The sequence below is a fragment of the Canis lupus genome, chromosome 26 (genome assembly GCF_011100685.1).
Source record: "Canis lupus familiaris isolate Mischka breed German Shepherd chromosome 26, alternate assembly UU_Cfam_GSD_1.0, whole genome shotgun sequence".
Lineage (NCBI taxonomy): Eukaryota > Metazoa > Chordata > Mammalia > Carnivora > Canidae > Canis > Canis lupus.
Window position 1 is genome coordinate 4,425,006 of NC_049247.1, and position 72,089 is coordinate 4,497,094.

The window sequence follows — 72,089 nt, forward strand, 5'->3', positions numbered from 1 at the left end:
AATGTTAAAATGTATTAGTTCTGCAGAGAGGATATTAGGATGTGTGAGTAGTAATGCAAGGCTTAAGGACAATCCTGTATTTGGGAATTTTGCTTTAATATTTTGATTATTAATTTAAAACCAAGTGGCCACAGATGATCTTTTCTCTGCATGAAAATCATCCGGAAGGCACCTGAGTGGCTCAGTCAGTTATGCCTCTAGCCTTAGTTTCAGCTCATGCCATGGTATTGGGGTTGTGGGAGATTGAGTCCCTAGTCTGGCTCCGTGCTCAGCACAGAGTCTGCTTGACGTTCTCTCTCCCTCTCCTTCTGGCCCTCTCCCCTCTCTCCCTCTCTCTCTCTTGCTCTCTCTAAAATAAATAAGTAAAATCCTTAAAAAAAAAAATCACCCTGAAGGTAGCAGTGCACAAGGACAGAGAGGACCCGCTGTCACTGAGCAGCCAGAAGGCTGTGTGGCAAGGGGCAGGGACCCAGGAACCCATCCACTGAACCAGAGTCAGCCCCAACATATCCAACATATCCATATCTCTCTCCTTGGAGTAAGCCTCATGGGACCAGGTAAATGGGGGACCCATGTGACTGCAGCCCCCCACCCCTGCTCTGTTTCAGATCACCAGAATGAGGAGGGGCACTCCTGGAGCCCCCTGCACAACTCAGCATCCTGGTGGCGAGGAAGAACATGGGATCTGGGTGGACACATGGACTCCCCTCAGGCTTCATCTTCACAAACCGAATGACCTCTGGCAAGGGACTTACCTCAGTTCTGCATCTGTAAACTGCAGATTTACCCCCATAGGTCTATTGTGAAATTAGATGAAAAAAACCTTTAATTGTAAAGTGTTTGCACTAGTCCCTGGCATAAAGTGCTCAAAAGTTGGTGAAGCTAAAGGAGAGTGGAGGGGTGGTGACCCAGGGAAAGAAGGATGGAATGGAGTGCATTCAAACCCCTCCACCAATATTCTGCATCCGGGCATTCCCATGGCACCTACTACACACTGCTCTTAGCACTTCCATGGTTAAACACCGCCCTCTCAATCACCCCATGAAATGGGTGCTCTCTCTATCTCCATATCAAAGATGAGAAGTCAAGCTCAGAGAGGTTGAGTGGGCAGTCCAAGGTCACACTGGCCAACAGGCGGTCAAGGGGAAGTATGCCTTGGCTGGCTGGCTCCAGAGTCCCCATTCTCAACCACTCCCCGCTCCCTAGGCCATGTGAACTAAACACTTAATCCTCCCAGCAACCCCATGAGCTGGGCACCAGTATGGTCTCCAGTGTGTGCATGAAGAAATTGAAGCAGGAAGAGGTTAACTGGTTTCAAGGTAGAGAAAACTTCACCTGAGCTTAATATCACCGATGCTAGCAGCACCAGCAATAAGGATCAGCATGTACTGTGATGCATTATGTACCAGGCACTGTCCTAACCACTGTGCCTATCGTAGATACATTAACTTGCTACATCTTTTCAATTATTCCATGGCACGGATTCTATTATGACTTTACCTGTTGCCTGAGGCCAAGCATAAACATCAGAAATGGCTGCTGTAGGTGAGATAGGTGGTGAGGGGCAGAACAGAGACTCCACCCCAGGACAGGTTGGCTTCAGACCCTCCCTCAAAACCCCTGTGCTGTGCACAAGCACACACACACACACACACACACACATAATCACACAAGATACAATATTGAGCTATGTTCTTAACTGCTATTCTATATGTTAAAAGTCAAATCATTGGGCACCTGGGTGGCTCAGTCAGTGAAGCGTCTGACTTCGGCTCAGGTCATGATCTCAGGGTCCCGGGATCAAGCTCCATGTTGGGCTCCTTGCTCAGCGGAGAGTCTGCCTCTCCCTCTCCCTCTGCCCCTCCCCTTGCTCGTGTTCTCTCTCTCTCTCAAATAAATAAATAAAATATTTTTTAAAAAAGGTAAATCCTGGGACACCCAGATGGCTCAGTGGTTGAGCATCTGCCTTTGGCTCAGGTTGTGATCCTGGGGTCCTGGGATCGAGTCCCACATCAGGCTCCCCTCAGGGAGTGTCTCTACCTCTCTCTCTCTGTGTCTCCATGAATGAATAAATAAAATCTTTATAAAAAAGTTAAATTGTGAATTCTTCCAAACATAAAAATTTAGGATCTGTACTCTTCAACCCACAAATGTCCTATGAGGAGGGGGTGCTTTAAATTGCTTCTGGAGCCACTTTTCACAATTCTTTACTCCAAGAGAAACCTTAGCCAACACTAGTGAGTTTGACACCAGCATTTGCAGGATGTGGATTTGCTGTTTCTTTTTCTATTAAAAGAATAGATGCCTCTTCGAGGCATCCCCAGGGTTGTTGGTTTTGTAAATAAAAATACAGGAGCTCAGTTAAGTTTGAATTTCAGATAAACAACAAATAATTTTTAACCTAAGTATGTCCCAAATTGCAGCCCAACCTATATCTTATCTGTTGACTGTATTTTTGATATAAATGTATCCCAAATTGTGTTGTGTGTCTTATCCTTTATCTAGTCACCCTGCCACTGAGCACTTGAGTGGAAATTTCACACAGAGTGAAGTGAGGGCTGCCACTTACTTCTTAAATTTTGTGTCAGAAATGGAGTTTAGCAATACAGGGCTCTCCTAAGTACATTATTTCCACCTCAAAACCATCTGACTTGCTCTGTTGGTCAAGTTTATGCCACATTCCGTTCTGCCAATTACAGAGAGTAGACCTACAGGAGTTTCCATCCCCAGAGAAAGCGGGTACCTGCAGAATCAGGGGAGAGACTCATTTGTTGTCAGTTTATCTCCTCAAAATGCACCCCACCTTAGATTCTTCTTTCCTGGGTAGTAATAGTAAAATACGCTAATTCAAGTACTTAGAAACCTCACCCTGCTGTGGTTCATCATGCAAAATTAGTTCTTTAGAAATAGGGCAAATTCTTCATTGAAATGAACTACCTTTGAGGAAGTGAATTTTTCTTGATATCTCACACTTCCTAGTAATAATTATAATTCCCATTATAATTATTCACTTGGTTGTGTGAACAGAACTATCCTATTATGTAAATTGTGTGCAATTGCTTAATAACATAAAAGAAGTTTTAATCCATCTGTTTTTCAGAGTAGAAATGACCTGATCTAAATATTTCTTTTTGACAGAGGTGAATTATTCTCAGCTAAGAATTAGGAAGAAGTAGCAGGTTGGAAAAGCTGAATATACACTTAATACTCCCGCTAGCAAGCAGAGAAGCTAGTTTTATTCAACTCACTGAACAAATGTGATATTAAGTGGGCTTCACCAAATATATATTGGGATAAAAAACAATGTCTATCTTTTAGTCCCATATGATTTAATGAAATTCATGCACCACTGATTTGTTATAAATTAGAGATTAGTGTCATTTTGGGGTTTGGTTTAAAATACAAGGTGCCAAAGATGAATTAACTTTACACATGTTCAGAGAAATTGTATTGGGTTCACCCAAGTAGAACAAAAGAGAGGTAGTTATTAAGGAAAGGGATAAAATCGGAGACAGAAGTTATCTGAAAGAAGCAGTGATCTGTTCAGATGTTACAGACAAGGAAGCTTAGAGAAAACACTTAAGAATTCACACACCCTAAGGAAGCCCCACCAGGCTTGGAGCTGATGATACTGTGGACCATTAGCCAGGGCTGAGAATCTCAAGAGCTTTCACAATCAAAGGATGAGCAACTGGCCACTCCATATATTCTCCTTTTCCTGTGTACTCAAATTTGAATGCACTGAGAGATCAGAGCAGAAATTTGACTAAGGATTCCGGGTTAAACCCATGGAACCGGAGAGTATGTTTATTGAAGGGTGTAGATCCTCCAAGCCCTGGCTAGTTGTTCCCATGTAGGAACAGTTCTCCCAGCTTCAAGAGACTCCAAAAATCTAGATTTTTATGTGAAAATTTCCAAAGTTTTCATCTTAGATACTAATACAACCAAAGTTTTAAAAAACTAAAACCATAGTGTGGAATAAGAAAACAAGGCTACAGATGAATCCAGGCTATTGATCATTAATTCGTTACCTTTACACAAGCTCACCGTGGGAAGTATTTTGTACAACATAACACCTGAGAGAGGCTGTACTTGCAGTGCCAATAGGAGGTGGGGGCTTTGGGCATCACAATTTCCTTGTTCTAGGAAGTTCTGCTGTGACACAGCAGGTTAGAATCCAGTGCCATAGGTTTGGTGCATGAATTCTCTTCCTTGGCCAGTCCTAGGTTCTCAGTTGCCTGCCTTGTCTCCTGGAGCTTCCCTGGGTTTTAATATTTGCCCCATTTTCCTTGTAATATGACTCTGGGCTAATTTTCTGGATTATCTGGGTCCTTGGAAAACAAGACAAATATTCATCCAAGGCAGAGGTTTTTAAGTGACCCAAAGCAAAGGAGACTTTGTTTAATTCGGAAAATCTCATTTAAAGAAATACTACAAATATCTTCAATACCCTGTTGGGAGAATTTCCCATCCCCTTGACTGGCGACACCAACTTTTGTCTAGCCCACCTCCTTAATGCTGGAATTAACAACATGCGGTATATTAAAAGAACAGTGGGCCAGGAATCATGAGGATTCGGTTCTAGTTCTGTGTCAAAAACCAGTAACTGGGTGACTTGGACATACCCTCTTCCCCTAAACTAATTAGACGAGTCACTGTTTCCATTCACAACCATGGCGAAGAGATTTTGGCATATCTCTGAATCCCATGATGGGACAGGCTTGTGCACATGCTGGTGGCACTCCCCGGGTATTTAGTCAAGTGCTAATCCAGGTGTGTTGCTCTGAAAGCATTTTGTAGATGTGACTAATACCCTTGCTCAACTGGCTTTAAATACAAGAGATTTTTATAGATGATCTGGACCGGGTCGACTTCATAAGCTAAAAGACCCTTAAAAAGCAGAGCTGAGGCTTCCCTGCCTATAGAACAGGAGTTTCAAGCTATGCCTGAGAGCTCCAGGCTGCCCCTCCTATGGCATGCCTCAAGGATTCCAGATTTCCACAGCCATCCCTATAGTTGTATATGCCCATTCCTTGGGGTCATCTTTCTCTCTTTTTTAAAAAGATTTTATTTATTTATGAGAGACAGAGAGAGAGGCAGAGACATGCGCAGAGGGAGAAGCAGGCTCCATGCAGGGAGCCTGAAGTGGGACTCCATCCCAGGTCACCGAGATCATGCCCTGAGCCGAAAGCAGATGCTCAACCACTGAGCAACCCAAGCGCCCAGGGATCTCTTAATATACACTCCCTATTGCTTCTGTCCTCTGGTTCATGCCTGCCTGGCATACATGTGTTATTATTTACTTAATATAAATACATATATTTACGTATGGTCACCGAAAAAAAACTGTAAATATATTTACTTTAAAAGTAAGATTCACATGACAACTCTAAAGTAGAAGTGGGCATAATCTGATATCCAAGCATCAGTTGGGGTTTCAGTGAGAAACGGGACACTCAAATAAGGATTAATCGGGGCACCTGGCTCAGTTGGTTGAGCATCTGCCTTTGGCTCAAGTCATGATCTCAGGGTTCTGAGATTGAGTTCTGTGTCAGGCTCTCAGCTCAGGGGATAGTCTCCATCCCCCTGCTTGTGCTCTCTCTCTTGCTCTCATTCTCTCTCTGTCAAATAGACATATAAAATATTTTTCTTTTAAAAAAGATTTTATTTATTTATTCATGAGACACAGAGAGAGAGAGAGACCGGCAGAGAGACAGGCAGAGGGAGAAGCAGGCTCCATGCAGGGAGCCCGATGCAGGACTCGATCCAGGGACTCCAGGATCAGGCCCTGGGCTGAAGGTGGTGCTAAACCACTGGGCCACCTGGGCTGCCATATAAAATCTTTTTTTTTTAAAGGATTGATCAAAGAAGGATTTATTTACCAAACAAACAAACAAACAACCAAAAAAAAAAAAAAAAAAAAAACCAATTCACAGGTCAGGTGAGGTGTTCCAGAACCACAAGAGAAAGCACAGGACCCTGGTCTCGGGCAGGGAGATCGCTCAAGTCTGCTCCCTGGTGGGCTTTTGGTTCCTGCATCTCCAAGAAGCTGCCTCCACCTTCACCTGTGGTCACAAGTAGAGGTGGGGTGGGGAATGGGAAGACATGATGGTGGTCAAGTGTGAATTAACAATATCTACATGAAATTCTTTTTCTCCCTTGCTTCACTGCCAGTGAGATAAAACCTTCGAGGTTCACGAGGTTCTAAGAGGCATCTAACCACACACACAAACACAGACACAAACTCGCCCCCAGACGGATGGCCATGGAAGGTAAGGAGCCTACACTCAGTCCAGGGAAGGTGCTCTTGTCATGCTCTCGGTTGGGGGCAGATGTCTGCTAAATGGGCTGGTCTTCACTTACCCCCGAATCTGTATTTGTCTACACAGTGGAGTATGGGTTCCTACCAGACCTCATCTGTTCCTACCAGACCTCCCCTGAGCCCGATGCCACAGACAAAGCAGGTGCTCAGTCAGTGCTGCTTGTCTGAAAGGATGTAGGTGGGTGTCTCCCTATCATTCCCCCATTTATGATTTCCTAGAAGGCAGGATCTGTTGCCGTCCTGTTATGTAAATGAGCTAAAGGGGGTTCCTGCAGATTGGTCCCTAGACCTAGACAGAGCATTTCTTCACAGCAGGCTGGGACGCATTAGCTCAAAAACCTGCCGGCAATGGACTAAAATTTTTATACAACCAATTGTTTTAAGTGTAGCCTAAATAAGTGCGTTTTAGCTATTTACAGCTTGCTTGCTTTCCATATGCCACAAAACTGCACCCACATCTGCTCGCCATAGATAAGATAAACCCCGGAGCCCCAGACTTCAAGCAGCTGCTGGCCCTTGGAGCTCTCTGACCAAGACTCCTGCCGTGCTGCTGAGCAACATCACCTGGACACACCAGCCGTCTCTGCAGAGCTTCCTGGTTCTCCTCCCCTTCTGGATAGTGGCCCCCAAACCGTATCCTCTGGATGGTTGCGTGCAGTGAGGGGCTTTTGCTTGCAAACCTATGAGCGTCCCCCAAATAAACCCATTGTGTGCTACTGCCACCTGGTGGTCAGATGCTTTCCCTAGCTCAGCCCCCAAATCTCTTGAACTCGTGAGCATGGAGCCCAGTGGCCCTCACTGCCTATGAACTGAGGGGAATTATTCCACTGCCCTACTTTACAGAGTAAATTCGCAATCTGTGCTTGTTGTGTGAATGAATGGGCAGAGGGGTAGATAGTTGAGTCTCTGTCCGTCTGTAATCCCTACAAAACCTGTCCTCATTAGGGTGTCTCCAGGGACAATCTTCTGCCATCACCACCCTGGAACCCTGGGACAACCTCCCACTGGCCAATCAGTGCTTAATGCATCCAAGTGATCCTAGATTTTTGGTAAAAGAAGGACAGGGATAGAGCTACAGTGCCTGATGTGTAACATCAGCTCCAAACCCTAAACACAGCCAGCAGGCGTCTCTCTGTCTCGGGGCTTCATGATGTTCAGGAAGCCTGCCTGGGGGCTCCCAGCCTCAGAGTAAGCCTCTTCATTTGGTAAGAGCGGAGTAGCTGATGCTTCTGAGCTCAGGAGGGGGTTAGAACCCAGCACTCCCCCATGCTGCTTTCTCACATTGCCTCAAGGTTTCCCCCATTTCTTCTCCTTTCTGTCTGTATCTTGACATTGGTGCATCATGTTTTCAGTCACCACTGACAAAGCCTGAAGCTGGTGGGGTGCCAGGGCCACCCAGGTGAGTTAGGTGAGGTTCCCACTGTCTACTTCTAGTACCCCCACTGCCATCTGGCTGTCGGTTTTAGGGGTTTATTTACAGCAGCTTCTTCATTATTTTCAGACTGGATGCATACAGACTAGAGCACATCCAATGCTGCAATTTCAATCCTTGAAACCAGTAGGAAATTTCTTTAGATTTCCTGTTCTGCTTTCCGCACCAGCCAATCATCCTGCAACTATTCATCCAAAATGAATGTTTGACTTCCAGCATTTGGGAAAATGAAATAATATCCTTCCCCTTTTGCTCCTGATTTGACTTCCTCCTTAATTGCAGAATGCAGAATTCTTTTAAAGGGGAGTTTGAATATGTGAACACAACAGTATGAAATGCTGCAGCTGGAACAGCCCATTAATACTGGTGAGAAAATGTTCCTGGGCAGGACTATTCCCCATCATCTAGGGAGCCACTTTTTTGACTTTGCATTTGATCAACTAGGCTTTGAATTCTTAAGAATTAGGCATCATCTGTGGCCATAAATGAATAGAAGATATCAGTGCCTGGATACTCTTGGGCAGAGGGTAAAGATGAGGTTGTCTTGTGTTGTAGGATCTGATGGTATGAATGGCCGCCAAGATCAATAATACCAGGAGAACTGCTGCCATCCACATCCACAGACGCAGGTTTGAATCAATGGGAACTTCGGAAATCATTGCAGGTACAGCATCCTTGCTTCACCCAGCTTCCAACTGTGGACCTGCTTATCCTACTGTACATGAGAGGTTCATTAAAAATAGAACCTGTCCCCACCTGTCTCGAACTAGTGCCACCCACGAAACTTTCACGCTCTGTTCTCTCGAGAACGTGGCTTTGATCTAGCAGAGCCATGCCCTTGAAGAAGCCTTTTTTGGCAAATGTAGCTTTTGGCTCTGACCCACAGAGTTAATGTGGGTGAAGACCATTTCCCTCTCTACAGACATTCAATATCATGGCCAGAGGGGGTCATTATTTCTCCCTTCAAAATGAATTAACAGTTTTTAGAAGATGTCACTTTTGTCTTTGCATAAGGAAAATCAGTTTCCTCATTATCCTTGAACCCTGGGACCCTTTCCCACCGTGTCTGTGTTGGATTTCTTTATTTAAAGCTCCCCTACAGCATTAACACAAGAGAACCATATGGAGGGATAGATTTTTGAGAGCGGCTTTGGCAGGAAGCAAGAATTTAAGAGCTCCACAATATAGAGGAATCTACTCAGAAGTGTACATAGTCGATGCAAGAGTCAGACAATTGGTAGGTATCTTTTTTAGAAACTAGCAGAATTCAATTTAATGTGATAGGTGATTTGGGATATAGGAAGATAGCAGAATGAACTCACAGTGGCTTGTGCCTCATTTCACCTAATAATTTCAGGATAAACCTTTCATCAACGTTTTATCAAAAGGAATTTCTGCACCTGCTATTTTCTCTCTGCAGACCACTAACATCATTGGTGTGACAGACTTCTGATCACAAGGTGGTCCAAGGAGGAAAGAAAGAAATTAACAGACAAAATTCAGATGAGAACCAGTCTTTTCCTCCTGGAGTCCAGAGAGTTACACAGGTAGGTGCTCTGGACACCCATGTGTTTCAGGGGATAATTAAATGGGTAGTGGGCTTCAGAGGTCCACAGGAAACTGAGATCCACCCCCAGACCTGTTCTTCAATAGGAAGCACCCACGTGCCTTCTGGCGACACAGCACTTGTCACAGTAGATCAAACATGTGCTTGTACAGACTTCTTAGTGACTCCTATTCAACGCCATATGGCATCCACCAGCCAGTGACCTTTTCCTGACACTGGAAGCAAATCTGTCAACAATCCAGATTTTCTAAGCTTTACTTTTCTCCCTAAGTATTGTTCAAGTAACATCTCAAGACCTAGGAAATTACAGCAATCAATTCCATCAGGCTAGTATCAAATGGGAAAGGTGAGCTTGCTTAGTCCAGATTTTTCAATTGTGACATAAAGACAAGCAAATGGGTTGGTATCCATTGTGAGAATGTGCGTTCCCCAGTAATGATCCTTGAGGAAACCCCCGTAGTGCTATGAGGTACTGTCATAGTGACATTATTCCAAACAATGAAGTAGGTCTGGGGAAGACACTCAATCATACATCAACCAAGACAGCTTGGTTGGTGCTGGATTTGGAAACATAGGAGGTAAATGGAAACCAATGGTAAAAAAGAGAGAGAGAGACAAAGTCATTAAATATACACTCTGTCATTATCCCTGGGTGTTCAAACTCACAATCTCGAGCCTTAGGAATTTGCCCTAAATGTGCAATTTCAATATCCCATCAAGATGCTGTCTGATGATTGGCTGCTTCGTGGACATACTTAGCAGTCACAGGTCACAGGGAATCTGGGACAATCATCCTCATGGAATGTTCTCAGTAAGGGCATTGCAGCTGCTGTGTCTCAAAGGACTTAGACCCAAAAGTGGAGCCTTTCAAAAACCCAAGCTCGAGGAGTCCGAGGTGCCAATGAAGACCCCAATATCCAAGGTGCTCATGAAGAATGCTAACCGAATTCATGGAATGTGAAGATATAAATGAACGTTGGTATTTTACATATATGGCTTTACATACATACACAGACCTGAGTAAATTATAAAAATGTGTATTTAATTATTTCATCTATATGTCCAAATGTCTATATATTTAAATTGGTAATAAAAAGCTTTAAAGAAATCTTTTCAGTGAAAAACCATGGCTGGTCGCCTTAGGTTTGGGTTGCCACCAAATGGAAATTTTATTAAAATCTATGTGCTCCTGTTGGAAATGTGTCAAATATTTGAGCAATATGTGAGATATCAAATTCAGGGGACTAAGGAAGCTGGTGAAGCACGGTCTGGACCCAGGGTGACCCAGAGACTGGATTTGGCTCTCGGAAATGATTCCTTTGTCCTTCTCAGGTTTTTATACGTTTGAAGATTTTGCATTAAATATGGGAAAATGGAGTCTCAGTAAAATAATTGCAGGTGTGGTCACTGAGTCCGCATTCCCACACAGCAGTGATCCAATGGAAGTGAGGACAAACACCAACCGCTTTGGGCAGGGCATGTGCCACTCACTTTGCCGCAGTCCCCACCACTCCCTATGGCCTCACAGCCTCTCTCAGATGGATGTCCTGCCCCGCCTCCTGTGGACATTTGGATTAGAGACTCCAGGTCTTGCCATCCTCTCTATTTCATCTCAGAGGAGACTAAGCTCTTCAGAGTCTGTGGGTTTCAGAACCCATGGCGCTGAGATCATGACCTGAGGTAAAATCAAGATTCAGACGCTCAACTGACTGAGCCATTGGTGCCGGACCACTTTTGCAGCCCCTGGAAGATGCGTGCTCAATAAACAGGGGCACCTGGGTGGCTCAGTCGATTGAGCATCTGAATCTTGATTTCAGCTCAGGTCATGATTTCAGTGTTGTGGGATCAAGCCCCACATCAGCTCAGTGAGTAGTCTACTTGACATTCTTTCTCCTTCTCCCTTTGTCCTTCCCCTGCTCTTTCTTTCTCTCTCAAATAAATAAATCTTTAAAAAAAGAAGAAGAAAGAAAGAAAGAAAGAAAGAAAGAAAGAAAGAAAGAAAGAAAGAAGAAAGAAAGAAAGAAAGAAAGAAAGAAAGAAAGAAAGAAAGAAAGGAAAGAAAGAAAGAAAGAAAGAAAGAAAGCCCTGTAAAGCCCTGTAAATAGGGCTCACTTATGTGTTTGCACTCATTGGTTTGTGGAACATCTTTTAAAAATAAATGTGATTTTTATCTTTTAAGAATGTTGCCCTCAGGGTGCAGGACTATGCTGGCTGCACTCCCAGACTAATGTTACATTATAACCACTGATTCACGGAAAGTCTGTTTCTTTTTCATTATTTATTTTTTCCCTTCATTTTCCAATTCCATTCTTATTCCTTTGACCTTATAGGCACTATCAGGCTAACATACTTACACTTGCCCAGAAAAACTTGCTGGTCCTTGTAAAACAGGTTGTGCTATCTTGTGAACAGGCATCGCTCATTGAAACACAAGTCGCTAGGCCCAAGCTCACATCCTGTTTCCGACACGGTCCTCCCAATGCCACTATTTATAATTTGCTGCAAACACTTGCAGGCTGCTCTGGTCACTTATAGTGGAACAGAAACCAGTAAGTATCAGAAAGACCATCTTGGCCCACTCTGTCCTGAATCCTGAGCACACAAGAGTTAAGACTGTAATGCCACTCTGCATCCTTCCTGAATTTGGTATTCTGGCCCCAAGGCTAAGTTCAGAAAAACCCTGCTCCCTGGTTCTGAAGGGTGCTTTTTATTCCAAACACTTCCTCCCTTCCTGGCTTGAAATACTCAGAACACCTGTCGTCTCTTCCAGGCACTGTTTTTGCTCATTGTCTATTTGCTCCAAGGACTGACTTTCCTTCCCTCTTGACCCAAACATCCCACAAGGCCCAACTTAACATTTACCTCCCCAAACGCCCACGTGCTGTGGGAAACCCAAGGCTCCCACGGCTGAGAACCTGTGCCGTTAGGCTCGCTCCTCCTCCTCCTCCTCCTCCTCCTCCTCTTCTCCACCTGTGTCTGCCTTGGACGATGGCGCTTTCAACGCACGCTGTGTCCTCTTCCCACAACTAAGAAACTCCAGGGCAGGGACTGTGTCTTCGTTCCTCTCGGACCCCTTGGCCTGACAAGGACTTACCCGGAGATGCTCAGGGAAAATTGGCTAAAAATAAAAATCCTGCCCATCAGCGGAGAGCCGTGGGGCCATTCCCACAGCCCTCCCTCCTTCGCTGATTTCCAGATTGCCGAACGTGTCCACCTCCGAATGATGCTGCCTTTTGTGTAATATACTTAAGCGCACACACAGAATGACAAGTACGAGTGATGGCCTATCTGCCACGGCCGCGGCGTCTGCTTACAGAGCGCGTTTGATCGCCTGAACAGTCAATGCTTGCAGCCTGGAATTGGCGTTTAAATCAAAGTGGTGGGACATTTCTTCTCTCCAGGACGGGATTACAAAGGGAAGAGATCCCCCGGAGCAGACCCTGAGAATAACGACGTGGCTGTACCCTGAGTCCTCAAAGTGCTTTGCCAGACAATTGAGAACCGTGATTTTGTCTGCGGCTAAAAATATAAAAGTAGGGCAAAGCTATAGGAGATCAATTTTAAATCATCTGAAGCTATAGGAAAGAAATTTTTCTGAGGCTCTTTTGAGAGCAGATAATTTATGTTTCTGCCGTGGCCTTTTAATAGAGAGAGAGAGAGAGAAAGAGGAGAGAGAGAGAGAGAGAGAGAGAAAGGAGAGCCACCTGCCTTTTCAATACTCCTTTCCTGATACGGTGCTTTACTCAAATGTTAACATCCAATCCAATAATGAGCCACTGGGATGGTTTTATTTAAGAATATGGCTATGAGTTATAGTCGTTTCTTATGTATCCGATGTCATTCCTAAAATAAAACAATTTACAAACTGTGACATTAACTCACGCTTTGGTGGAAAAGTAATTTCCCATTTTTTTGCTTCTGGATGGGCAGAAAACTGAAACTGGAAATTTTACATGTGAAATGGAATTCTTTCTTAGGAAAGGGGATGGAGCAAGATCAAGAACTATATGCAACATATTCGCTCCTCACAGCAGCCCAGGAGGCCATCAGGTTATTTCCATTTAACAGAGCAGGAAGCAGACCACTTCAGGCCAGACTGTCTTCTGGAAAGAGCCCTCAGCTGACCTGCCCCCCACTGTCCCTGCACAGCCACCCTAGGGGCTCCCTTGACCATCACCTTGGGGATCCTCTGCACCCTTTCCTGTGGCAGAGCCCCAGCTCCCGCCCCCATCCCCTGTGTATTTCTTTCTCAGTTAATTCCCTCATTTTGGTGGAAAACTTTGTCCAGTAGCTTCCCTAAGCAAGAGGGCAGACTTGATCACTTTTGAGACCATAATCTGAATCACATCTGGGGGACACTTTAAAACCAAGCAATCCACCCCCATTCCAGTGTCCGCATCAGTGTCCACATTCATGATCGTATTGTCACAGTGCAAATATTCTAGGGGCCACAGCATGCAGGCTTTGTGGCAGCTTCACTCAGTGGAGGGGTTTTTGAGCAAGTGAGATCTGGATCTCCAGTGACACTGCTTTGCTCATCACTTGGGAACAAAACCCAGCGAGTGGTGTGAATGGCAGATGCCCACAGGGAGATGTACAGGGAGAGTCCGGATCTGAAGCGCCACGATGGGCAGGAGGTCCACTATTTCAGACCGGACGTCCCATCCACACTAAGCACACTGCAGGTGAAACCAAGACGCAGGATTGTCCGCTGGGCCTTAGGAAGCTGGTTCAGCACAAGGCACACAGTTTGCAGGCTGGGGAAATAAATTAGAATATGCAAAGCTTCTAAGTACAATCCATTAGTACAGAAGATAAAAAGGCACATAATTTGATGAAGCCAAACATAAATGCCCTCCCTCAGCTTCCCAATTGCTACCTTTTTCTTCTTATCCACAGTTAATCATTTTTATTGTGATTGCCGTAGTTTATGGAAAGAGAAAAGAATGTTTATAATGGAAATTATTTGCATATACCACGTTTGCTATTCACTGTACTGTTCGCCCTTAGCAGAAGTAGGTTCTAACATCTGCATATGGATCTCTTTAAGATGATCTGCTACAGTCGCCCCCTTACCCGTGGTTTCAGGTACCCGTGGTTGAATGCGGCCAGAAGCCGAAGCCGAAGCCAAAGAATGCGGCCAGGATCATCCGAAGCAGGTGATCCTCCTTCGGATGCATCATTGAGTCAACAGCAGCCTAACCGTACATCGCATGCCTGTGTCACTCACCTTACTTCTTATCACGGGGACATTCCGTCACCCACACCATCACCACAAGAAGAAGGGTGAGCTCAGTACAAGAAGATATTTTGAGAGAGGGAGACTGAGAGCGCATTCCCGTTACTTTTATTATAATATATTGTTATAAGTATTCTATTCTTTATTAGTTACTGCTGCTAATCTCTCCCTGTGCCTAATGTATAAGCGTCACTTTGTCACAGGTGGGTATGCATAGGTACAAATAAAGCATATGTTTGGTACTATGTGTGATTCAGGCACCTGCTGGGAGTCTTGGAATGGTCCCTGCAGGTGAAGGGGCCTCTTGCTAATGGTGAAGTCTCTTCTAAAGAGAAATCTCAGACTATTAGATCAATATTTTATTCTAATGCTGATCAACCGTCTCTATAAATGTCATCTCTCCCCCACCTTCCAAATAAAACAAGATAATGTTTTCCTACAAAAGAATTGAGAATAGGCCTGCCTATTTTTGCTCCAGGGTAATGGAATATATTTATTGATGCAGAATAAATGACATGAGTCAGAGTTCACTGTGGAGACTCCCATAGCTCTTACTAATCTTATAAAGATGAAGTGTGCTGGGCGTCTCAATAAATGAGAGCCATCCAGTTCTTAAGAGCATATTCAATTCATAATTTTAACCCACCATCCCTGCATTTTTCAGGGTCAATAGCAAAGTGTGATATCCACCACTCTATTTGGTCTTTAGCAATCTCATTTTTGTGGATCTGAATCTCATCAGGGAAAATGAACTCACGGATAAATCTGCATAATTACACATACTGTCTGCTTGCAGCAAAATATCTAGCTGCTCCAATTTCTCCTTCATCCATTGTTATAGGGTCCAGGAAAAACACAATGCAAATTCCATAGACAAGAGAATGCTCGCCTCTAGAGTTCCAGAGAGAATGTGGCTCGTGACATTCAAGATTTGATTTGAGACTTCTTTCCCTCATGTACATTCTGAGCAAATAATACAGCAATGTTATTCCCGGGAACAAATGCAAATTCATCACTGTTCATGGCAAGATACAGAGCACTGCATAAATGGCACAAGTTTGTCCAATAGTTTTTACTTAAATATTATGGGACTGATGCCTACAAACAATTTTTGAAAGCTTTTTTTATTGAGCAATAACAGAACTTCAGAAAGTATATGTACTTTCAGAAGTGCAGAGCTTGATGAATTATTACAAAGCAAACACACATATGCAGCCTCCACCAGGGTCAATAAATAAAACATCAGGGATGTCCCCAGGACCCAGATCTCTTGTGGTTTGCCTTTCTGATCACCTACCCATCCATCTTAGCTTCTCCAGGTCCCATGTCCTAACACCACAGGGCAGATAGAATTGTCACAGTAAGTATATTTGGTTGCCCTGCTGCTTTCATTCTGAACTCACTTGGTTGGAGAGAGTCACCTATCTTTGGTGTTTATCAGCCATGCATTCATTCCTGTTTTATACTCAATACACTTTGTCTTTGGCATATTTGGTACAAATATACCAAAGCTTATTTTTGCCCATTGTACTGAGCATGTAGGTTGTATCTGATTTGGGGCTGTCTTGATAATGCTGCTAGTAATACTTTTGTCCATGCATTTTGGTGCACTTGTATAATTCCTGGATCGGAGGGTGTAAATGTGTTCCATTTTAGTAGATAATGACCAATACTTTTCCACAGAGGTTAGACAGGTTTTCATTCCCATCAGAAGTGTGTGAGAATTCCAGTAAGTCGAAATCCTCACTGATACTAGACATTTGTCAGGCTTTTAAATTTATTAGCCATCTGTATGTAAGTTATCTCGTTGTGGTTTTAATTTGTACTTCTCTGGTGAAGGAGGTTGGAAATATTTTGATATAGTTATTGGTTGTGGGTATCAACCACCACTACACACTCCCTGATATTTAAAGGTGTCTTTTCAAGAATCTTGCCATTTTTCTAATAGGTATGAATGTCATTAGCTTATTGATTTGCAGAATTCTTGTATGTCCTGGATACAAGCCTTTTGTTGGTTTTATATGTGCTAATATTTTCTCTCATTCTATGGTTTGTCTTTCTGTGTTCTTGATATAGTCTTTTGATGAACAGAAATTCCCAGTTTTAATGTAGTCAAATGAATGAATGTTTGATTTTGTGTCTGTTGCTTTTGTGTTTGGTTTAAGAGATCTTTGTTTACACAAACAGTATGCTTTCTTATAGGAATCCCGTGACTTACCTTTGCATATAGCTCACCAATTCACATGAAACTGATTTTTGTGTATGGTGTGAGATAATAGTCATCATCATTATTTTTTTTCCTGGGTAATATCTGATGAACCCAGCACCAATTCATTAAAAAGGGACCCTTTCCCCAACACATTGCAGGGCCACCTGTGACATAAGTCAGGTGTCCATACAGCCATGTCTTGGGGAGTTCTATTCTGTTCCTTTGGTTGATTTTTTTTCTATCTCTGCTCCAACAGGATATTGATAAAATAACAAGGCATTTTATTCTATCTGATAGAGTAATTTCTTTAAATCCACCTGTTTTCTTAAAGATTCTCTTGAATATTCCTGGCCGTTTACGTTTTCAACATCAATTTTAGAATCTGCTGGTCAAATATCTTTTGAGAGTTTTATCAGAGTTACACTGAAACTATACTAACACCTTTGTAACATTAAAACTTCAATTCATGGAGGTGCCTGGCTGGCTCATCAGTGGAACATGTGACTCTTGATCTCAGGGGCATGAGTTTGAGCACTACGTTGGGTATAAAGATTATTTAAAAATAAAATAAAAAAAAAAGACTTCAGTTCATGAACTATGGTATTTCCCATTTTGCATATCTTTAATTTACCCAAATGCTGCTTTGTCCTTTATACTGTTGAAGTTGAATATCTTTCACTAGATTTAGCCTTCATTATTGTATCTTTGGTTTCATTTTTTTTTTAAGATTTATTTATTTATTTATTTATTTATTTGAGACACACAGAGAGACAGAGACACAGGCAGAGGGAGGAGCAGGCTCCATGCAGGGAGTCCAAAGTGGGACTCAATCCAGGGTCTCCAGGATCACGCCCTGGGCTGAAGGCGGCGCTAAACCACTGAAACACCCGGGGCTGCCCTTTGGTTTTAAAATTTTTTTTTTTCAATTTTTATTTATTTATTTATGATAGTCACAGAGAGAGAGAGAGAGGCAGAGACACAGGCCGAGGGAGAAGCAGGCTCCATGCACCGGGAGCCTGACGTGGGATTCGATCCCGGGTCTCCAGGATCGCGCCCTGGGCCAAAGGCAGGCGCCAAACCGCTGCGCCACCCAGGGATCCCTTGTTTGGTTTTAAATGGCAACATTATTTAATTTCATTTTCTCAGTCTGTTACTGTGATACAAACACATAATTGATTTTTTATATTGATCTCTATGCAAGTAACCTTACTACATTTACTTATTAATTTAAAAAATTATCTGTATATTCTTTTAGGTTTTCTGCATATATAATCATGCCATCTACAGACAATGACAGCTTTCCTTCCTAATCCTCAATTATTTCATTTCTTTCCATTTACTTATCAGAGTGGCTAGGAATTCCACACAATGTTTAATAGACGTGGTGATATGGAAGATCTTTGTCTCACCTCTAGACTTAGATAGCTTTCAATATTTTGCCATTAGATATGATATTTGCTGTACGTTATGTTTTGTGGATATTCTATCAGAGGTCAACATGTTTTCCTTCTATTAATGGTTTTACATGTTTACTTTTAACATTATAGACAATAGAATTTTGTCAGATGCTTTTTCTGCATTTACTAAGATAATTACAGTGTCTTTGTGCTCATGACTTTGTATCTTTTTTCCATTTAATATTTCAGAATACATTTTATACATATTATAAACTATCCATAAACATTTTATTTTTACATACATCTTTACATTGAAATATTTTTATGAAAATATGATATCTTCCTTTTTCTCATCATTCCAGCCCCAGAGGCATTCACATCCCATCCTTTTGTGCAGAACCCTCCTGATTTTTATTTATAGGAGTTCAATTTTAAAGAGAATTAATAAATATAATCTACTTTTGTCTTAGCATATTTCTCCTTGAGCATATCACTCTAGCTAAATCTAGATTCAATCACCTGATTTAAAAAAAACATTATTTTTACTTTCTGATTTTATCCATATTTAGTTAAAAGAAAAATTATATAACTCTCCAACAACAACAACAAAAAAAAACAAGTGAGCCCTTAAACAAACTCATCAGATCAGTTAAATTAATACCAGTCAGCTGGATCTGGGAAACTCATATTTTAGGATTCAAACTGGAAAAAGCTATAATAATTCTTTAAAAATATATTCATGGGGGTGCCTGGGTGGCTCAGTTGGTTAAGTGTCTGCCTTTGGCTCAGGTCATGATCCCGGTGTCTGGGGATTGAGCCCCATGTTGGGGAGGGGGGTCCCTGCTCAACAGGGAGTCTGCTTCTCCTTCTGCCTTCTGCTCCCCCTGCTTGTGTTCTCTCTCTCTGTGTGTCACATAAATAAACAAAATCTTTAAAAAAAAAAAAAAAAAAAAAGATATATTGGGCAGCCCAGGTGGCTCAGCAGTTTAGCGCCACCTTCAGCCCAGGGCCTGATCCTGGAGACCCAGGATGGAGTCCCACGTCAGGCTCCCTGCATGGAGCCTGCTTCTCCCTCTGCCTGTGTCTCTGCCTCTCTCTCTCTTTCTGTGTCTCTCATGAATAAAAAAATAAAATCTTAAAAAAAAAAAGATATATTCATGACATCAGTCAAAGGTGTAAAGTGGAAAGAGGAAAAAGCATGGGCTTTGGGATCATCCTTCCAGCTGATGTTGCAGGGCCGTAAACCACGACACACTGAGTGCTGGGTCTCAGGGGCAAGCTGGACAGATATAGCCCCTGTTTTCACAGAGGGGAGGACAAAGATGAAACCAAGTGCTGTAAACTGAACCCAGTACCACTAGCATGATCTGGGAGTGCACAGCAAAGGAACATAAATATCCTCATTGGCTTCGTTGTGGCGCAACCCAACCCACACCTGCAGGGCATTCCAACGGGGTCCACAAATGGCAGGCCCAATAGAAACATGGAGCTCCCCTTTACCTGCTGGAGCTCCGGCATGCTTTGCCACCTGCCAAGGGTCCTTAGGGGTGTGTCTGCACCCCTCTGAGCCTCAGCTTTAACACCTATAAACTGGACCACTAGCTCTCCTGCTGCTCTCTTGTTGGGGAGTTTGAGTGGTTCCTGCCCGGATGCTGGGAGCAGCCTGCAGTGGGGTCTCAGCTAGTGTCCATCATCATGAACATCACCTGGGGCAACCACGGGTAGGCGAACATGCAGAAATTCAGGGCCGGAGCTTGTGGCCCCCCCAAGGCAAGGGCATGGGGAGCTACCAGCTGTGAGATAGCTCATCTTTAGTTCAAAAAGCCACTTACTATTTCTGCCCCTTTCTCTGCATGAAGCTTCATGCAGGTCAGGTGTGAGCATCAATTATCTTTGACTGCCCAGAGGCCTTTCAGCTCCAACTCAGGAGGCTAGAAGAGCAATGGATTAATTCAGATAATTCATTACAGACCAATTTAAAAAAGGAAGGGACAATTTAGAGATATTTAGTTGAGGATGAACATGTAGAATAACATCACACTTATTTTCTTGAACTTTTACATGGTACAAATCACCTTCCAGGGCCAGGACTAGGGTGAAACAGGCCCAGCATTTGATGCTGGCCCTGGGTCTGCACTGCCAGAGAGCAAGGGACTCCTCACATTTTGCACCCTAGAGATTTGCTTGCTTGGCCCTGGTCTGGCCCCTGCCACCTTCACTGAGTTAAAACTGTCCCATAATTGCTGTCAGTAAATTGCTTGAGCCCGCACTAGGGCCAGGCCTGGGGGAGCAGCAGGCAAAGTGAAAGGGGACTCCTTGCCCAAGACTGGAGCCCAGTCCCCTTGCCCATCCTGGGGCCCTCCTCCCTGGGCCACATCATAGAGATCTTCTTAAATCTCCACAGAGCAATTCCCTGACAATGATGCTATAATTGCTACTAATATGCACTCCATAAAATTGCAGAGCGGATCCCAAGCTATAAAAATGCCATATTCTTCTTCGCCTTACAGAATGGCTTGAGGTGACAAACCAGTTGAGCTTTTCAGGTCCAGAGTGTTTCCTAGCAGAAAGGAGCCTTTCCCTGCCCAGGGTTTTGCCTTACAAACCAGGTGGCCACTTAAGGGGTTTGCAGCAAGTCGAAATTGATGGCCCCAGGGTCGAAGTCGCCCCCAGGTGTATGTCCTTAGACCTGGAAAAATCATGGTTAATGGCATTAGTAATGGGTCCTAATATTCTATCAATCTCCATGTGCCCAACCCAGGGCTTTCTCACTTTTCCCATGGCCTCAACTATATGGGGAAGTGTTACGGTTATAACCACACCACAGATATAAGAGCAGCTAGGTGGGGTGTGTGTGTGTGTGTGTGTGTGTGTGTGTGTGTGTGTGTGGTGCTCTTCTGAGTTCTGTATGTCTTTCCATTTACATCATCTTCAGAGCTTCCCCAGGTGCTATTGCACAGATGGGATTGAAGAAGTTATAGGCTTGACAGATACACACAAAGTAAAGATGGCCTTAAACATCTGTATTTGTCCACCCTACAGGTAGCTTCATATGTTCCAAAATTCTCTCAGATCCCCTTCTGAGTTAACCAGAGTTTAAGAATCTATAAATATGCAAACAGCAGTGCTTTGTAACTCTATGATTCCTATAGCATTACTATTTATTTTTGCCTAATGGAGAGGGTGGCCAGAGTCACCAGGAATGACAAGGGTACTGTGCTGGTCTCAGGGAGAGGACATATTCAGTCACCTCCTTGCATAAAAGTACAGACGCAGACAGACAGCCATTCTGTGCTGGAGTAGATACTAAAACATGAGAGTTCTGCACATAAGGCATCGAAAAGAATTACTGATTAGAGCGATTCTCTTTAGGTATGGTTACTTTTCACAAACTATCAAAACCCCAAGGATTATGTCATCTTCCTGGGTGGAAATGAAGTGAGAAGTGACGGGTAAGAGAAGAACCACAAACTTGCGGAAAAGTGGACATGGATGTGAATCCTTGGTCAAGAAAAAAAACTGTGTGCACCCACGGTACACTAGGACCCATCTGTGCCTTTCCCATAAAAAGGTCATCACAATGCTTCATGTAAAGCCTTTGTTAAAATGGATAAAACATAAGCTCTTGGTAACAGAGAATAATGATTTGAGATTTGTCTCAATATATTATTCATCAGTTGTACTTATGCGACCGGTGTGCTGAATACACTTTCTCTCACAAACACAAGCTCAAGGGCAGGAGATTGGGTAGCTGAGGCGCTCAGTCCACTGGGCTGAACTGTGGTCCTGCTACTGCTGGGTGTTCAGATTTCACGGGTGGAATGTCTAAGAGATTTCTCTCTCCCTCACCCAAGTGGAAGGACACTTCACTCAAAACCCACTAAAACACTTGGACTTGAACATGGGACCCGAGTCCTACAGAAGGGTCATCTAACTCTCTGTGGCTCAAAATGATGTGGTTTTAGCCACAAAATTTATGGTCATTGTTTACATTTGCGATAGGAAACTAATAAGTGTGACCCTTAGCCTTTCAAGATGCTGATCACAGCCCGATAACTGATGGGTCACAGCAGACACGAGCCATCCTGGAGTGACGCCTGCATGCCAAGTGGGGGAAATCTGCAAGAAAACCCACTGCCAAATGTCATTTCACTTTTATCCTAAGCTACACTTATGTATATGTAATCTTACTCGCTTATGTTTCTAGATCATCTCAAAATGTAGGATGAGGTTTTAGACACGAGATTACAATTACCCTTGCCAAGCTAAGGGAGCAGAGAGTTTAATTCCTATTTGACATGGAAGAGATTGAGGCCGTGAGAAATTAAAAGATTTCTAGTTTCTAACCATACTCAACTTTTTTTTTTTAAGATTTTATTTATTTATTCATGATAGTCACACAGAGAGAGACAGAGAGGCAGAGACACAGGCAGAGGGAGAAGCAGACTCCATGCAGGGAGCCCAACGTGGGATTCGATCCCAGGTCTCCAGGATCGTGCCCCAGGCCAAAGGCAGGCGCCAAACTGCTATGCCACCCAGGGATCCCCCATACTCAACTTTTTGTTTGTCTTCAAATATGCCACTTGTTTGGCACTTGTTTTTTCCTGGATCGGTTATTTCCCTGGATTTTGCATAGCTGGTCTTTCCTGGCCCTGGGAATTCAAGTCTCCTTGAATTCCTGCCTCCTCAAAAGGACTCTCCCTGACTCTCTATTTACGTAGAGTTGTGGCTCCCTCACTCACAGCTGACACCCTAGAGACATTTGATTCCATCAGCCTGCTCTCTTGTTGGAACATCACGTCATTAGTTAAAATTATGTTAGTTCCTTCTGTGTTTGCTTATCTCCGTGCACCCTCCGTATTGGAACATGAGCTCCTTGAGCAGGGGTCTTGTATGCTGTGTTCACTGCTGCCTCTACCACCCAGAACAAGACTTGTCAAGATGAGCAGGAAGGAAGATGCTCCCACATCACCTTTGGCAAGGACAGTTTAGGAGAGAGAGACATGTATGGGCTCTGGAATCAGGGTCCAGTTTCCAGATTGTTCATTTACCAGCTCTGTGCAACCCTGAGAATTTGCTTAAACTCTCTGAAGCTGCGACGTGTCACGTGTCAGTGGTGGTTATGTTGCATCTAGCTGCCAGAGTGGCTGTGAGGATTTAGGGAGAGAACTCATGCCAAGTGCTTTGCACCGTGTCTGGACCATAGTAAGGGTCTGATGGGGGTCATGGTCAGTGAGGATGCTTCGTGCAGAGAGAGCATGCAGAGTGGAGAGAATGTCGCACTGCAACAGAATGGATACCTAACGCCACTTGCACTCCCTGTATTGATGCTGTGTGCTATCATCTCCTGCCCCGTGGCATTGCAGTGGAGAACCACCCATCCCCATCTCCCTGACACTGTGCTTGGTCATGCGACTTGTGAGCAGAGGCCCCAGACCTGGGATGAGGAGGCTGGAGGAGGCAGAGCTTCTCTCCTGGGATTATTAGAAGGGCTTGCCCTGAGCACCTCCTGCCCCTAAAGCCTATCTGTGCACTCACAGAAGCATCACCCAGATCAGTACACATAGTAGTTCAAACACCCAGGAATATCAGCTCCTTTCCAGAAAATAACCAACCTCTTGAAAGCAACCACCTTCCTCACTTCCTTCACCTCGGATTAACTTTGCATCCCCTTCAATCTAATATAAATGGAATCAGAGAATACTTCCAACCCCTCCTCTTTCCAAAAGTAAACATTCCTCTCTAACAAAAGGAGTCAAGATTGACATGGAAAATGTTATAATTACTTCAATTTCAATTGTACTTGAAGAGTGTTCATTCTCTCAACCTTACATGTTTTACAATGCATGTCCCTTTCATCTCCCGTTCTCGTCCTGACTATAAAAAAGTCTATGACTCCATGGGTTAGCAGAAGATTCTAAGGAAGCCCTTGAGAAAAGTTTGATATATCAACATCCACACCACACACACTTCTGGTTTCACCCCTAGTGACTTTGGTTTACTGACAAGCTGAGTAAAGGAACTTGTCTGCAAACTATTATAGTGTCAGGGGCACTTTGTAGCCTGCCAAGTGCTTGGGGCACTTGTGCATAGTGCATAGTGCATCTCACTCTTGTCTCAGACTCTTGTCTACGGTAGCTATCTACTAACAAATGATCCTGTCCAGAAAACCAGCGGGCATGGCTCTCCTCCCAATGTGGCACCAGGTGTGCGTGCCACCCTCTGCCTTGCCTGATCATCGATGAATGAGAGACGGCACTGGTCCCAGTGAAGCACCTACTTTTCTTTCAGAAAGAAGATGTGCATTTAAGTGCTGTAATGTACCCCGAGCTTCCACTGTGTGGTGGAACCGGTTGGTGTTAGCTGTCATTAGGAGTCCCCGTGTTCTTTCTTTACTGTTGCACAGATGGGAGTGCTAGATCCTCAGGGATGCCCCCAGCTTTTCATTCTGCTCTTTATCACTGGTAGTAAACTCCCATTTAATACCATTTACACCCCCAGCTTCAGATCGATTTCCTCTCCCATTTGTCTCAAAGGATGCATGCCTCCTGAAATAAACTCATATGTCATTTTTAAATGTTAATGGAAATGGTCTCAAAGCATCCTGTTAGAAGCAGTATACAAATTCATCTGTACGGATTAGATCACATCAGATATACTCCAATACCATGTGGGATTTTTGTTCACTGCTTAGAGTCCTGGATGCATGGATTCTTCTTTTGGTGGTGGGGGGAGGGTTCTTCCATTTAGGTTGTAATTCCCTGTGGCAGACACCTTGGGTTATCCACTCTACTATCATACGTGACTCCCTCACTCCAGTTTCCTCTACTAAAGAAACCAAAAAGCAAAACATTCACCTTTGCAGCTCTCTTGTGGTTGAGGGTGGTTCTGTGACCTAATTCAAGTCACTGAGATTTGTGGGAACACCTAGAGAAGCACCTTTCCTCAAATAAAAAAAACACAGGTTGCAAGGAGAAGCATTGTACCATCTCTCTCTCCTACCAGAAGTGTGTATGTGATGGCTGGGGAAGGAGGAACCATATTGTGACCATGAAGATGAAAGCCTCTGGCAGAGGATGTTGGGGAAAGAAAAGAAAAGGGGATTTTTAAAAAAGATTTATTTATTTATTTATTTATTTATTTATTTATTTATTTGTTTGTTTATTTATTTATTTGAGAGAGAGAGAGTTTGAGTGGGGGGAGGGGCTACAGGAGAGAAAGAGAGGCAGACTCCCTGCAGAGTAGGGAGCCTGACTCAGGGCTTAACTCCAGGCTCGACTTGGGGCTCTATCTCAAGACCCTGAGCCAAAATCAAGACCCTCAAATGACAGAGCCACCCAGGTGCCCCAAGGGGCTAGCTTCACGAGGACAGCACTGAGACCACTCCAACCATGGCCTCCCTAGCTCTGCACTTACTGTCACATGAGAAGGTAAAACCATCCATAGATGTTGATGCACTTGCAGCAGAGCTTCCTGTTATGTCCCGCTGAAAACAGCACCTGCAGGTACAAACATCCCGTTATCAGAGAAATATTTCCTGCAACTGTTCCCTGTGTTATCTCCACAAGGCAGCTCCTAATATGCCACTTTCTCTTTCCAGCAGCCTGCACCCAGAAACACCCATGTCTGTCAACACAGAGCTGAGCTGGGTGGTAGAAAAAGCAGGTATGTGACAGGCTCCAGGGGAAGACTGGCTCTGCCGGACAAGCTTTGTGGCCTTGGGGAGTATATCTGAGCCTCTCTGAGCCTCAGCAGACTTACCAAAAGAGGGGTGAGGTAGTGCATTTCTTACAAGCCAGTTAAGGAAATGAATGAGACAACACATGTACTCTGCGTGGAGCCTGGTATATAAAACCTTTGTCTTTGCTTCCTGTCTTTCATCCTTCTCAATACACTGTGTGTGTGTATTGTGTGCGTGCTCATGTGTGTGCATATGAGTGCATGTGTGTGAGAGATGTATAATGACATATGCATATATTTATATATACATATATGATAAATATTATATATATATTTACATGGATATTTACATACATATATTTAATAGAAATATATTTTTATATATAATTTATATTCTATGAGAGAGGACTAAACGTACTCTATGATTACATTTATATAAAGTTTAAGGAGATGCAGTTTTTGGTTTAAGGAGGAGCAAAGTTAATGAAAGGTGATTGAAGTCAGAAAAGCGCTTACTTTTCAGGGGTTGGCTATTTTCTGGAAAAGGGTACATGTGTGCATATAGATATGTATATACACCTATGTGTACACATATATAGCATGAGTTTTAGATTATTATTTTAATCTTTATGCTTATTTTTTTAGTAGTCTCTACACCCAGTGTGGGGCTTGAACCCATGACCCTGAGATCAAGAGTTGTATAGTCTGACTGAACCAGCCAGGAGCCCCTAGATGATTATTTTATTAATTTAAAAACTTTTGCTTCCTTGGAGGATGTTTTCTTGCTGGCATGTACGTATTTGATTTGACATGATGAGAAGCAGAGGTTACATGGGATCCTATATTAATTCCACAAGACACCTGCCTAAAAATGTTCTGTGGTCAAATTAAATTTGGAAATGTCTTTTCCTTGTGTGGATTCAACACTCAGCACTGGCATATTCATGGTGTTTAACTCCTATGGAAGAATTCCAAATGATTTATGCAAATACTCCAACTTTGAGTGAGGGGGGCCTGACCCTGACTCCGTGGGGGTGGGCCATGCATAGTGACTTCCTCCCAAAGGGACAGTGCGGAAAGGGTTCTTCTGTATTGAAGAACCTGATCTGCCAGGACTTCGGCAGGTGATCAAGGTCAACATCAACAGTGCTAAGTCATGTTGACAGTATGTACCGTTGATAGGATGTGATGAACATGGCACTTTGTCCCTGGATCTTCTCAGTAAAACCTAGCCCAGTCTTAGCATGAGAAAAACATCAGACAAATTCCAGTGGGGAGAGGAGAGAGCATCAATACAAAATATTGAGCTTCTCAAAACTGTCCAGGTCATCCAAACAACAAAGATATGAGAAACTGTTGCAGCCAAAAAGAGCTTAAGGAGACATGAGGACTAAATATAATACAGGATCCTGGAAGGCGTCCTGGAACAGAAAAAAGACACTAAATAAAGATAAGAAATCTAAATAAATTCTGGACTTAGTTAACCCATAGCTATTGGTTTATCAAGTGTAACAAATGTATTACACAAATTTAAGATGTTACCAACAGGGGAAACTAAGCATAGAAATTCTGTGCTATTGTCTTAATTTTTCTATAAATTTAAAACTGTCCTATCGTATGAAGTCTATTTTAAGAACAGACTTACCCTTGTGTAATCCCATATTGGCTGTGTGTATTTGAAATGGACATTTTTTTCCCAGAATATCAATAAATAGCCCATAGAAAACATTTTGGAAAGTTATTAATTAGATTAAGTTTTATTTTCCTAATTACAATTTTTGAAACAGTTTTCACCATAAATGAAATAGCCACACTTATTATGGTTATGGTCAACCATTAACTGGTTACTTTACGCATGCATATTAAGCAAATGACTTAAAAGGCTATACAAATTTTAAAACATTACCTTTTTCTCTTGGGTTGTATGAAGTGATTTTGACAAGAGTTTCATCAATGTTTATGAAACAACGCATGCAACCAAATGGGATTGCCTGGGCTACTTACTGTGTCTTTCTCAAAATGCCAAAAAAAAAAAAAAAAAAAAAACCCAAGTGATTGGGGGGCTCCTTCCTAATATGTGAAAAATTGTACAGATTCAAATATACAGTGCCTCACTTATGTGGGATAACTTGGGCTGTAGGTAGGAAGTCATCTTATGTCTGAGCCAGCATGACTAAAACAGTTTCAGGAGGAAGTCTAATAAAAGATGCCTTTTCTGCAATGGACTTTTTAAGTCCTTGTACATTTTGTGTCCGACTCTTGGTTTCTGCTCAGGTCCTGATCTCATGGATTGTGAGATTAAGCCCTGTCGGACTCCATGGTCAGTTGGAATCTGCTTGAGATTCTCTCCCTCTGCCCCTTACCCTACTTGCACTTGCTCTCTCTCTCTCTCTCTCTCTCAAATAAATAAATAAATCTTTTTTAAAAAAAACTTGTACAATTTTAACATTACCCCAAGGTAATCTTTTTTTTTTTAATTTTTTTTTATTTATTTATGATAGTCACACAGAGAGAGAGAGAGAGAGAGAGAGGCAGAGGGAGAAGCAGGCTCCATGCACCGGGAGCCCGACATGGGACTCGATCCCGGGTCTCCAGGATCGCGCCCTGGGCCAAAGGCAGGCGCCAAACCGCTGCGCCACCCAGGGATCCCTACCCCAAGGTAATCTAATCTATTTTTTAAGTAGACTCCATACCCAGCATGGAACTCAATGCAAGGCTCAAACTCAAAACCCTCAGATCAAGACTTGAGCTGAGATCAAGAGTCTCAAGGCTTAACTGACTGAGTCACCAAGGTGTCCCCAACCTCAAGGTAATTTCTTTCTAAGAATCCCATGCTATGTAGGCTAACTTCAGGTGTTTGGTTGCAAGTGACAAGCCTATCTCAAAATTAGTTTTAGGAAAAAGAGAATGTGAGGGTTCATGTGCTGAAGTAACAGAATAATTCGAAAAAGTCATGGCTTCAGGCATGCCTGGATCCTGGGCCCAAGTATTAGAAAATGTTCTCTTTGTCTCTCTCCATTACTTAGCCACCCTGACCTCCACCCCACCCCACCCCCAACTCCTGAAAAGCTCAGTCCTCCTCTGACTGTGTGACTCTGTCCTCCGGGTCTTCAGGCAGCCATGCATGGGAAGCTTTCGATTGTAGCCAGTTGTTTTGGGTTGACTTGTATTCTCTAAAAATTCATGCATTGAACTCCTAGCCCCCAGGACCTCAAAATGTGACTATATTTGGAAATAGGAAGATTGCAGATGTGATTAGTTAAGATGAGGCCCTTAGGATGGAGTCCCGATCTGATCTGACCTGAGTTCTGATAAGAAGGGGGAATTTGGAGACACACACACACACACACACACACGCATGCACGTGCACACCACCATGAATAGAGAGATGAAGGCATAGATGGCAGCGTTGCCTCTACAAGCTAAGGAACAGCAAGGCTGGTTGGCACCCAGCAGAAGCTGGATCCTCCCTCTGAGCCTCATGTAGAACCCACCCTGCCCATGACCTGATCTTGGACGTCTAGCCTCTGGGACCATGAGAGTACATTTCTGCCAGTTAAGAGATGAGTTTGTGGTGCTTTGTTATGCAGCCCCAGCAAAGTGATGCACCAGCTGCGCAGATGTGAAGTGAGCAGACTCCCAGGGTCAGAACACTAAGAGCAAAGCCAGTGGCCACGGCCCATTACCGTAGGCATTGTTCTTCCCCTGGTGGCATCTCAGTAGAATTTGGACAGAGATTATGATTTGGGGACTAGTAACACTTAACAACTATGTGCGAACCCCTAGCCTGGGTCAACGGTCCTCAGAACTTATTTGCGATTAAGAAAACAATTGGGAGAGGTTGGCTGATTCGAGCAGCTTGCAAAATGAGGGTTTTGCAAAATGCCATTAAATTGTCACAGGCCAACTGTTCCCACAATTATGTACAATAATTCTGTGATGTTAGCTCAAACCAGGAAAAATAATCTCCTTATGCAAAATGTATGTGATTAATAAAAGATGAACATTTTTATTCAGCTGTCCTTGCCCTGCCAAATACTAATTATATTTATTCCTTTTTATTCATGCGAAGTTTTTTTTATATAAATGTAATCATGGTTTAGTAAATCCATAACAATTTGTTGAACAGCAATGCTGATCACATCTCTTCAGCTAAGACTTGCAAAGCGTTTCATTAAAATGGTGTTCTGCACCGAGGTTCACTCAGTGAATTGAGTGCGTGACAACAGAATAATGTCACATGCACACCGGGTATTTTTTAAAAGCCTCTTTACTTATTATCAGCCAGTGTTGCTGGGAAATTTCTTTGTCTCCAAACGATGAGAAAAGCGGGTCAGAATGGTGGTGAACACAGAAGCACCTCAAGATAGAATGCACAAAGGTCTTTGCTCTAGATTTTACTCTCCTGTTTGTACTGGGAAAAAATAATAATGAAAGCATCAGCCTTGCAGAACCAGCCCGGGTGGGGAAACGGCTTCCATAGAAACCTTCCGGGAAATTTCTTTTGGATGTTTTGGTCACTTGGGCAATGTTCTTGAACACCTGCTCGCACCAGCGCCTCGGGTCTATCTCCTTGGGAGGAAGCACCTGGGAAGGAAGACAATAAGGGATAGACAATGATCGTTTATGATGCACAAAAGCCCCTGTGGGGCGGGGGTGGGGGGCGGTGGTGGTGGCGGTGGTGGTGGCTATGTTTTACTCAGGGCATCTTACGACCCACTTAAGTGGAATGAGGAAACTGCAACCTATCATCCAATTTCCCTCTCAATCGGAAGATCACTTACATACAATTAGGCCTATTGTTTTTTACTTTATTCTTTCCAATGCACCACATTGTGCAAAAAGCTTATGGACAAAGTTTCACTCTTGACCATGTCTCCCCTTGGGTCTTCGCTGGGCAGCTCCTCCTTAATCTTTCTGCATCCCTGTGTCCCCAAGATTCTCATGAGAAGATAGTGATGTGGATACTTGTGGATGAAGTAGGATGCGTTTCTCTCTGAGTAAAGAGCGAGTAGGAGGGTCACTAATTTGCACAGTTTTTTAGAAATGCATCTGTCAGAGTCACAAGAATTTATTAAGAAAAAATAATCCAGGACAAGAGAGGCATTCCTTTCTCGTAGGTAGAAAGCAAGCCACTTACATAGTAGTGGAGTGTTAGGATCAAGCCAGGGAGATACTGAACAGGTGAATTACCAACCTCCTCCTTTGTGCCATAGCACCCCAAGCACATTTTTCCATGGCAAGAGTCTTAATAAATGCACATTTCTCTCGCAAACACTTATGATCTCTATGTCAGCAGATCTTAGAAGGATTAAAACAAACCTTTCAACATTCAGAGAATTTCTTCGCCCTGCTCAGAAAACAGCCTTAGAAAGCAGACAATTTGATTCTATGTTGGCAAGATACAGACCAGGTATAGCTAACACCTAAATTTTATAGTAGCTGCTGTGTGGATACTAGCCAACAATTGCCTTATCTAAGATGGTGTAAAGTCCAACTCAGTATAAAAAGACAGTATATGTAAGACTGCACTCCTCAGAAGCCTTTGGCTGGCTTAAATTGTGCAAATTGTGTGGTTTATGCTGAGGACCTGCTTTCCTTCCAGAAGTCTGGAATTTGGGGACCTGCCAGGTATAGGGGCCTGAATGACCAGCCCACAGTGAACACCCTGAGTCTCTAATGAGATTCCCTGATAGAGGACATTTCTGACATGTTGTCACAAATTGCTGCTGGGGGAGTTCAGTGCATCCTATGTGACTCTACTTGGCAAGGACCCTAGAAATTGAAGCCTGGTTTCCTCTGGATATTTCTTTTTTTTTTTTAATTTTTTTTAAATTTATTTATGATAGTCACACAGAGAGAGAGAGAGAGGCAGAGACACAGGCAGAGGGAGAAGCAGGCTCCATGCACCGGGAGCCCGACGTGGGATTCGATCCCGGGTCTCCAGGATCGCGCCCTGGGCCAAAGGCAGGCGCCAAACTGCTGCGCCACCCAGGGATCCCTCCTCTGGATATTTCGATGTGTCTTTTCCCTTTGCTGATTTTGTTTCATGTCTTTTAGCTGCAATAAATCACAGCCAATTATATGCTGAGTCCTATGGGTCCTCTTTATGAATCATGAAAACTGGGGGTAGGTTTGTGGCTCCCCATACACTTCTCAGCCCTGATCTCAGGTGGAGATCATTTACTTTTTCACCATTTATTACTACATGAGTGGGTTGTCATGGATGAATAGTATGAGTACTAGTATGTGTGGATTGTCATAGCCACTGTTCACTGAATCGAAGGTATACTTAGTTTGCAGAGTTTGATCAGGTACATGATTTCCATTTGTCAAATACTTTCTGTGCATTTATTGGGATAACTGTCTTCTTTTTTTTACTTTGATAATTTGTTGAATTGCATTGAGTAATGTGCCTATGTCAAACTAACCTTCCATTCCTGGGATAGTCCTACTTTATCATGATATATATTTCCTTTGTATATATCACTGAATTCTATTCGCTAAATGTTTGCATCTACTTCACGTGGCATGCATTTCTATAATATTTCAATATCCCACAGAGATCCTGGCCTCATAAAGTTAGTTGGAAATTGTCCCCTCCTCACACAAAAACATCAGTACACACTGTATCCTCTAAGCCCACCCTCTGAAGATCCAGAGCTCTCCCTCTCTGGGAAACTCTCTACACTCTGCACTGCAAATTCTAGCTCCTTGGTTCCCAGCTCTATCTCCTCAAGACCTCTAGGCTCCACCTGGGTTCTCCCTCTCTGCACCATGGTCTGGAATCTCTCTGCAGACATTACTCTGGGGAAAACTATACAGCTCACCTCATCTACTTCTCATCTGTATCTCAGGAATCATAGCTCTTCATTGCCTGATGTTCAGTATCTGGAAAAAAATCATCACTTCATATATTTGGGGGGATGTTGACAAGGGGGGGAGGTTGTTGCAGTAAAGAAAAATATTGTCCCTCTTTCTCTATCTGTTCTCTCCTCTAGAACTGTGGGCCTTTGTGAAGCATAGGCTGAAGACAATATTTTCCAAGATCTTTAGCTTTAACATTCTATGACCCTATATTGGAGCTCTAGTTAGAAATGCTAAGTTACAAGTTTAATAAAACCAGGAAGATAGACTGAATGATCCAAGGCCTGAATGGTCTAGGAGGATTCATTCTGTGATTTTTGTCTATAGGTTTCCAAACCTATGAAAATAACCTTAGCACTCATGTGCAGGGCACCTTACACTGGCAACAATGAAGTAGGCCTTTACAGTCAATTTTGTTGGTTGCCTGCCCAGCAACCATCACTCTCTCTTGCTCTCAGTGGAGTCCCAGTCTCACTCAGATGTCCACTCCTGCACAGATCCATGAGTCTTGGGGACACTCCTCTTACTCTAGCTGCAGGAATGGCAATTGGTTCTCAGTGGCACTGGTTGGTCCATCCATTGATATGACCTGGTATTTGCCAAGGAGAAGGAAGTTCTGCTGGTAAGTCCTTCATAAAAAATTGATTCATTCTGCAGAGAGCCTTTGGAAAGACATGATTTCTCTTGTTGCAGTGGATGTTATGTCTAGATGCAATGATGGATACCACCACAGCAGTCCTGCTATCTCCTTGAGGATGAAGGGCATACCCAGGATGATACCCAGACCATGAAAAAGGGAATGCCACCCCCACCCCAAGGAACTTTTGAATCAGTCAACTCTGTAGCTCAGTATAAACTGGACTTCCTGTTGTTGAATAAGAGAATGTCTTTTCATTGAAGACAATTTGAGTTGAGGTTATATTACTTTATATGAAATTGTTCCATCGTATAAAAATTGCTACACCCTCATTTATAGGAAAGAACCTAAGATATGTACCTCATACAACAGAGCTTATAAATGATAGAGCTCAGAATTAAACTTGGTGTTTCTGGCTTCATGTCTATGGGAGGACAGAGGAAACAAAAATTAGGAGCAAAATCTTTAAACAAAACGTGGTCAATAACAGAAAAGTTATTATATGCTGGTAGAAATTTTTTAGAGGAATTGATAACATCTAATTCTTCATCATATCTTTTCTCTAAGCTTCAGTCTGGCCCTCATTTCAGCTGTTAGATTGAATTCTCAGAAAAAAAGATGAATTGAGATAGGATTCTAACTATTTTTCTTTTTCATTTAATTCCCACTCACATTCTGTCCTTCTTTCCCTGATAACTCTGATTATTCACTGGATCTTAGAGACTGAGGTCAAAAATCCTTGACTCATGTCTGGAATCATTCACAAACGTGACTTATGCATCCAACACATGGTTTCTGGCAGCATCAAGCCCTCATTTTGACGTGGAAACAAGTGTTTGGGGATCAGTCCTGTAGCTCTCTTTTTTAGAATGTGAGTTTCCCTGTTCACCCTACTTTTTGTTAGCTTTCTCTAGTAAATCCATGGCACTCACTCATCTTCTTTGGATGCTATTGCCATTTGATGTATGTTATTTAGAAATTCTTCAGCCTTGAGATTTAGAATACAAATTACATACACTTGTGCAAGAACAATCCATGTATCTGAGCAATGTGTGCCCAGCATTCTGTTAGGACTTGGAGAGACATCAATTTATAAAACAGAAATGCTACCTGCCCTTGTGAAGTTTACAACTGAATAGCAGGTATGCTGCTAAAAAAACTAATAATTCTGACATTCCAATTACCTATTAGCTATAATCATTCTATAGCATACCAGTTAACAAATACCCTACACTTTGTGGTGCAAATCAGGAGACAGAAAACCTTGACCCACAAACAAACTCCAATTTGCTGTTTTTTGTAAATAAAGTTTTATTGAAACACAGCCATGCTGCTCAGCTACTATTGTGTATGGATGCTTTCACGCTACAATGGCAGAGATGAGGAATTGCAGCAGGGAATAAATGGCCCTAAAAGACTCAAATAGTTACTAGCTGGTCCTTGGCAGAAAAAGATTGTTGACCCCTGGCATAAATTGCTTGAGCTATTTACGTGCAAGGTGCTATGCTGGGTAGACACGGACCCATAAACAGATCTAATGTCTGCCCTCATAAAATTTATGGTTGAAGAATTGATTCTTTTTTTTATGACCACCGATAAATACATACAAAGCTAAGAATCTCATTAACTGGTAAAGAAAAAGCATGTCACTCACTGCAAATACAACATAAATCCATTGCCTAGATGATGCTTCTCATGGGCATTGGTTCATGATTTTTATCTACTGAAAAAACCCTGCACCTTTGGCGCAGTGCCTCCATTATGGAATAGAATGCTATTTTTTTTTTCTCGGAACATGTTAACATATAGAAATGACTGATCCTAGAAGTACCTAGATGTAAAGAAAGACTGGCTTCATCTTTGCCCATAGAAAATCAATGTATCTTTAAGGAGAACTTGGTTTTCTTTTCATTATATTGCTAGGTGGACTTTATGAGTCTATTTAAGATTATGAGACACAACATGAAACATTAAAATGATTGTGATCTCTTAACCCAAGACACAGGCAACTTCTGTATTCATAGACTCTGTTTGCATATATAACTCACATTAGCTTAATGAGAACCCTGTCCACACATTGTTACTGGATCATGGCCTTTAACCTTTTCCAGGAGAAAGGTTTATCCTCACTTTCTCTGATGGTTTCTTTCCTATATTTGTTTTTCAGAGCTGGTCTTTAAATTCGTCCCAGAGCTGAGACATTAGTGGAGAGAGGAAAGAAATCCATCAGTTGTGGATTGATAATGCCCTTAATTTGCCAGGAGACTTTGTGCACCCTGCCTTATGATCAATTACACAAGCTCATTCTTCCATAGCTCTGGGCTCAGACGTGAAGTCCATGTCCTAAGTAGCAAGAACTGGTCCCTATGGCCTTGAGTCAGGAGGATTGCTTAGAACACTCAGCAACTGGGCTCACCAGGCCAAAGGCACAGCGCACAGACCAGTCATCTGAAACAATTCAGCATAGTTCACATCCCAAACCACATTTGATGCCAGGGGTTGTCACCTGATGTCTGCAGGCTACCTTGGTTCTCAAAGATCTATTCTGAATCTTCTTTGCTTCTCTTGATATTGACTTAGACCATGTTAAATTAGCTTCCAACAATAAAAATCTAATTCTAAATTTTTGGCATCTCTTGAATAAAATCAACATATCTGTTCATGCAAGGGCCACATGTCCACACAATGACAGTTAAGGAATGGGTGGTCCACTCTCCTTTCATCTCTGATGTCTGGCCACCTTCCCCTCACTTGCCTGGTCCCAGCAGGTGTTTCCATTCCCAATGCCTTATTCTGAAGGAAGCAAAGAGGAAGAACCAGGGGACTGTCATCGTGGGAGACACTCTGGCTGCATGTCACTGGCTTTGAGGATAGTAAGCTCCAGGAGCCAAGAAATGGAGGAGGCCTCTAGAAGCTGGAGAAAACAAGGTCACTGCTGGCTGTGACATGACCCCGCTAAGGACACTCTGCTAAGTGAGTCCCTCCATCAGGAACCAGACCTAGACCCCAAAGTGCTGCCAGAACCCCTGTGCTCACATCACCATCATAGAAGTCTGCCAGGTGCAACAAAGGACAGCAGGTTCCTGGGAAGATGGTAGCTTGGATGTCTTCAATCTGATCACCAACCCAGAGATCTTTGAACTGAGCTGCCTAGGGGTCCCAGAGGAATCAAGTGGAAACCAAGGCTTTCTTGGTATCTGGTTCTAATACTGGAAAGGATGTTGGAAACACCTAATATCTTGTTATCACAGAGGGAACAAAACTGAGGCCCAGAGGCACCACAGTGAGCCTAACCTCACGGCATCTACAATTCAGAGTGTTTCTGAAGTCTTGAAATTTCCTAAGCAGATAAGGGAATAAGGTCTTCAATTTACCTAAGCAGGCAAGGGGTGGAGGGAGCTCAGGTGTCCAGGGGAAAGCAAACGTGTGCCCATTTCTGCCATTGCCATTCTTCTCTCTACTCAACCATCTCTCCACCTGTTCCCTTGGGATAGAGTATGTGGGCTGAGATCAGGAGAGGACACTTGACATTCTACAGGTGGCTTTGCAGACCAATTACATTCTGATTCTGTCACGTTCTGCTTCTTGAATCCAATAGAAGCAGATTTTACTGTTCTAACCTAAGGACATTTTGGAACGCAGAGATCATGTGGTGCCAAAAATCAGTGGTGATTTAGATAAGGGCCTAAGGAAACAAAGTCACTTTATCCCAGACTCAAAAAGATTCGTACAAATACACCAGTGCAGATGCTGAGTCTCCAAGCCCTTTCCAGTTGCCACGAAGCAGGCCGTTGGGAGAAGGTGACCACATTGGTGTCTTCATCTTGGACTTCCAGCCTCGAAAACTGTGAGCACTCCTTTTCTGTTAATTTTTTGTTAAAGATTTTTTATTTATCCATTGGAGAGATAGAGCAAGAGAGCACAAGCAAAGGGAGAGGCAGAGGGAGAGGCAGACTCCTAGCCGAGCAGGGAGCCAGATGTGGGGCTCGATCCCAGGGCCCTGGGTTCATGACCTGAGCTGAAGGCAGACACCCAACCATCTAAGCCACCCAGGTGCCCCAATTTCTATTGTTTCAACAGTCACTTGGTCTGTGGTATTGTGTTACAGCAGCCTGAACAGACTAAAACACAGCTCTAGAAACTATTGCAAAGACCTTCCCCCAGTGGAACATGGAAGGTGATTTTTTCTATTTCTTCAATTAGAAATCAAATATTTTAAAAGTAATTTCAAGTGACCTCATATCAGAACAGCATTAGTCAAATGCAACCCTTGTCTTGTGGATGTCATCCTCTTGGGCATTCAGGAGGTGATTGGCGCACAAAGTCCCTCATTGCCCGGACAGCTCTGTGAGTAGATAAGCAAGCAGCACAGAGAGGCAGATGTGGACAGAGAAACCATGACTTGGAAGTGGACAGCAGTATGTGGATTATTTGGAATAATCTCACAACAGATAATAGGGAATAACTGGACGAGCCTCTTTCTTACATTCATCGTTTCCCTCATTCCTCAATTCTTTGTAGGATAACCATCCCCAAGCACTGTTGGTCACATGACTTGCATCACCCAGGGCGTTCAGGGGAGAATGCTCTTTCACCGGCTAGATAGATGTCCATCGGACCAGGGAAGTGGCTTTTCGTTACAGAGATTTCCCAGCTTCTCAACTGAAGGCAGATCCTGGCAAAAGGGTTGAAAAGTGAAAGGAAGATACGTCCGTTTTAACAACAACTGCTAAATGTTTTAAGTGCAACAATATCTATAGAATTCTGATGCTGTTTCAGATTACCTGAGACTAGAGACTGTACTTGTGCTTCTGGCAGCCCCACTTGGAAAAGCATCTGCCAAATTGGCTTTGGTTGTGGGAGGCATGTGTTTTGAGAGTATTTTTGAATTAAATATCATAAGAATCCAGCAGGGCTTTTAGCAATCCCACATGGATGGAGAGGCAAAAATTGTGTTCACAGCTGCCAAAAAATCCAGGACTTGAGGGGCCATGGCCTCAAATGGAGAGAAAAGAGGTGTAGAGAAGTAAATGCCACCCTCTGATTTCACTCTCGAAGCATTTGCCAAACTCACACTGCACAGCGGAGAGCCCGGCACATCTGAATGAAAACCTGCTAAAACACAGAGCGCTTCATAGCATTCTCAAAGTGCTAAGGAGACAACCATGTGAGGCAGCTATTATTTTATCCTGTCCTACAAATGGAAAAACTAAGCCTATCTTTTGTTCAAGACAACATAGCTGCCGTTGGGTAGAGCTGGGATTCAAATCTTGGTTAGATTTTGCCTAAAGCACTCTTCCCCTGAAATGCCCCAGTGGCATTTCCATGGGCTCCACTGAAATCCCTTGTCGGAACACCCTCGTTAGGATGCTCAGCATGAGAGGGCCAGCGGCCCTGATCCACGGTGCTTCCCTACTCCTTTCCTGGCCTTCTCTGCACCTCCCGCCACCTGGCAGCCTGTCTCTGTTTCCCAGCCGTCTCTCTCACTAGACAGCGGCATGAGAGGCAAGACCTGTCATGTTCACTACTGTGTCCTCAGGGACTAGGACAGGGCCTTCCCTGAGCCCGGCAAGCATATCATTCTATGGAAAGAAGAGAGGGTGAATTCTACATTTGTGCTCCAACGCTTTTGTCAACCAGCTCCTAGAACATTCTACCAGGACATGGGTTAAAGTTACACAGTGAGCCACACTAGCATCATTCACAATAGTTAAAAGGTAGAAACACCCTAACTGTCCTTCAGCTGGTGAAAGCATGGCCCATCCATACAACGCAACATGATTCAGCCAGAAAACCGCACAGAAGCACCCAATGGCACCTGCTAAGGCAGAGATGACCTTCAGGAGCATGATGCCAAGTGGAAGAAACCAGACTCAAAAGGCCACAATTTGTGACTCCATTTGTATGAAATCTCCAGAACAGGCCAATCCATAGAGACAGGAGGCTGATGGGTAGTTTCCAGAGGCTGGGGAAGAATGGAAATTATGAATGGGTTGAGGTTTCCTTCTGGGGTGATGAAAATGTTTTGGATCTCAAGTGATGGTTGCATATGATTGTGAATGCATTTAATGCAACTGAATTATTCACGTTAAATGGTTAATTTATGTTATGCTAATTTTACCTCAATATTTTAAAATTACATGAGTCTTAACCCTAGCCAAGCAAATCCTCCATGCTCCAATTTGTTCATTTATAAATGGTTTCTAAAGAGCTAACCAGAACAGTTTCATTAGGAGGTTCAATAGTGATTTAATATATGACAAAAATTTGTAAATTATGAAGCATTGCAGAAATGCTGGTTCCTGTTTGCTCCAGTTTATTCATTCTGATGGTATTGTTACCATTTCTGATTCTAGATGAATTATTGGAAGTTGTCATAGATTTAAGATGGGAGCTATTGGGGTCTCTACAGTTGTTCACTGAACAATGCTTAGCAAAGAGAGATTGCCACCGTATTGGCATTATTTTCTCCATTCCTTTGCCTTGAGTGTGTCCTCTCCAGACCCACTTTGCACCCTTCCCCTCCAGGCCCTACTCTGCACTCAGGAGAGGCTACCTGGAGGTAGCCCTCTCTGGAATGCATCCTCTGAGCTCCCTTCCCTGTAACTTCCGAAGTGTGTAGCCAATGCAGGCAGAGGCAGAACTGTGGGTGATGAGAGCAGAGAGAATCAGGGGTATTTATTGGCCTCACTCCCTCTCTGCTGGTCATGGTTATAGGTGTCTCTGGACACATTTTACAAATACGACAATGGAAGCCAAGGCACACAGTTGTTATTTAACTTGAATAAACTCAGGATCATGTAATGGACTCTAAAGCCTAAGCCCATAACCTGATTTTCTACTCAGTGGCTCCCTTCCTTACTTTCTAATTTAGCTTGAGTGACAGCACTGGGACTCACCAGCTCCAGCCAAATTGGGCTGTAAACATGTTCAAGCCCAAGTAAAGACCCTGTCCCAAGTGGCCAAGGTCACCCTCAAAATGAAATGAAATGACCAAGAACACAATCCTCTTCATCTTCCTAGCATGTGTCAGGAGTTGTCATAGATTCCACATCCTGGGCTTCTGCAAAGCACACTATATTATCAGACAAAATTACCCAGTGAGAAGTGGATAAAAAATCAAGCAGTCTTTGAAATATTTCCCTCCCTTTCTAATTTTTAGGACAAATTGAAAGAAAAAGAAATCCAAAGGCAGGCATTTCAGGATTGGGGGGGGGGGGCTCCAAAACCAGCCTTTAAAATGCTTCCAGAACAATAAGCCAGAACAGAAAAGCATGGGAACTGAGCTCCCAGCATCCACAAAGCATCATCCACAGAGGACAAGATGATGCCATAACACAGTCAACACCTCCCCAGATGGCTCTAGAATGGGAGAAGGCTCCCAGGGTCTGGCAGAGACAATCCTGGATCTCCCCCATGTAAAGAACCTTACCTAGCTGAGTAATGACAATAATCAATCACAGGAATATTTTCTCACCTTTGTGCTCAGGGGGCATTTATTACACACACCTTCATAATCATCAGGTTAGAGGAGCAAGAGCCAAGGTTTGGGCTTTGCTTGTTCATATGGAGAAACTTGATAGAAATGGAAGGTTCTGTAGGGTCCTAATTTTTCTATTTTGTTCCTTTAAAAAGCAATTTTCCCACATTAATTTCATGATCATGATGATGAGAACCACAAGTAACATTTGGATAGTTGCCATTTGCTAGGCGTTGTGTTTCTGATTACATGTACTGTCTCATTTAACACCATAACAACCTAACGGAGGCAAGTGGTAGAAAATATAGAACTGCAGATATGCAGGAAGAAAGAAAAAGCATCTGTAATGCCAGCACCCAGAATGACCACTCTTAACATGCCACATAATTTCCCAAATGATGGGGTGCCAGCCAGGTGCAGATGGGCCTGCTTGCCTGAGTACCGAATTTTCCATGAGCTCCATGCTCCCAACGAGCAGCAACGGGAATTCCCTCCTACCCTTCCAGGTCACTGGAAGAACATCCTTCTGCATATGGTTTAGGTGAGATTGCACGTGACCCCTTGTTTACCTATACCACGGCCAGACACAGAGCCTCCCAATTCCCATTCCTTGCCCAGTATATGATTAGCAGAACTGTTTTTCCCCATCTACCAATTGAACAAAATTCCCACTAATCTGACTTGACCAGACTTTCATCAGGCTTCTCTCCTTTCCCTGGCAGCTACCCTCAAGCCATAGAGGAAGGGACAACCTCTCCTAACAGCCCCTCCTGAAATCAGCTGACTTCTGAGGAAAATATTCCTCCATCACTTGTGCTGCCTATCCCCCAGATTATTCCACCCGGGACATCTGACTCTTCCTGCCTTGGGCACTCCTCCCTATAATAGAAAAGCTCCTTTTCAGCCTGTGCTAGGAGAGCCTGGCTGATCTCAAAGGTGGAGTGTTTCCCTATTATCATGACCCTTCTTCCTCTCACTGAGTCCCCAGACCCCTTATTGCAAAAATCATATTGCGTAAAGCCTTTCCTTACCTAGTCTAGATCTGTTTTTAGTTGACAGTGTCTTGGGGGTTAAATAATGAATGGGACTGGGCCGAGGTGCAGTTTTTGTGAAGAACAGCCTCATTCAGGTTCACATTTACTCCTAAAAAGACCCAAATACAGTGTGGAAGCTCATCAAGTGCATCAAGCCCCTATCTGGTGCCCCCTAAACGCCGTCCTCTTCACTTCGGTCATACCAGCTGTTAAACAAGCCTCCCAGACTCCAGGATTTCAGTTAATTCCTTGGGAACTGACCTCTGGAGAAGAGACGTCTCAATATCTTGGGTCTGGGTCTCTATAAAAACTCTGGATACTAGCCTGAGAATTCTCTACTAATAAACCCACTTGCCGTGATTTACATTTATTCTTTCTTGTTGCCCTCAAAGAGAAGGCTAGTTACCTTAGCGTTATTCCAGAAGTATCTAACCTGCCATGAGTGAAGGTAAGAGCTTGTCATTGTTCTTTTATTTTCAATGATTCTTCTGTCAATAATCAATGATTTTTTTCATGTGCTTATTAATGATTTTTATCTCTTCTCCTGAGAATTGCCTTTTGGTCCGATATTAATGCAGAATAAATGAATTCCACACGTATTTTAACCCCTTGTCTGTCATCTCTGAAGTAGTGAATATAATGACCACATCAATTTAGCCATGTCAGGAAATGTTCATTATGAAACGGGAGTCTGAGCTCCTTTCAGAAAGGATAAAAACTTCCAAAATACTAGTCATTCCTCTTCTTTGGTCCCTGGGTGTAGACAATATTCCCTATTTTCAAAGTGAACTGTCTAGAACAGATCATCCTCGGTTCTGCCTTCTGAGGGGAGTGTTAATAGAGCAGATGCCCACAAAGCAATGCGTAAGCAAGCCATTTATCCAATGCTCTTCTCCTACCAAACCACTGAGATAGCTAACAAGTCCCAGTGTTGGTTTATTTGGGATTTTGCTTCATCCTTAATGGTTGAAATATTAAAAGTTAGTAAGGTATCTACTGGGTTAAAAGGAATGCTATATTCTATGAAAGAGCAGGTGTTATACCAAATGTCAGGAGGATCTAAATGTAAATGTCTAGCCAGAAAAACCAGCAAAAGCCAAGTTTATGAATCAATAGCCTACCCCGGTGCAATTTGCCTGAGTGTTTCAAATCCTGCCTTGTAATTGATCCTGACCTTTGGATGCAACATCCCTTTTACAGACAGAAAAATTGGGTCCAGAGGGAGCAAGTAGTGGAAGAGACCACGGCCCCCATCTTCAGACTGTAGACACTGTACCTTTTACAGCTCAGGCTTCTGGACCATTTATCTAAAGGCAATGCTCACTGCCTTCTAGTTCTCTCCCTCAGTTCCTACAGGGATGCCTTTTAGAGAGTAATCACCTTTGCTATTTCTTAGCAATGTGATTGCCCTAGGGACAATAGGGCCTGGCTCCCTGGGAAAGCGAGTACAAAGATATACCTCAATGCACCTAACAAGGCTTCCCCATCATGGGCCTCCCCCGCTTAGGATCTCCTGATCCTAATAATCAGATTATTGTATAAATGCTGCCTGTTGTCTGGGAGCAGAGATAAGCCTTTTGCAAAACGTCTCTAAGTGGCCCGTGGCCCCTTTGCAACGCCGGCATCCATATTTCTGATTTGAGGTTGGTGAACACTTCCCTGAGAGCCAGGAAGCCGAAGATACAATACCAGTCAATCAGTGGTTCTCCTATCCATTTTCCAGAAGAGATTGGAGAGAAGGAGGTCAGGGCCTGAAACCAGCCAGGTTCTTGGTTTCCCCTGCTGGATATCAGAAGATCTGAAAAGGGACAATGAACCAATGTCAGTGTTTCTTCTCCCACCTCCTTAGCTCTTGCTGCAGCAAGAACCACCGCGTCAGAGCATCGTAGGGAATGCATTTGTGTTAGACCGCCTGTGACAGTCACCTCTTGACAAATGAGCTCTCTACAAGCAAACTAGTAAAATCCGACGGGTACCCTAATGTTTAGGATTCAAGGGGAGGAGGCCTCACCCCTCCCAACCCACAAGTCCTGCAGCCAGGGAGCTCTTGGGGCCCTGCCCAGCACCCATGATAGAGAGCCAGCAAAGCGGGGTGCAGCTCCCCCTGCCCACCCAGTGTTGCCAACAGGAGCCGAGGGCAGAGCTTCGGGCAGATCCTGGTCAACGGCCCCACCCCACGCTGGACAAGAGCTACACCCCCTGCCCTATATGTGCTGTTCCCAGAAGCCTGTGAAATGGAGGCCTGAGAACTGGTAGGCCTGGCACCGAGCATCAGCAAAGATGGGGTGCTCTTCTATGCCAGGCCCCTAAGGAGCCTATCGATGGCTCCAGGTCAGTGTTAGGAGAAAGGCCCAAAGCAGCAGCACCCCTTCCCCTGCTTTCTGATGGCCTGTCCCAAGACGCTTGAGCAGCTGAGCCCTGCCTGTGGGCCCAGTCGGCCTCTAGGCAACCCTCTCAAAGAATTGTCCTGTCCTCCTCACCCCCCATCTGAGGAGCCTGCGGGCTGCATGGACCAGTCTCTCCAGGGGTTCCAAGCACTGGCCCTTCCTAGTAACAGGCAAAACCACCAAAAGCCTGGGACTTCTCTCATCATGTCACCTTCCCAGGAGCTGGAGGGGTATTGACCCCAAAATCCCAAAGGTGTTCTTCATATGAGTGGAGTTAGAAAAAAAATTCACTTTTTCCTTCTATCTTATACTGTAGGCAATCAACAAATAGTTCTTGAGCAATAATGTGTGGTCACCCTGTCTGTTCCTCTGTAAACTCCCAGCCACAGTAAAAGGTGGATGCAAGGTGGATGGTCCCCACTATCCGGTGGGGAAATAGAGGCTCAGGGGGCCAGTCCAAGGCCACACAGCCGGCTGGCAGCACACACAGCTTCTGGCTGGAGCCAGAAACCAAGACCTGGATCTCCCAGAAGGAAGGAGGGAGTGAGTAAGGGGATGAGGGAGGGAAGGAGAAGACATTTCTGTGGCTGAATCTGTCCAGGTGACCACCACCAGCTCTGGCTCCACAGACATATTTTCAGGATCAGACTCCAACATAAAATCCGGGAGTGGAAGCCCGAGAGTGCAGCAGTGGGATGATGCCATCACTTTAGGCCATGTGTAGAAAAATCACTCATGTGTAGGGAGGTGCTATACAAGGTGTGGTGGCGTGACCTGGCTGGGACACCTGTCTCTGTTGGTGAAGACTTCCCTAAGAGACAAAGGGAAGATAACATAGAAGGGCTGGCAGCAGCCTATCCATGGACCCACCGGGCTACACAGGGTGGGTCCTGCTACACAGCCAGGCCTGCAGATGGGTTGGGGGGGTGGGGAGGTGGGGCTGAAGAAGTGAGATGGGCAGCGAGCACAGCAGGTCCCAGGCTGGCTTCCACAGAACCTCAGGAAGCTCCTCATTGATGGACTCGTACTCGCATCCCCATTTCTGGGCTTGGCTATGTGTTCCTTACATTTTCTGTGATCTCATTTTCCAAAGAATAAGTGGTGTCTAATGGAGCTCAGGCACTGACATTTACAGAGGGTTAGAGGACTAATAATATTAATGATATTCTTGTTAGTTCAATGCTGTTTTTGCGTAGATTTTAATTCATGCTGCACTCAGCCCTGGGGCATAAGTTAGAGATATTTTTAGAAAGCTTCTTAGTAAATGTCTTAGTTAATGGAAATCAAAACAAGCCAATGACCCTTTTCTTTAACCTTGAAATTGCAAAAATTGACAATGAACTCTGTAATGGTGCTCTCTCCACTTGCATGGCATTTGAGAGCTGAGTTATCCTTCCTGTTATGATACTCCGCCCACAAACTGTACATCCTTGTCTCTTTTTCTTTCATAATAAGAAATCAAAAACAAACTCAAAGGAACTTGGTAACTATAAGCAATCCATGGCTAGAAATTAATGGCATTTCTCACATTTCTTGTCTAGAATAAATAGCATTCCTTGTCCAAGGAAGCCAACTATATACATGGTAGCTTTTAATTTGTCAAGTTTATTCACTTAATAAATACAGATTGAGTCTCTTTTATGTGTCAGACAGCAGGCTAGTGTGTAGAGATGAAGTGAAGATAAAAAGAAGGGATCTTTTCCCTTTTGATCCAAGGACCTTGAAGACAAAAAGACAACCACACCTTTGTCTTCTGTGGAGTGGCAGTACAGGGTCAACTCTGCCTGGCACAGTGTATATTCTGTAATTAAATTAATCATTGACATTGAAATATAATATTGCATATAAAAACAGCATCTCCTTCTTCCTTTTAAAGTTAGAAGAGGGGTGCCTGGCAGGATCAGTCAGTAGAGCATGTGACTCTTGATCTCAGGGTCATGAGTTCAAGCCCCACATTAGGTGTAGATTTTACTTTTAAAAATAAAATATAATATAACATAAAATATGGAAGATTAATCAACTTTGAATCTATATTGCCTAGAGACAGCCACCTGGAGGTGAGTGCTAGCTTTTCTCTGCAGTGGGGCACACAGTTCTAGTCCCTTAATGCCTGTCCCTTCCTGCTCCGGCCCTTAATTAGCCTCTCCAGCTAATATTGAAGTGGAAGAGCTAAGTTGAAGAACAAAGGAGAGTGAGTAAAACAATAGAGTTTTATTAAGTGAGGATACAGAGAAAGCTCTCAGGAGTGAGAGGGGTCCAGACAGGGTGGCCACTGGGGGCTTGTAGAGTTGGTCTTTTATTGAAAGCCAGTCAGGGAACTTAAATCCTTTTAACATCTCTACTGATAGCATCCTTGCAAGAGGATTAGTGACAACACTTTTAATGGCTTACTTCCTTTTTAGGATCTGGTAATGTTTATTGGTCACAAGTAGCTATTAGAACCAGACCCCACCTCTGACAGCTAGAACAGGATCCTCTGGTTTGTTTCTTTATCTCTGGTTTCCTTTCACCTCCACATTTTGGGGGTTTTGTGAACCTGATCCAGTGGCCTCCTACTTATTTCTCCCTGTCTGGTCCCACCTGTCCCTTACTTGATACTACATTTAGAAATGTGACTTTCAAAAAAAAAAAAAAAAAGGTAATGGTGGTGCAGATAATTTCATGCAGTTACATCTGTAATTGCACGGCAAAGGAAAAGTTAAAAAGAGAGTTATGTGTCAGGCGGGGTCTTACCTAGTCTTAGTGATGTGGGAAACAAAGACAGAAGAGAAATGACTGAATTTCCTTACTGCTATAGCTAGCCCTCTCAAGGTCCTGGAAACCTTGCTTCCAAATTCCTTGGAGACTTTTCTTTTCTTTTCTTTTCTTTTCTTTTCTTTTTTTAGATTTTATTTATTTATTCATGAAAGACACACAGAGAGAGAGAGGCAGAGACACAGGCAGAGGGAGAAGCAGGCTCCATGCAGGGAGCCCGACATGGGACTTGATCCCGGATCTTGAGGATCACACCCTGGGCTGAAGGCGGCGCTAAACCGCTGAGCCACCTGGGCTGCCCCCTTGGAGACTTTCGATCTCCCTAACTGCCTCCCAAGCTGAGAGTATATCATGGACCACTCCTCATGACCCCAGTTCAGATCTTTCTGCCCAAGGATCCTGTCCTTATTCTTGAATAAAATCACCTTTTTGCACCGAAGACACCTCAAGAATTCTTTCTTGGTGTCGGCTTCGAACCCTAACATCTTTCCTATGTCATTAGGTTACAGCTCCTGAGACCCCTCCCAGGTCAGGTTACAGGACTCAGTACAGGCAGGTCAGGCTTCGAATCCACAGTGAGTTTTACAGATTGAAGTCATTTCATGCTCCATTAAATAACTACTCAACTTTGCTTGGTAATGTGCATATTAATCCAGCTAAATACATCTGTTGCCAAGAGTTGACCTGCTTCAAGAATTCTGTGTACAGGGTCCAGACGAGACCTTGCCTTACTTTTAAGGTTTTAAAACTGTTAAAAAAATAATCCTGCATCAAAGAATGATATAAATCTGATATTTTAACTAAGCAACACAATAAGCTATTACGGTATTCAATGATCTAAATGCTACAATGATACCAGGCAAGTGCTCCTGGGTCTGACATATTAATCTACTTGACATTCAACACATGGCACTGTGTTTCTATAGAGGGACACCCGTTGGAGGAGGCCAGAGCTCCTGCCATTCAGCCTGTCCCCTGCTTGCCCTGAGCACCTCCATTAATTCAACTATTACTGATATAAAAGGGACACATTTAAATGTTTCAAGAAAAGAAAGCTCCTGCAGCTTTCAAAAGACGTATCTCAAGGACAGGGAAAAGCACATGAAGATAAATCTGCCTTTCGTTTTATTCCGTCTTTAATAGGTGAATTCTGCAACACTAATAGAATGACTTCATCTTCAATAAAATTCCAGCCCATAGTTGCTTCGTGGCTAGGTAAGCCTTCTCTATTAACCTTTCTTTATGAAAGCAAAGGAGCAAGGACAATGGGTCCGACAGCTGGTGTTCACAAAGCCACGTGTGTCCGTGGATGGCAACATAAAAGCCTCTACTTTGTGACTATGATTTGTTACACAGCCTCCAAGGGCTAGACCCAGCAAGAGGCACTTTAGGTATATTATCCTTTTGTCATCTTTGTAAATAAAATAGCAGCCAACTTTATCAAGTACGGTGCTCAGGCATGGCTCTGTGACCAACACACGGATCATCCCACTGATTACTTTTACCTCTCCTCTTACCAAGGGGGAAGCTGAGTCTACAGGAAGTTCATGGGCACCAAATCAAACAGTGTATACATTCAGAAGTAAGGAACAAAATACGTGTCGATGCATGTGTCAGCACCAACTGCCATGTCCAGGAGCCATGGTGGACATCCAGCCCTGCAACTGCCTGAGAAGGCAGCAGCCTGAACCACTCTCCAGTAGCAGCAAGTGAGAGAGGCCTGAGCATCCCAGCAGCTGATCCCAGGCCACTGACACAGATCCCAGACAGATCATAAATGGTCACGTTAACTCATTACGTTTTTTTTTTTTTAAGATTTCATTTATTTGAGAGAGACAGAGAGGGCACACACAGGAGGAGGGGCAGAGGAAGGAGAATCAGACTCCCCACTGAGCAGGGAGCCCGATGTGGGTCTCTATCCCAGGACCCCGAGATCATGATCTGAGCCGAAGGCGGGTGCTTAACTGACTGAGCCACCCAGGCGCCCCACGCCATTGATTTGAATATTGTGTCACAAACACATGGGATGTGCCTCCAAAACCATCAGTCATTAAGCATGCAATGTATGTGCGCATGTGACACGGCGCACATTTATGTATTTTAAAATGTGCACATTTTCATCCATCCATATATAATGTGCTTTCTCCTGAGAGTTGATCACACCTGTTCATGTAAGGAACTATAAATTCAGCTCTCTGGTGCTCATGTTAAGTGAGGGCAGCACAAACGCCATCCTCCATGGGTCTCCAAACAGCTGCATTGTCTTAACATAATTTTGAAAACATCCATGGGTTACAGCGGTTTTAATCTTCAAAGCATGAGAACAGAGCCCGAGCCAGTGACAGGAAGCCCATATCAGAATGAGAACAGAGCTCAATGCCCTAGAAAGCCCCATATCAGAATGTAAACAGAACTTGAGAAATTCCTCCACCCCTTTTGAAAATCCCCTAGACCAGCCTATAAAAAACCCAGCTGTAACCCACCTCGGGGTCCAAGTCCCTGCTCCGCTGTGTCGGGTACATTTGGACCCAGGCTCGAGCTTGTAAATAAACCCTCGTGTGTTTGCATCGGTGTCGGCTCCTTGGTGGTTTCTCGGATTCGCAATCTTGGGCACAACAGTTTCCACTTTGGGCTCTTGTGGAAAATGCGACTATGAACATACGTGTGTAAATCTTTGTGTGAGCATATTTTCGCTTCTATCAGGCATGTTCTTAGAGGTGGCACTGCTGGACTGGACATGTGTCTTAATCTCTCAGGGCCTCTGTTTCCCCATGTGTAAAGGGGCTTAGTAATAGGGGTTGCAGTGAAGATTAATGAACTGAATCTATAGACAGCATTTAGGACATGTTTCTACAACATTAAACATTCATAGCATTTCCTCATCTCATATATTCACCAATCTCGGAGCCCTCTCTACTCCCTCTTTTTTAGGGTTTTATGGAGACTTCATTACACAGGTATGATTGATTAAATTATTGGCCATTGGAAATGGATTGAACCTCCAGGACGTCAGAGCAGGGAGCTGGAAGTTCCAGCCCTCTATTCAAGGTTGGTGGCAACCATGGCAACCAGTCCCCATCCTCAGGCTTGGTCCGAATGGGCCATTTACATAACAAAAGGACACTTTTAAATCTCTCATCGCTTAGGAAATACCAAAGATTTTAGAAGCTCTGTGCCAGAAACAGGATGAAGACCAAAGATACATTTCTTATTATAAATCACAGTGTCACAGCCTGAGAAACACTTTCTTCACTGTTCTATTCTTGTCTAGATTTGCTCATTCTTTAGGCCTCTGACTAAACACAATACGTTTATCTTAGATGGGCCCCTCACAGAGCATCCTATGAAAAATAGTCTCTTCTTTCTTTCTGTCACAGACCCTGATCATTTGTCACAGCCCTTTCCCGGCTATCAGTGATCATTTCTTCTCTTTGTTTACCTGGTTAATGCCCAGCTTGACCACCGCATAATGGTTAGGATAGACACCTTCCCCCCTCTGTTGTCTTAGGAGGCCTAACCAAGGTGAAGACCCATATTTCTTGCTCAAGAAATAACTGTCAAATGAGCAAATTAATGTATTAAAATTATTTTTGGTCACTGCCTAATACCTTGCTGGATATAGGTCTTATTGACCTTATCAATTATATTACATTTATGCTGATTTTAATGCTCAACAATTTCAATATGACAAGCTTTTTTGGCTGGATGCATCCTGATCCAGCAAGTCACCGCATTGACTTGGGCATACATACTCTTGCGTTAGTGATTCATGAAGGGATAGCGCAGTCTAAGACCATGTAAGCCGCAAATGGGGCTACTGATACCCTCTCCACAGAGACACAATGGACCTGGGACCCATAAACATTTGTGGTGTTTCAGAGCATGTGTCCATAGTTTGGGCCATATTTGTCCTCACCAGCTAATGAAGTCTGAAACATACAAGTGTCAGAAAAAATTCTATATGTGAACATCATCCAGCAGAATCTTTGCTTATCTCTCATGTATGAATAATGCATAATTGGTGTAAGCCTAACTTACATTGTCTTAAGGGGAAAAAAATCAACTCATAATTTCAAAACCCAGGGAAATTCTAGAAGTGAACACAATTATATCCGGGTACTCAAGTAATGTCATTGAGAACTTCTCTCATCCAGCCTTTTCAACCATTATAAGCCAAGCACTGATATAGGAAACTAAGGCAGAAGACAAATGATTAAATGGCCTTACTACCTACAACCCACTGACAAATTCTTGAAACAGGTAGAGTGACCTTCCTCTAGAGATTCAGCTGCCTCAATGTTAATACAGGACAAAAGGCAATTTTCCTGCCCCTGCCTTCAGCTCAGGTCATGAATGAAACACTCACAAAACCTGCTTCTCTAGTGTGTCTGCACCCCCTTGCCATTTGTCTTATTTTCCTCATCACTGACCTTGAGACCTTTGCACATCTTCTGGATTTGTAGGTGGGCATACCTTGTTTTCTTGGGAATCCATCCGTAAACCAGGGCAAGGACAAGGGATTCATTGCATGTTTGTTTGTGATAATTTTACCTGCAACCTTGCCCTGCCACCATCCTGTCCTTCCTTCCCCAGAAAAGGAATCCCCACTTGAGATGTAACAGGCAAGAGTTCCTAAGCCTGGAGCTGGGAGGACAAAGCCCTTCATCTTATCCTTCTTCCCATGTGGAGTAGGGCGTTGGCTCCGGGGACACGTGAGCAGCCATACTGCAGGGCGGTCAGGTAGCTACCTGTTTCCAGTATGGGTCCATGGCTCCTTGAGAAACAGGAAACAATAGCTCCCATGTCACCTTGTCCTTGCAGAATAGCAGAGGCCGGGGAAAGCCATGAAAATCAGAGATGGAGAAAGACAGCCTGAGTTTTAAGAACTTTGAACTCTTATTTTCTGCAAACTTTCCTATAAACTCTCTGTCCCAGGTGGCTGGGCAAATACTTGAGCCTTGAAATGAAATTTTGGAGTATTTGGTACTTCACAGAAACCAAATCAATCATGAACTTGTGTAATAAACTTCAGCCTTTGGCATTTCATGATTTTGAGACTTTTATTGCACTGTTTTTATACTTTATCTTCCACGTTATTTGTGTTTGCTTTATATTTTGTGTAATCTTTTTGGAAAAGGAGTATTACATAAACCCCTGACCCAGTGAATTATAGGACTGAGATTTTACATTTCTTTGTTATATGTAAATTATATTAGAATTTTGTATGATATTTTTATTTTCAAGATTATTTCATTTTAGAAAATGCTCTTTCTAACAGAGAATATACTATTTAATCATTCTTTAGTAAGAATCACTGGTATGTGGAATATCCCAAAAAGTTCATGATCATGTAAACATTTTTCTTGCAAAACCTTTAAAAATAAAATTTATCTTTTTATTTGTTGAATGGTCATTCATATGTGGGCAAAGGGCTCACACATAGATTCTGTAAAAGAACAAAATATATTGAACAAGCTTATACTAGAATCAGTTTTATTATTAGTCAAATTCATATTAAATTTTTTGTCTTTTTCCCATGAAGTAAATAGTTTTAAAAAAATACTCCTTACTGAGAGCACCTGACTGACTCAGTTTGGAGGAGGATGTGACTCTTGATCTCTGGATTGTGAGTTTGAATCCCACATTGGATGTAGAGATCATTTAAAAATAAATAAACTCTTTCAAAAATAAAAAATAAAATACTACTTACTTGAAATACTAAGATTTTCAAATTATTCATCACAGGCTAAGAACATAATAGTAATAGTAACAACAACGTAACAAGTTCACAAACTCTCTACAATATCCCAGACTTTGAATCTTCCAAAAAAAAGTTAAAACCTTAATGAAGTAGACAGCTAAGCATAATGAGACTGCAAAAATATTTTGAAGGTTATATAAGACAATATGTATTAGATACAAGAAAGAAAGCTCCTACATACTTAATAGTAAATGAAACCTAGGCATTCCTGGGTGGCTCAGTCAGTTAAGTATCTGACTGTGGCTCAAGTCATGATCTCAGAGTCCTGGAATCAGGCCCCACATTTGGGGGTGGGGGGGAGTGGTCCATGCCCAGCAGGAAGTCTGCTTGAAATTCTCTCTCCCTCCCTTCACTTATGTACATGCTCTCTCTCAAACAAATAAAATCTTTTTTGTTTAAAAACTATTTATTTGGGCAGCCCGGATGGCTCAGCGGTTTAGTGCTGCTGTCAACCCAGGGCCTGATCCTGGAGACCCAGGATCAAGTCCCACATCAGGCTCCCTGCGTGGAACCTGCTTCTTCCCCTGCCTGTGTCTCTGCCTCTCTCTCTCTCTCTCTCTTTGTGTGTGTGTGTGTGTGTGTGTGTGTGTGTCTCATGAATAAATAAATAAAATCTTAAAAAAAATTTTTTTAAAGATTTTAAAATAGGGATCCCTGGGTGGCGCAGCGGTTTGGTGCCTGCCTTTGGCCCAGGACGCTATCCTGGAGACCCGGAATCGAATCCCACGTCAGGCTCCCGGTTCATGGAGCCTGCTTCTCCCTCTGCCTATGTCTCTGCCTCTCTCTCTCTCTGTGACTATCATAAATAATAAAATAAAAAATTTTTAAAAAAAGATTTTAAAATAAATAAATAAATAAAAATAAAAATTATTTATTTATTTATTCATGAGAGACACAAAGAGAGAGGCAGAGACATAGGCAGAGGGAGAAGCAGGCTCCATGCAGGGAGCCCGATGTGGGACTGGATCCCAGGATCATGCCCTGAGCCGAAGGCAGACGCTCAACCACTGAGCCACCCAAGCATCCCTAAATAAATAAAATCTTAATGATAATAATAATAAATGAAACAAAAAATTGTGACTTATAAATTTGAAAAATTTAAAAACTAAAATGAATCAATAGGCCAAATTAAAATAATGATGATAGATTAGGAATGGTATCTATAATATATTTACAGGTGCCTGGCTGGCTGAGTCAGTGGAGCATGTGACTCTTGATCTCGGGGCTATGAATTTGAGACCCATGCTGGGTGGAGAGATAATTAAAACTAAAATCTTTTTAAAAAGTTATAATATATTTAACAGAGAAATGATTAATATTCAGATATCTTAAGAACTGCCATATTTTAGAAATAACAATACAGGCAACCCCCCTTCAAATGGTTAGAGCATTTGAATGTAAAGAAAGAAAAAGGCTTTAAAAATACATAAAATCCTTCTCAAACTCAGAAGTCATCAGGGTAACTCTGTGTGTGTGTGAATGCAATTAGGAAGATTGAGAAAAAAGACTTACTAATATCCGGGTTTGGAGTAATCATATTGGTGAAAATATGCACATTTAAAATTTTACAGAAGGCAACTTCTCAGTAGCCATTGAGATGTATGTGTCCTTATATCAGGCTATGATAGAACTACCCTATGCACTATAGGTTATATCAAGGTGATGATCCTCAATACTTCTGTATTGTCAGGGAAATGTTGGATTGCTATAATAAACATACCTCCAAATTCAGCATCTTAACACAGAATTTATTTCTCACTCATCAAACTGTCCAAGGCAAGCATTTTGGTTGGCAAGTGACTTTCTTCTTAGCCATGAATCACAGTCAGACTCCTTCCATCCTGTGGCTCCACAGTCACTTTGGGCCTCACTGTTACCTACCTCTGGCCACAAATGGAGGAGGAGATAGGAAGTAGAGGGCAAAGGCTTTCTTAAGGCTGAGGCTAAGAAGTGGCACACATCACTGGCTCCCAGTCCATTGTGAGAACGGGTCCCAGGGCCAGCCTTCAACACAAAGGGTGTAATGAATGCAGACCAGCCTGGCCAGCCACCTACCAACAACAGCTCTTCACTACAGATGGGGCATGGGCTGGCTCCTCTGGTCCACAGCCAGCCCTTTCTGGCCCTGCTATTTTTCTCTGCCATATAATTTTCTGAATAGTTCCAAGTTCCATAAAAAAAATCCCAAGGGAACTTGGATTAAATAGCATTGGACCTACAAAGTACATTTATTTATAGATTATTTTCTACATAGATTACATATGTTACAGGCATCCACAGAAAGGAGATACCTGTCTGGCATGTGCCTCTAAAGGGAGTATTTTGAAGGGTCCTGGGGATTTAGGATTCTTTTTCTTCCAAGAATGTCCAAACATAATGTCCTTCTCAGGTTTGGCTGAGAAATCTATGTAAAGAAGACCTCTCTAGCCCAGAAGTCAGCAGCAGTTAACTGGACCCTTCTAGGAAATGTCAACAAGTAGATTCCCAGAGTCTCAGTCATCCTGTTACAGATCTTCCTTGGCCTATGAAGAACAATACATACACCAAGAAAGAGACCCTAGACAATAAACCAAATAAGAAATTACACAATAAAAAGTATCACTTATATATTATTAACACTTCCAAAACTTGAACAGAATCCTGAGCTCTCCATCTGGAATCAAAAGAGCATCTCTCTGCATGAATCTTTTGGAACATTGCCCATGGAAAACAACCAGCGAACTGGAGCCTCCAGATAGGATGCAATAGGAAGCACTACCCGTGAACTAATCCTTCCAAAAGATGAACCAAATCCAATCAAACCTCTAGCATTAACTGTGAGCTTTGGGTAAACAACATCACAAAGATGTGGTTGGTCAAGTCCACACGATGAATAACCTTATGGTTATTCAAACACCATGATTTCTTCAACAAATAAATAGCACCACCATAAAAGGAAAGGATGGGAGACTGTTATAGATCAAGAGATTTAGGAAGTAGATACACAAGTGCAATGTGCAAGAGGTTTTCTTGGACACCTGACTCACACATACCAACCAGCAAACAGCCATTCTTGAAAAGGTCAGGGAACATGAACCCTGATTAGGTAGCAAAGGGTACTAAGAAATTATTGTTAATTTTAGTAGAAGTAGGGATGATGCTACAGTTATGCTAATAATAAAAAGAATTCTTCTCTTTAGAGATAAAGTATTTACTGAAGTTCTTTGATACCTGGCATGTTTAAAATAAATATTATAGGTGGAATGGGTGCAGAGAAAGATTAGTATAAGTGACAACCGTTGAAACCAGTAATGATGAGTCCTTGGGAGTTCATGTAAGCATCTGACTCCTTTCTATTGGATGCATGGTGAAATTTCCCATTAAAAAAAAGAAGAGAAAGTCAGACTTAATTTCCTCCTGAAAGGATCATGCAATCACCCTAGATACTAACACCATAGGGACAAGAATATTAGAATGAATGTAAAACTTAAGGTTCTCATTTTAAAAATTATCAGTAGATTCAACGAATCCTAAGTATGTCTAGGTTTTGACGCTTGTAGAACATGCTGGGTGGGAATGGAAGGTCCTTCTTCAATTGTAGTGACTTTTTTTTTATGTTCCTCTCTTAACAGTAAGAGGTTATTTTATATCGTAAGGGACTGTTTTCCTGCCACACTGGATGTGGAAAAAAAAATTAACTGTGCAGAGAGGTGGAAATTAATTGAAAACTTTGAGATAATTCTCCAGGTTTCTATGGGCTTGTGTGCAGCCACCTGATCTTATTCTACTCAAGCTTCTGACTAATGCCTGTGTAGAGCAATGTCAAGAGCACCAGCAGATCTAACCTGGGACAGAGCTCCTACTTCATGCTCACCGTGTTCCCAGCACTGAGTTTGGCACCAAGGCCACAGAGCCAGATCAGATCAGACAAATTTATCTGTTTTTGTGCTTATTTTTGTTTTTGCCCTTTTTCCCCCCAAGACTAATTTGTAAATAGATGATAGCAGTAAAGAATGATGGGCTATCATGGAAGAAGTGTGTGCAGGGTGAAGTAGGGACTGTTGGGTAGGTGTGTTCTAGGAAAGGGAAAAAATGATAACTAGGAAATGTTGTGTGTGTGTGGGGGGGGGAGTGCTTGTTTGCTGCACTGACATATTTGGGCTAATGGAGGTAGGGAGCCATTGAAATAAGGAGGGCACGGTCAGTGTGTCACGTGGGCTTCTGTGGGGAGCGTGGGGAGCAGGAATGAGGGCGGCTTGGCAGGAGAGGGGCACCAGCTGTCACGGGGACAGGCAGGGAAAGAATCGGAAATGGCTCAGGCCTGAGTGGCACAGCTTGAGTCCTGGAATATAAAAGGACCTGCTCAGCCGGGGTGGAGGGACATGGACTGGATACCCCTGGCGAAGGGAAAGAAAGGACACACACGAACACAAACAGGGGCGCCTGCGTGGCTCAGTGGTTGAGCATCTGCCTTCCGCCCAGGGTGTGACCCTGGGGTCCCCGGATCTAGTCCTGCATCGGGCTCCCTGCATGGGGCCTGCTTCTCCCTCTGCCTCTGCCTCTGCCTCTCTCTGTGTCTCGTGAATGAATAAATAAAATATTTAAAAATAAACAAACAAAAACCACGCAAACAAAAAAGCATGAAATGAGCCACCCAGACGTTTGTCTTTAGTTCCCAGACAGAACTGCGATAGGGGCCTCCCTTCCTCCGAGTTCACCACCGGTAAGAGTGCTCGACGAGAACCTGAACTTCTTATTCTTTTTTTTTTTTTTTTACGTATTTTTTTAAAATTGGAGTTCAATTTGCCAACATATAGCATAACACCCAGTGCTCATCCCTCCAAGTGCCCTCCTCAGTGCCTGTCACCCAGTCACCCCAACCCCCTGCCCACCTCCCCTTCCACCACCCCTAGTTCGTTTCCTAGACTCCTAGTTAGGAGTCTCTCATGTTCTGTCTCCCTCCCTGATATTTCCCACTCATTTTTTCTCCTTTCCCCTTTATTCCCTTTCACTATTTTTTGTATTCCCCAAACGAATGAGAACCTGAACTTCAACTCGAGAGTCCTCCAAGCACTTTCTGTATGAACTCAAACGTTCATTTGGAATGGATGCTTGGAACACGCGGTAAACCGATGTTTTATTTTTCCTTTTAAAAGCAGACTGGGTGTCTAGGATCCAGAACAGCCACAACCGTGTCACAGAAGAGAAGGTCATTTGGCATAAACACAAGAGATGCAGTGGCGAGCACTGTCATCGGCGTCCCCTGCCCGCGTCCCCTGCCCTTACCAGGTGGGTGTCTGCCAGAGGAGCCCCCACCCCGCCCGCGTGCCTCTCCCCCAGCGCCCTGCACTCTGTGCTGTCTCCCCGCGCCGGGCTGGGAGTGCTGGCCTAGGTGCAGGCGGAGTGAGCCTTCATCCGTGGATAAGGAGAGGGGATCGGTCACAGCCTCCAGCTCCTGTGGCCCTCATGGATTAAGGGTATGGGATTTATTTTCTCCTGGTCTCTCAAGTCTCTGCAGGGAGTTTAAGCACATCATAGCCTGTGATGGTAGGTAACTGGAACACCAGACCCTTCCCTGATTGTCTGTCTACCTTTTCTCGTCTCACTTCTTGAGTCTACCTCCTGGATGATCTTTCCTTCACCTAAATTGACCACCCACCCTTGGATCCTTGTCTTGGGCTCTGCTTCTAGGGGATCTCATCAGAGACAGCCACCCTCTGAGGACTTGTCAGCATTAAGCTCTAAAGTGGGCCTTGCTGGGTGGGTATGACATCACAGGAAGGCAACAGAGAAAAGACACCTGAAGAATGAAGTCAAAAGAAACTCCAAATTTTCACTTTTCAAAGGAAATTAAATTAAAACCAACAGGGGACACCTGGCTGGCTCAGTCGGTAGAGAATGCAACCCTTGATCTCAGGATAGTGAGCTCAAACCCTATGCTGGGTGTAGAAATCACTTAAAATTAAAATCTTTAAAAAATAAAATAAAGCCAAGCTGAATCGATCTATGCTATCAGAGTCATGAATGTAAAGTCACAGAACTTTATCAAGGTAGTAAAGACTTTTTATTCTTAACTCACCTCAAATTGGCATACATTGGGGAAACCAGAAATCAAGACACAAAGGAACTTGCCAATTCACAAATATAGAATTATTTAAGTTTATGATGGAGCCACCAAAATCAAAACACATGCATTCAGACAGGATGTAAGCAGTTACAGAAATACAGTGTATTTTCAGCTCCATTTATTGGAAATGATCGATACCATCATTACGCCATCCTACTTAGATGGTTAGTTGTTCATTGGCTTCCTTGGTTGCATTCTTTCTCAACTTCTTCCCAGGGCCCAACAGTGTATCTACTTGAAATTTTGTATGGTGCTCACAATCTTCCACATCCTCTTTAAAGCCAGATGGGAGTTTAGTGTTCTATATTTACCAGTCATTCAGTGAATACATATTTTTAAGAGTATCTACCATGGGGGCATCTGGCTGGTTCATTCAGTGGAACATGCAACTCTTGCTCTCGGGGTTGTGAGTTCAAGACCCACATTGGGTGTAGAGATTACTTAAAAATAAAATCTTAAAACAAAAGTATCTACCATGTGATAGACATTGCTGTAAATGTAGGAATATTTTGGTAAACAGAGCACAGAGTCTTTCTCCTTAGGTGCCTTAAATTTTAGTAGGAGAAGAGAGAATGATTTTTTTAAGGGTATAAAAGGACTGTAAGGATGTAAATGTCTACCAGGTTCAGGGATGTCTCAATTTAAAGGCTTAGATTATGTCATCAGGAATTTCTTCCTTGTACTACAGGTGTGTGTTGGAAACAACCAAGACAAGATCCCTGATTTTGGCTTGACATTTACGGCAAGACAGTGAGCCGGGGGGACTTGAGATCATGCCCACCACTCCCCCTCCGCCCTGCCATAGTCTTAAAGCATCTCTGTGCAATCAGTGAATGATTTTTTTCCGAATGACTGGATCGTATTGATTTGGATCAATCCCGATTTCCCCCTCTAGATTTCATGTATCTTCTCAACAACTATTCATTTCCATTTGTGAATATTCAATGAAGGCCAGTGATGGTCAACGCTCCTTTACATCTCCTCAACCATTTATGTCTTTGCAGTCCATTCAATTACACAGAGAATACCATGGGATATTAGGAGACTGTTTTTCTGGAGGGCATCTGGCCTGGCTCAGTGTGTGGAGCATGTGACTCGATCTTTAGGCTGTGCATTTGAGCTCCACATTGAGCACAGAGATTGCTTAAAAATAAAATCTTAAGGAAAAAAAAAAAGATTGTTTTGCAACATTCATTCACTCATACTCCTAATTATTCACCACCTACCAGACACTGCTAAGTATTTTATATCCATTGTTTTAGTGAATTTTTATGCCAATTTTATGAGACAAGGACTATTATTATTCCTTTTTGACAGATACAAAGACTTAAAGCTAGAGAGTTTAATAAAATATCAATGGGGAGAAAGCTAGTAAAAGGCAGATTTAAGATTGGAACTTGTAGGCATCAGACTTCAAAGCAAGTACTTTTCACTGTAACCTGATATTCTCCTAATGTGTTTTATCTGGATTTCCTTCTCTCTCTTACTTATCCCTTTGTTTTTTGTTTGTTTGTTTGTTTGTTTTATGAAAGCCCAAACTGAAAAGTCTTTTTGAACTGAAAGATATCCTTAAAATAAACCTGGTGGTCAATGATTATCATGATGGCAGTAACACACACAGCTTGAATGCAATAAAGTAGAATTTCAAAATTACGCAGAACAAGTGAAAAGTGGCATTAATAAGGACAAGTAACTTCGCAGAGTGACGAGGAGCTGTGGCCTTGGAGTCACAAGGAACCAGGTTTGAATCCAAGCTCTGCCGCACTCTGGCTATGTAACAGAGGACTTGTTCCTTAGCACCTGCAAGCCTCAGTTTCTCCATGGGGTGGAAAGCATCTGATCCCGAGACCCACTGTGTATGAGTGAATCTGCACATGAAGCATTCAGAAATTTGGCAAAGGGGCTAAGGAAGACAGGATGAGAGTGGAGAGGATAGGGGTCCCAGAGGCTCTGACCCCAGGGAGAGCCAGGAGGACCAAGGGCTGAGCCACAGCCACAGCCAGCCACCTGCTTCCCACAAACGATCATTATGCTGCCGCGCCAGAACCAGAAGGGAACCTCACATCCCCCTCCAGGCGTGAATCCAAACACAATCCAAACACCTCAAACTAGATGCCCACCCTGACCCTGGACCGTATGACCTTGGGAATGTTGATAAATCCCTTACATCTCTGTGTTCTCACTCTTCCAGTGGCAATCCTAGTAGACTTCGCCTCCATGCTCATGAGGACCCAGGAGATGACACAAAGTGCTTCACATGGTACCTGGCCCCAGGGAAGCACTCAACACGGCCTGTTACTGCGGCTGGTCTGTTATTAATACTACAGAGATCACACTACGTGTCAGGAATGTTGATACTGAAAATGGGGCACTGAGTAAATTAAACTTATACATAAAGAGTAAGTATTATAGAGACATAAACTGTGTTTATGAAGAATTACTTAAGATTTTATATATTTATGTGAGAGAGAGAACACAGCTGGGGGAGGTGCCAAGGGAGAAGGAGAAGCAGACACTGAGCAGGGAGCAGGACGTGGGCCTAGACCCCAGGACCCTGATATCATGACCTGAGCCGACAAAGGCAGACGCTTAACCAACTGAGCCCCCAGGTGCTCCTGTTTATGAAGAATTTAAAATACAGGGCACCTGGCTGGCTCCGTGGATAGAGCTGGCCATTCTTGATGTCAGCGCCATGAGGTCTTGAATTCAGGCCCCACGTTGGGCTTAGAACTTACTTTAAAAAAAAAAAGAACTTAAAATAATATGATAAATATTTACATTTAATGTTGGTTGAAAAAGGCAGAATACAAAGCAGTATAAATATGATTACAAGAAAATATGAAAAGGCATAGAAAAAAAGCACAAAATAGACCAGTATATTCATTAGCTTCATTTTTGTTTGAATAAGTATCCTTACTTTATTTTTCTGTACATTTGAAAAACTTTCTATAATCCGTATTATTTTGTACTGAATAAAGGAATCTGTATTTTGCAAATAATAATGATAATCATCATCATCATCATCATCATCATCATAATAGATGGATGCTTAATTTCTAGTTGCCCACCATTACAACATTGTGAAGTATCCAGGCTACCTGGAGACCTGTCCTTTTCTCATGAGGAAAAGTGGGAGGAATCATTAATCGAAGGTATGGTCTGTGCTGCCTCTGCCAACCCTTCAGGTCAGAGGAGAAGTCATCCAAGTGCAACTTCAGCATCACTGTGGTGCCACTCAGAGAAGCCGGGACAGCACACATGCACCTTACATTACATAAATTATAGGTCTTTAGGGAGGAAAGTTTGCATCCAAGTTAATTAAATTAAATGGTAAGCATTTATAAATGGAATAAGAAAAATAGTATGGATATGTTGAGAGAAAAACAGAGAATTGAGTCCTAAATCTCCTTGGCACATACTCCTCCTGACCTGGTCAACGTGTTTGCTCCCATCAGCATGATGAAAAAGAACAGAACCCAGGCCCTCAAGTCAGAGAAACAGACGAGAATGTGCTTCTCTTGTCATATAACGGAGCCCACAACCAAAACTGAACTTTAAAACTAAGTTATAAATGAGCAGACCCTCCTGAACCCACAGACCACACCTTCCTCACCAGGAGTATGTGCAGAGCAATGCCAGCCACACACGCACACACACACACACACACACACACACAGATCCCTGGGCTAGTGGGGCTTGTGCCACACTTGACACTGAAGCCTACACTCCTGAGCTTTGTGGGAAACATCATTTTCCACCAAGAGTGGCCATGCTGACAATAAACAAAGGACCTTTCTGGAGCTGGAGGAGGGGTTTAGTGGCTCCAGTGCAACTAGAGGAAGGCCGCCACTCCACTCACAGAGGAGCTCCCTGGCTGGGGCACACACGGAGCTGAGGATTTAACCTGCAGGATGGATGCAGCCCTGGAGGGCCCCGGGAGGTGGTGGCCAGCGTCCCATCTCCGCAGGCGGAAAAACAGAAACTGTGGTGCCTCCGCAGCGGGGTACAGCGATGGACAGTCACTGTCACTGAGGTCTGCCCCTCTCCAAAGGTCTTCACCATGGCGCAAGTGGTTCTCAGACATGAACCAGGGCTTTTATTTCAAACGATAATAACCCTTTCCCCCTGGGCTGGCCAAAATGAAAGCAGCACTCGACGCATGATTTCTCTCTGCTTGAACTGTGCTCAAACTAACAAGAGATGCATTTGAGGGATGGAGCTCTTTCACACCGAGTGATGGAAACTTGCCCTGTGGGGTCCAGGTGTCGGCAGCTCCAGTTTCCCCAGAGCCAGGAGGGACACAATCGCCCCCAGCCAGCCATCTGGCCAGGGGTGAGGGGCTGTCTGCTTCCTGGGCCGCTGCAGCAGGGGGTCCCCACACTGCTCGGCATGCAGCAGTGAGAGATTTCTCTGGTGAAGATGCACCAGAACAATGTCTTAACCAGCCTCTGTGGAGAGAGACAGTGGGCAACCTCTTCATCCCAGCACTGAGGGGAAGTCCAGCAGGAATAGGCCAGGGCTGCTGCTGGCAAATAAAGAGTAGAAATGATATCTTCATCTGAGAATTAAAATAGCAAATAAGTGATAGAGTGGAGAGTTCTGAGCAATCACAGTGAGACTGGAACCAATTCCTGAGCTGGTCCACAAGGAATATGGTGCCTCATTGCACATTCCTCCCCCTCCTTGCCCTCATCATTTCTATTAATAGTATTATTGTTAATTTATTGATGGAGAAGTCTATCGTAATCATGTATTTAATATTAGAATTCCCTGTGATCTAAGCATGCAAAAGGCACCTGTTAAAAAGAAAGATTTACCACTCAAGCCCTCGGTACCCACTGCTCTGTGGCTAGGGTATAAGCGCACTCTGGGGCACCCCTTCCACCACGCACCCTGCCCTCCGCACAGCAAATGCCCGCTTCCCATCAGCCCACACTCCTGAGCGAAGCACTGGCTCTAACGCAAAAAGGACTTCTATCAAAGAAACAGATGAGCTTCTTAACGATGGGGATGGAGATGGTGCCATAATGGGCTACTGTATCATAACTCAGCACAACTTACACAGTCAGCACGATTTCCAGTCTCACACGGCACCGGGCCCCATCACTATGTCCACGCAATTGCTTCATTCCGTGGACTTTTCAGTAAGGGGCTCTCACCATGGCCACCCATTCGGAAGCTTCTATTACACATGGGAGTAGAGCCAGCGCCTGAAGGATTCGATACTGCATATTTGGAAACAAACGTGTAGCTGAAAGACCTCATCATGAGCATGTACCTGAGAAGCACAACCTCAAAAGTCCGGAGGGACTGTATGAGATCTTTGGGCTGTGTGATGATGGGTGGAAACCCGGAGTTGATCCGCAAACATTCACAAAGTCAGGTCCGCATAAGCCTCCCCAGAGAAGCAGAGCCTTGAAAATCATCTGTGCCCACAAGTGTTTACAAGCTCTGAAAATCCCTTCAGAGACAGATTTTTCAACGGATAATCTATAAATATTTCAGTACATTTCTCTGAATGATAAGAACCATTTTTCCATGTGATCCCGACACCGTATCATGCCTAAAATGAGGTACAATAAATTATAGCATTGAATACATCTAAGCTTTTGAGTTTCCTCAAATGTGTGAACCTGTCTCTAAATCCTTTTTATAGCACATGTGATTTCATGTTTTGTTTCTGTAGATTAGCGTGTCAACATTTCGTTCCGTTTTGCTTCCATTAAACTCTGCAAATCTTTCAATTAGATTCACCTTCACCAAATGGCCCAAGGCTGCCGTTTCTGATTGAGCCTGGTCTCTGGCAGATTTTAAGCTAATTCTCAACAGACAAAACAAGGTTTAGTTTGTCCTAAAAGATGAGTTTTGTTACCAGCCTGCCTGGTGGAAAATCGAAGCACTGACCAGAGGTAAAACCAGCTTTCATTGTAATGTAAGCGAACACAAAGCTTCCAGCTACCACAACAAAGGAGGAGTCACCAACCACTGTAAGGGCAAGAGTGGGAGATGGCCTTGGCCGGTGGAATTTCTTGAGACAACATCAACCCCTTTGACGAGAAAGCATGCATGGCACACGCCCACCATGAGACCGCTAGGCCTCTGTTCTGACACACAGTCAACAACACTCCTGTCCACTTGTGGTGCCTTTGTCACTTCCCTGATGGCACACAAATGGTTTAAGAGAAGCAGTTCACATCCTGCAGCCATCCAGGTAAGAGATTATTGGAAAAGAACAAGTAATTAAAACATCTGCTGGAGCTATCCTCGGTCTTCAGTAGACTTAGAACCAGTTGCTTCAAACCTACCTGGTCAGGTGGTCAACATGCTCACTCTGGCCACCCTGTCTGCTTCTGTTTCTGGAACAAGCCAATCTCATTCCTTTTTTTTTTTTTAAGATTTTATTTATTTACTCATGAGAGACACACCCAGAAAGAGAGGCAGAGACACAGGCAGAGGGAGAAGCAGGCTCCATGCAGGAGCCCGATGTGGGACTCGATCCCGGGACTCCAGGATCATGCCCTGGGCCAAAGGCAGGCACTGAACTGCTGAGCCACCCAGGGATCCCATCCAAGCTCATTCCTGCCCCAACCTCTGCCCCTCCTCATCTCTGTCTGGAGCTCCTTTTTTTTTTTTTTTTTTTTGGCTGGGTACAGTATACTTTATTGATGGTACATGACAAGGTAGAGCTCCCCAAGCCCCTCCCCTTCCTCCAGGTCTAGGATGTAAATTGGAGATCAGGAGATGGAGTGTGTTGGGGGATTAAGTTGGGGCAGGGACTCCCCAGCAGCTGAGGGCCTCTCTCTTCCTCTTGTTCTTGCTGGGGCTGGTGGTCCAGGAGGCTCTTACTCCTTGGAGGTCATGTGGACCATTAGGTCCACCACCCGGTTGCTGTAGCCAAATTCATTGTCATACCAGGAAATGATCTTGACGAAGTTGTCATTGAGGGCAATGCCAGCCCCGGCGTCAAAGGTGGAAGAGTGGGTGTCACTGTTGAAGTCACAGGAGACAACCGGGTCCTCAGTGTAGCCCAGGATGCCCTTGAGGGGGCCCTCCGATGCCTGCTTCACTACCTTCTTGATGTCGTCATATTTGGCAGCTTTCTCCAGGCAGCAGGTCAGATCCACAACTGACACATTAGGGGTGGGGACATGGAAGACCATGCCAGTGAGCTTCCTGTTCAGCTCAGGGATGACCTTGCCCATAGCCTTGGCGGCGCCAGTGGAAGCAGGGATGATGTTCTGGGCAGCCACTCGGCCGTCATGCCACAGCTTCCCAGAGGGGCCGTCCACAGTCTTCTGGGTGGCAGTGATGGCATGGACGGTGGTTATGAGGCTCTCCACGATGCCAAAGTGGTCATGGATGATTTTGGATAGAGGAGCCAAGCAGTTGGTGGTGCAGGAGGCATTGCTGACAATCTTGAGGGAGTTGTCATACTTCTCATGGTTCACGCCCATCACAAACATGGGGGCATCAGCAGAAGGAGCAGAGATGATGACCCTCTTGGCCCCGCCCTTCAAGTGAGCCCCAACCTTCTCCATGGTGGTGAAGACCCCAGTGGACTCCACAACATACTCAGCACCAGCATCACCCCATTTGATGTTGGCGGGATCTCGCTCCTGGAAGATGGAGATGGACTTCCCATTGATGATAAGTTTCCCATTCTCAGCCTTGACTGTGCCGTGGAATTTGCCGTGAGTAGAATCATACTGGAACATGTACACCATGTAGTTGAGATCAATGAAGGGGTCATTGATGGCGACAATATCCACTTTGCCAGAGTTAAAAGCAGTCCTGGTGACCAGGCGCCCAATACAGCCAAATCCGTTCACTCTGACCTTCACCATCATGTCTCGGGGACGCGGCTGGCCCTACACCAGAAGATGCGGCTGTCTGTCAAACAGGGAGGAGCAGAGAGCTATCTGGAGCTCCTACTCCTGGTTTAGCTCCTTTGCCCCCTCCTTCCTTAGAGGGACATCCTCATGCCACTTCCTGGTCTCGGTCCTCACGCCACCTCCTGGAGAAGCCTCCTGGACCCAGCTGCCTCTGGCAGCTCCAACAACCTGGTCCAGTCTCTCTTCATCAAACCACCTCATTTATTGCCTTCATAGCATTTATCCTCACCTAGAAGTCCTCTGTGTGTGTGTATGTGTGTGTGTGTGTGAGTGTGTGTGTGTGTGGTTTATTCATTTGCCTGTGCACGGTCTAAACCCTCCCTCCTTTGTGTGTGAGCTCCTGAAGGCCGGGCCTCAACTGTCAAGGTGGCCAGGAGGCCCCCAGGACCACATCGGTGCACAGCACATGGGAGGATGGGACATGAACCAGGGGTGGTAGATCTGCCTTCACACTGAGACCCCAGCACACCTACCACCATGGAGATGGTCCCAGGAAACTTGTCTTTAAAGAGTCAGATCCTTGGCTGTAAATTGGAGAGAACAAGGCAGGAGAGGACTTTTACTCTTTGATTTGAACCAAGGACACCTCTAAAGTGGGCAGGGTTTTTTTAAAGATTTTATTTATTTATTAGAGAGACAGAGAAAGAGACAGAGAGAGAGAGAGAGAGGCAGAGGGAGAAGCAGGCTCCATGCAGGGAGCCTGATGTGGGACTCGATCCCGAGTCTCCTGGATCACGCCCTGGGCTGAAGGCGGCGCTAAACCGCTAAGCCACTGGGGCTGCCCTAAAGTGGGCAGTTTTAACCTAAAAATAAGACTGGGCTAGGGAACATCCAGGCAAGCCCACAGCTGAGCTATGTACCAACAGTGCAGCACAGCTTCTCCTGGCCTTCGACGACGTCCACCATGTTTGGGATCCTTGCCACTCGTTGTGGTGGGCACGCAGGATGGACAGATCTCAGGGTATTGGGAGCAGCAACCACCCTGCATCTGAACTTTCAAATCAGGTCCCACACACGTGAAACTTGGTCTCGTCTACATGCATACAGGGGACGGCCTGTCCTCCCTACCCAGGTCTGCTCCAACTCCGTGGGGTCATGTTGAATAAGTGCCCACGGCTCTGGAGGCTCATCCTACTCCTAAATGTGGTCCTTCCAGAAGTGGCACTAGTTTCCACTCTTGATGGCTTTGTTGGAAGTAGATAGTCTTTATGGATCTCTAAAATATTTTATTTGGTGGAGATTGGAAGTAGAGATGGTGTAAAACTCACCGCAGGCCACTCTCATGTCATCACATGGGAGGCAGCACATGGGACCACTGGAAACGTCCATCCTCCCATACACCCTCCCTGGCAGGCAGGACATCCCCCATCCTAAGGAGACAGGTGTACCTGGGTATCGGGCCCCAGGTCCTGGCCCAGTTGGCCTCAGAGCCTGGAGACCAGTGGCAAGAAGAGGGCTGACACCTTCCTCTGCAGAACACTGCCCTGCTTATCTCCCTCTGGGAGGGAGGGAGTTCCCTCTTTGGGAGCTTGGTTTGGCAGCAACTGGGTGCCATCCCCTCTTCCCTGGGCCTCTCTGCATTTGCCTGGACTGAAGCTGGGTCAGCAGGGTGGGGGGCAGTCTGTAGCTACATCAATGATGACAAACTGCAGAACCGGAGCTGGAGAAAGCCACACTGGAGAAAGCCAAGGCTCTGCTGCTCGGGAAGAGAGCTGGCTACTCTAAAATTAGGAGGCAGGAGGCTTTCACCTGAGATTCACCTGCACAGAATGTTCCAAGTCCAGAAGGCTCGGGCAGCCTGGACCTGGCCTCTCTGAGAAGGCCAGAGCATGAACAGTGGCCACCTGGCCCAGCCAGGTCCCCAGCTAGCACAGATGTTGAGAACACCTGTCGGGGACCAGCCACGCCCCAGTCCCTGCCCTGGGGGCTCCAGACCCACATCAAGATGCAGAAGGGCCTCCCTCCAAATACAGCCTGTTAGGCCGGAATTTGTGCCCTGAGAGTTACAGCCTCTTTGGAATGTCCTATCGATCACCTCTTTCTTGCAGCTGGGTCTTTGCTCTTGGTAGGTGTATAGGTGGGTGTCTTTGAGAAGGTAGAAGAAAGGATAATGGAATTATTAGGAACCATCTAAAGAATGATTAAATATCTTTCCAGGTAAAATTACCCACTAGCATCTATGTACATCTTTTTTTTTTTTTAAGATTTTATTTATTTATAGAGACAGAGAGAGAGGCAGAGACACAGGCAGAGGGAGAAGCAGGCACCATACAGAGAGCCTGACGTGGGACTCGATCCAGGGTCTCCAGGATCACCCGCTGCGCCACCGGGGCTGCCCGCATCTATGTACATCTTAAATACGCTGCATTGAGAGGTTTGAAATTATTTTTAGGCCACCATGTTAAGTGTTTTATCCCCCTGGGTTGAGTATCAGGCACTGCTCCAGGAGCGATTAGCATCCCCATTCTACAGACAAGCATGGTGCAGAGACACTGAGGACCTGCCGGGGTCCCCGAGACGGCAGCAGCAGAGCTGGGATTCAGACCCGGGCAGTCTGGCTCTGCGGTAAAAGCTCCTGTCTGCTGGGGTTCCCGCTCGGGGGACTTGGAAGAACCCCATCTCCTGTCTCTGCATCCAGCTCAACCTGCCACCTCCCCACGTGCGTGCTACACCTCAACTCCACTGTTTGTTCCCCCTGCAATGTCCCGTCTGAGAACCATGGATGCCCCATCCATCCCACCTCAGCCATGAGCCGGCTGGCTCCAAACCACAAGAGTACACTCAGTCTACACCATACAGTCTAGCCCTTATGTCCTGCCCACACCTTCTACGGGCTATATCTTGTCTTCCCAGACAAACTGCAAGCTCTTCAGATGGTAACTAGTGGACTTGAAAAAATTATCTCCCGTAATATCTAACATAGAGTTGGTTACCGCTATGGTCTGAATGTCAGTGTCCCCCCCAAAATCCATCTGTTGAAATCCTATTACCCACAGTGACCGTGGGAGATGATTAGGTCATGAATGGAATGAGTGCTCTTGTAAAAGAGACCCCACAGAGCTCCCTCACCCCTTCTTCCCAATGAGGGTATAACAGGAAGTGGCCTTCTCCTGACCTTGCTGGCACCCTGATCTTGGACTTCAGCCTCCAAGACCATGAATGATAAATTTCTGTTGTTTGTAAGCTACTTAGTCCGTGGTATTTTGTGATAGCCCAGCCCGAACAGGTCCCATCTACTCCAGGCTAGGGAATGGTTAACCTGCCTGCACCACCCATGGATTGCCCCAGCACTTATGCTTGCACTAACTTGTCAGTGCACCCCAACACCAGGGCTAGTGCTAGGGAGGTTCATGTTTCCTTGGCAACTTACCAAGTCACTCTGGCTCCAGTTCCCATTCTGTAGCTCTGTCCCCAAGGCTGATTGGTCTTTCTTAACAGGAGGGTTCTAGGAATAAGTCACCTCCAGGCAGCAGGGGGAGGGTTTGAGTCTGGACAAGTCTTGTTGAGTAAGGAACAGGCGGGGCCAGATAGGAAGCAGTAGGTAAGGGACCAAGGGTTCAGGTTCACAAAATTCCAAAAATGTGAAGGTGAAAGGAAACCAGAGATGAAGAAACAAGCCATACCATCCTGTCTCAGGTATCAGGGAGAGGGGTTCTGGTTCTAACAGCTACTTGTGACCAAAAAACATTACCAGACCCTAAAAAGGTAGTAAGCCATTAAAGATGTGATCACTAGTCTGTACTCAAGGATGCTATCAGTAGAGATGTTAAAAGGATTTAAGTTCCTGACTGTCTTTCAATAAAAGACCAACTCTACAAGCCCCCAGTGGTCACCCTGTCCGGACCCCTCTCACTCCTGAGAGCTTTTTCTGTATCTTCACTTAATACAACTCTAACACTTTACTCACTCTCCTTTGTCCTGGAGATTCATTCTTCAACTTCATGAGACGAGAACCTCGCTCTCCAGCCTCAATGTGTGTCCACGTAGGCTCCCTGAGTTATGTTAACTGGCAGCAGATGGCAATGAGATGTGTTCAGTAATTCCAGCCTTTGTCTTCAAGGGGCTCATATCCATCCTGAAGATGGCCGTAGGTGTAAAAGGGGGTAAAATATAGTTTTAAGGAAAATGGAGATATTTAAGGGAAAAAAATCAACACAGAGAAACCACAGATCCTCAACACTGTGCCAAGCACAGCTAAAGCGCCTCTGCTGGCCACTGGGCCATGAAGGGAGGGATGTGTTTTGCTCTCAGAATCCTCTTTCCAATTCTCCAACACCATGAATCCAATCGTCAAAACCAGAGGTAAAGGACACCTGTCCTGGGACTGTGGCAGGGGTCCCCAAGACACAGGAGGGGCCACTCTGGGTCTGCAGTGGAATAAATAACAAACAGTTCTGAGGCGATGAGGGAGGCAACTATTAAGGCCCAATCTCCAAAAAAAAATAATATATTTGGGGAATAGTTTGCAAAGATACGTTTTGGAGGAGACAAGGGTTTTTAACTCAAAGGGATGCTCACCAGAAACTTGCTCATTACATGGAGATTGGAAAAAAATACTAATAATCCATCATGGAAAAGGAGTTTTGCTGTATCTGGAGCTTGTTTACTTTCCTACCAGGGAAGAAAAAAACTCATCAGTCGTGTGTTCACGGTGACTTTATTTGTCACAGCCCAAAAGAAGGATTAGTTCAGGTGTCCTTCAGCAGGTGAGTGGGTCAGCAGAAGAGCATCCACACCAGGGCACACTCCAGAGCCATATCCAAGGAGCAGAACATTGAGACACATGATTACTTGGAGGGATCTCCAGGCTATTATGTTGTGTAGCGGGGGGAAAAAATCCAATCCTGAAAAGTCATTTACTATGTGATTCCATATATATAATGTTTTTTGAGCTGACAAAAATTTTAGAAAAGGAGAGGCTGTTGATGTGGGGAGTAAAGGCAGAAGTTAAATACAGAGAAATTTAAATGTCCTTATAACCTGCAGCCCATTGACAAATACTTGAGTCAGGCAGAGTGTAAGTTTCCTCCAAGAAGCTCCCAACTGTCTTAATGTTGATGCCTTGCTAGAGGGAAAAACCACCTCAGCTTTACTGTTAATAGCAAGGCCTCTAGTATCCTTGGGTCTTCTTTAGTATATGAAAATCGTTTTAGAAACTTCCCTGTCTTTACCTCCCCCAGCTCCATAGTATACAACCAGTCATCCCTCACAAGCCTGGGGCAGCAGCTCTTCCTGGCCACGGGTCCTGTCCCCATGCTTTAATAAAACTACCTTTTTCCACCAAAGACATCTCAAGAATTCTTTCTTGGCCCATCGGCTTTGATC

At 44.0% G+C, this 72,089-nt stretch overlaps 1 protein-coding gene and 2 long non-coding RNA genes across 3 annotated transcripts in view; 1 reads left to right on the forward strand and 2 right to left on the reverse strand.

Moving 5' to 3' along the window:
* The first annotated feature begins 8,307 nt into the window (after nt 1-8,307).
* On the forward strand, nt 8,308-15,033 carry LOC119866086. Its single transcript, XR_005378983.1, has 3 exons — nt 8,308-8,418; nt 9,175-9,301; nt 14,410-15,033. It is a non-coding gene; the product is annotated as an uncharacterized LOC119866086 (long non-coding RNA).
* A 50,563-nt stretch (nt 15,034-65,596) lies between these two features.
* Nucleotides 65,597-66,716, reverse strand: LOC477441 (glyceraldehyde-3-phosphate dehydrogenase-like). The gene has a single exon (XM_038574522.1). It carries the CDS (start codon nt 66,714-66,716, stop codon nt 65,715-65,717), a length of 1,002 nt encoding a protein of 333 aa, XP_038430450.1. The 3' UTR covers nt 65,597-65,714.
* Nucleotides 66,717-71,402: 4,686 nt separating this feature from the next.
* LOC102155781 overlaps nt 71,403-72,089 on the reverse strand; it is a 1,282-nt gene continuing 595 nt past the window's right edge. Inside the window, exon 2 of the long non-coding RNA XR_005379085.1 lies at nt 71,403-71,656. This is a non-coding gene — a long non-coding RNA (uncharacterized LOC102155781). The remainder of the gene's footprint in view (nt 71,657-72,089) is intronic.

What these genes read in the sequence shown, in the direction of transcription:
- LOC477441 (XM_038574522.1), bottom strand. Translation starts at nt 66,716, where the DNA reads ATGGTGAAGGTCAGAGTGAACGGATTTGGCTGTATTGGGCGCCTGGTC.